Consider the following 72089-nt stretch of genomic DNA (forward strand, 5'->3'; position numbering starts at 1 on the left):
AGACTGTTCAGCCCCACCTCTACATTTGCCCCATTCTTTACTTTCTACTGTTCATTAGGCTACACAGGCTAGAATGATGTCCAGCAAAAACAAATTGGGGGTATTTAAGTTATTAGTTTAGTCCTTTTTTTTTTTATCAAACAAACACATTGTAAAGCATAAAAACATTGAGCATGACATCTAGACATACCCTCCAGGATAACACGCATTCACAATCTAATATTACTTCAGCATCGCATAAGATACAATACAACATGGGTTCACAAGCACAGTATTAACATACAACCTGGGCTATCCCCTCCCAGTCCCAGAAACGACATGACAAAGAAAGTGTGTCCGGATTCTCTTAACGTTTTCATTTCTACCAGTGATTCTAGCAAGCATTTGTTCATAAGATGCCACTTCCAGCATTTATTATATCCACTGTTTCAGAGTAGGAGTGGCCAAAGTAGAAGGATCAATCTAGAAGCTGTAATGATACCAACAGTGAACAGTGAAAGTTCCTCATTTGATACATTAGGTAATTATGTTGTCACCTAAGAGACATATTATTGGTGAAACCGGGATTGTTGATTCTGACCATTCTCCCAAATGTCTCAGAATATCCTTCCAGAAACATAGTTATGCATTCCTATATAGCATGTAAGGATGTCCCTGTGTCAAATGTACATTTCCAGCACAGATTATTGTCGATAAAACCCATTTTATGAAGCCTTGTTGGAGTCCAATATAACCTACTGTATGTAGTATCTTGTATTGAGTGACCTTCCCCCTGGCTTCCCTTATGTTCCTCCCTGAGTTAGACTAACTCTTTAACCAGGTATCATCCTCAATTTCACATGATGTCCAGCTACTTTTGAATTGCAACCAAATGTTTAAGCGATGGTGTTAAGAAAATTACAGCCGATCTATTACAGTTTCGGCCTTAGGTTCTCCTCTCATGACTGAGCATCCATAGCATGCTGTAGGTATTAATTGCGTACATGATGTGCCATCTACATTTATGTTGGGAGTCTATGGTATACAGTTTTTTTATGTAATGTGCTCTTGACATTCAAGTGTTGTCTTTGTCACAGTAAATAACACAGTTTCTCATGCTTCCCGCCTCATCAAAAGGTGCTAATGGCCGTGCTGCCCATAAAGTGCTGGACAGGACAACGATATTTTTAGAAGACAAATAGTCTGTGGTTACAACCGAATAAACCGTGTTACCGTCTGGATGAAATACAGGTAGGTCTAGGCTGGACTACGTTTAAGGTTTTTGCGCAACGGTTTTTTTTTTTTGCTCCCACAGGAGGAATATGCGGAGCCGGCATCTTCAACACAGTCCTTGCAACCTAATGTGCCTGTGCCACCCAGAAGAATAAACCCCATGTCCCTCAGGCTCCAAACATTGCCCTCCCTAGACTACGGAGGCCCCTACCTCCGGGTTGTCAACCTAAATTCGGAAGAGCGCGCAGGGTCAGTTTATCATTCCCCTAGGACAAAGACGTGCCGCACCCTCCGTTGGACTGGTGTTAGTGAACGAGACCGGGCCTACTGAGGAGACACTCCGGTATAAGGGAAGGAGACGGAACAGGGCCAGGGTGTGTCCTTCTCCGCTCTCGTATGTAAGCAAAACTGTTGCATGTATGGTCTCTTTTCTCAGTAGGCTAACATATTTAATTTGGCTACTTCAATATTTGAACTATATGCGCCTAATATTCAGATATCGATACTTTTGTTGAATGTGTCGTGGATTTGTCTAAGCCCTTGCCATCTCTTCCACAGGGTATACCTACAGCACATTCAAGGCAAGGCAAGGACAGAGACAGTCCAGCTCACCTGCCGCTCCACGGTCACAGTCAGTGGACACGAATGGACATCAACCTACTTTGAGTAACGCCCCAGCTCCAGGCTAAAACTAAACTGCAAATAGCCTGGCATATCCAACACCTTATTCTGTCAGTGGACAACAGAACAACACCTTGAGCGAACTCCCAGTAATCAGAACTGAAATAGAGGATTTATCTCAATTTAAAGCAATGTACAGTTGAAGTCAGAAGTTTACATACAGTTTAGCCAAATACATTAAAACTCAGTTTTTCACAATTCCTGACATTTAATCAGAGTAAAAATTCCCTGTTTTAGGTCAGTTAGTATCAACACTTTATTTTAAGAATGTGAAATGTCAGAATAATAGTTGAGATAATTATGTATTTCAGCTTTTATTTCTTTAATCACATTCCCAGTGGGTCAGAAGTTTACATACACTCAATTAGTATTTGGTAGCATTGCCTTTAGATTGTTTAACTTGGGTCAAATGTTTTGGGTAGCCTTCTACAAGCTTCCCACAATAAATTGGGTGAATTTTGGCCCATTCCTCCTGACAGAGCTGGTGTAACTTAGTGCTCACACACGCTTTTTCAGTTCTGCCCACACATTTTCTATAGGATTGAGGTCAGGGCTTTGTGATGGCCACTCCAATACCTAGACTTTGTTGTCCTTAAGCCATTTTGCCACAACTTTGGAAGTATGCTTGGGGTCATTGTCCATTTGGAAGACCCATTTGCGACCATGCTTTAAATTCTTGACTGATGTCTTGAGATGTTGCTTAAATATATCCACATAATTTTCCTACCTCATGATGTCAGCAATTTTGTGAAGTGCACCAGTCCCTCCTGCAGCAAAGCACCCCCACAACATGATGCTGCCACCCCCGTGCTTCACGGTTGGGATGGTGTTCTTTGGCTTGCAAGCCTCCCCCTTTTTCCTCCAAACATAACGATGGTCATTATGGCCAAACAGTTCTATTTTTGTTTCATCAGACCAGAGGACATTTCTCCAAAAAGTACGATCTTTGCCCCTATGTGTAGTTGCAAACTGTAGTCTGGCTTTTTTATGGCAGTTTTGGAGCAGTGGCTTCTTCCTTGCTGAGCGGCCTTTCAGGTTATGTCGATATAGGACTCGGTTTACTGTGGATATAGATACTTTTGTACCAGTTCCCTCCAGCATCTTCACAAGGTCCTTTGCTGTTGTTCTGGGATTGATTTGCACTTTTCACACCAAAGTACGTTAATCTCTAGGAGACAGAACGCATCTCCTTCCTGAGCGGTATGATGGCTGCGTGATCCCATGGTGTTTATACTTGCGTACTATTGTTTGTACAGATGAACGCGGTACCTTCAGGCGTTTGGAAATTGCTCCCAAGGATGAACCAGACTTGTGGAGGACAAAAAATTATTCTTTGGTCTTGGCTCATTTCTTTTGATTTTCCCATGATGTCAAGCAAAGAGGCACTGAGTTTGAAGGTAGGTCTTGAAATACATCCACAGGTACACCTCCAATTGACTCAAATGATGCCAATTAGGCTATCAGAAGCTTCTAAAGCCACATCATTTTATGGAATTTTCCAAGCTGTTTAAAAGCACAGTCAACTTAGTGTATGTAAACTTCTGACCCACTGGAATTGTGATACAGTGAATTATAAGTGAAATAATCTGTCTGTAAACAATTGTTGGAAAAATGACTTGTGTCATGCATAAAGTAGATGTCCGAACCAACTTGCCAAAACTATAGTTTGTTAACAAGAAATTTGTGGAGTGGTTGAAAAACAAGTTTTAATGACTCCAACCTAAGTGTATGTAAACTTCCGACTTCAACCGTAAATGTTTGCTTGTTAGCAATACAGTACTGTATACTACATGATTAATCATATCAAGTATTCCATGAAATCAGATTTTGTGTATTAATGCAGTTTTTTTATTATAAAAAATAAATAAATAATTTCACCTTTATTTAACCAGGCAGGCTAGTTGAGAACAAGTTCTCATTTACAACTGCGACCTGGTCAAGATAAAGCAAAGCCGTGCGACACAAACAACAACACAGAGTTACACATGGAATAAACAAACAATAGAAAAAGTCTATATACAGTGTGTGCAAATGAGGTAGGATAAGGGAGGTAAGGCAATAAATAGGCCATTGTGGCAAAATAATTACAATATAGCAATTAAACACGGGAGTGATAGATGTGCAGAAGATGAGTGTGCAATTAGAGATACTGGGGTGCAAAGGAGCAGAATAAAATAAATAACAGTATGGGGATGAGGTAGTTGGATGGGCTATTTACAGATGGGCTATGTACAGGTGCAGTGATCTGTGAGCTGCTCTGACAGCTGGTGCTTAAAGCTAGTGAGGGAGATATGAGTCTCCAGCTTCAGTGATTTTTGCAGTTCGTTCCAGTCATTGGCAGCAGAGTACTGGAAGGAAAGGCGGCCGAAGGAGGAATTGGCTTTGGGGGTGACCAGTGAAATATACCTGCTGGAGTGCGTGCTACGGGTGGGTGCTGCTATGGCGACCAGTGAGCTGGGATAAGGCGGGGCTTTACCTAGCAAAGACTTATCGATGACCTGGAGCCAGTGGGTTTGGCAATGAATATGAAGCGAGGGCCAGCCAACGAGAGCATACAGGTCACAGTGGTGGGTAGTATATGGGGCTTTGGTGACAAAATGGATGGCACTGTGATAGACTGCATCCAGTTTGTTGAGTAGAGTGTTGGAGGCTATTTTGTAAATGACATCGCCGAAGTCAAGGATCGGCAGGATAGTCAGTTTTACGAGGGTATGTTTGGCAGCATGAGTGAAGGATGCTTTGTTGCGAAATAGGAAGCCGATTCTAGATTTCATTTTGGATTGGAGATGCTAAATGTGAGTCTGGAAGGAGAGTTTACAGTCTAACCAGACACCTAAGTATTTGTAGTCCACATATTCTAAGTCAGAACTGTCCAGAGTAGTGATGCTGGATGGGCGGGCAGGCAGCGATCGGTTGAAGAGCATGCATTTACTTTTACTTGCATTTAAGAGCAGTTGGAGGCCACGGATGAAGAGTTGTATGGCATTGAAGCTCGTCTGGAGGTTGGTTAACACAGAGTCCAAAGAAGGGCCAGAAGTATACAGAATGGTGTCGTCTGCATAGAGGTGGATCAGAGAATCACCAGCAGCAAGAGCGACATCATTGATGTATACAGAGAAAAGAGTTGAATGAATTGTGTGTGTGTGTGTGGGTGGGTGTATGGGATGAAAAACATTTTCTGGGGCCTGTAGTTTTTCCTGATCTGGTAAGCTAACCAGGTAAAACTCCAGACCTAATATCGTATGACATGATTAATCTGTTGTATAAAAGGTGACAGCTTTGCACACTCTTGGCATTCTCTTAACCAGCTTCACCTGGAATGCTTTACCAACTGTCTTGAAGGAGTTCCCACAAATGCTGAGCACTTGTTGGCTGCTTTTCCTTCACTCTGCCGTCCAACTCATGCCAAACCATCTCAATTGTGTTGAGGTCGGGTGATTGTGGAGGCCAGGTCATCTGATGCAGCACTCCATCACTCTCCTTGGTCAAATAGCCCTTACACAGCCTGGATGTGTGTTGGGTCATTGTACTGTTGAGAAAAAAAATGATAGTCCCACTAAGTGCAAAACAGATGGGCCGCAGATTAAAGGGAAAGCAGCCAACAGGTGCACAGCATATGTGGGAACTCCTTCAAGACTGTTGGAAATCTATTCCAGGTGAAGCTGGTTGAGAGAATGCCAAGAGTGCGCAAAGCTGTCATCAAGGCAAAGGGTGGCTACTTTGAAGGATTTTCGAACACTTTTTTGGTTACTACATGATTCCATATGTGTTATTTCATAGTTTCGATGTCTTCACTATTATCCTACAATGTAGAAAATAGTAAAAAATTAAGAAAAACCCTTGAATGAGTAGGTGTGTCCAAACTTTTGACTGGTGCTGTATATCTTAAAGAAGGACTAAACACAGCCACTGGAGTCTGCTGAGGGGAGGACGGCTCATAATAATGTCTGAAACTGAGTGAATGGAATAATCACATGGAAACCATGTGTTTGATAACATTCTGCTCCAGCCATTACCATGAGCCTGTCCTCCCCAATTAAGGTGCCACCAACCTCCTGTGACACACAGAGAAAGCAACATGATTGGACTGTAAAACTCACAGGGCTGAGCTTGCATCATGCAGGTTTGCATCTCGCGTAGTCCTGCCCTATGCAACTGTAGGTCTAATAAAACAATTACTCACAGTCTTGTCAGCTATTGCGTTTATTGATTAATTCCAGTTAATAATTTGGGATTGAAAAAGTCTAGCCTAGTCTGCCCAAACTGGAATATACCCTGAACAAAAATATAAACACGACATGTAAAAGTGTTGGTCCCATGTTTCATGAGCTGCAATAAAAAAAAATCCCTGACATTTTTCATATGCACAAAAAGCTTATTTCTCAAAAATGTGGTGCACAAATTTGTTTACATCCATGTTAGTGAGCATTTCTCCTTTGCCAAGATCCACCACCTGACAGGTGTGGCATATCAAGAAACTGATTAAACAGCATGATCATTACACAGGTGCACCTTGTGCTGGGGACAGTAAAAGGCCACTTTAGTATGTGCACTTTTCTCACGCAACAAAATGCCACAGATGTCTAAAGTTGAAGGGGCGTGCAATTGGCATGCTGACTGCATGAATGTCACCTGAGCTATTGATAGAGAACTGAATGTTCATTTCTCTACTGCAAGCTGCTTCCAACATAATTTTTGAGAATTTGTCAGTGCATCCAACCACTCATTCTGATTGGCTGGGCCTGGTTGCCAAGGGTGGCTGCCCTCCGCCCACCCGGTTGCACCCCTGCCCAGTCATGTGCATTTCTCGAGATTGACTCATTTCCTTGTATGAACTGTAACTCAGTAATATCTTTGAAATGATTGCGTTTATATTTTTTTTCAGTATAAACCAAATTTGATCCCATTCACATTCTCACAAACAAATGGGCTATAAATGCCCAACGTTACCGCTTCGTTTACCTTGGCCAGAGGGACAGCTGCTGTTAGTAGCCTATAGTTGATCAGACTGAAAAATGGTCTCGTTTCCATCCAATAAAGCATGTCAGATCACTAATGCTGCTACATTTATGTATGAGTTTTTGCTCATCGCGCTTTCTAAATAAATACCGGAAGAAAGTGGAGAGATTTGTGCCCGGCCAGCGCGAAACTGCAATTTCCGTGACTGATTGGTCAAGACACGCACAGAGCCTGCAGCAGCACTCGATGTTTAGTACTGAAATTGTGCATGAGTTCTCAAATCGATAAAAAAAAAAAAAAAAAAAAGGTTATTTGCCCCTTTTAAAAAATGTGCGGCAATAGATTTTATTAAACTAAATCAATAGTAGCGCCACACCTGATTGAAAAGTCCTGTGGCAAATTATGCCTTGCCACACGTTTTCCAGCGGCCCTGTGTGTATGTGTATGCATAGCCACACGTTCTCCAGCGGCCCTGTGTGAATGTGTATGTGTGTGAGAGTGTGAGAGAAAGCATTTGAGAGAAAGATGATTCAATGTGCCACCTAGTGGCCATTCTGAATTCTAACAAGCAAAATACACTGAGCATACAAAACATTAACAAATCAAATCAAAGTTTTTTTGTCACGTGCGCCGAATACAACAGGTGTAGAGAAATGCTTACTTACAGGTCCTAACCAACAGTGCAATTTTTAAGTAAAAAACAGGTATTAGGTGAACAATAGATAAGGAAATAAAAAAAACCCAGTAACAACTGAATAGTAACAGTAGCGAGGCTATATATAGGCACCGTTAGTCGGGCTGATTGAGGTAGTATGTACATGTAGGTATGGTTAAAGTGACTATGCATATATGATAAACAGAGTAGCAGTAGCGTAAAAGAGGGGTTGGCGGGTGGTGGGACACAATGCAGATATTCTGGTTAGCCAATGTCCGGGGGCACAGGTTAGTCGGGCTAATTGAGGTAGTATGCACATGAATGTATAGTTAAAGTGACTATGCATATATGATAAACAGAGTAGCAGCAGTCGGGGGGCACACAATGCAAATAGTCCAGGTAACCATTTGATTACCTGTTCTGGAGTCTTATGGCTTGGGGGTAAAAACTGTTGAGAAGCCTTTTTGTCCTAGACTTGGCACTCCGGTACCGCTTGCCATGCGGTAGTAGAGAGAACAGTCTATGACTGGGGTGGCTGGGGTCTTTGACAATGTTTAGGGCCTTCCTCTGACACCACCTGGTGTAGAGATCCTGGATGGCAGGCAGCTTAGCCCCAGTGATGTACTGGGCCGTACGCGATGTTGCAGCTGTAGAACCTTTTGAGGATCTGAGGACCCATGCCAAATCTTTTCAGTCTCCTTAGGAAGAAAAGGTTTTGTCGTGCCCTCTTCACGACTGTCTTGGTGTGTTTGAACCATTCTAGTTTGTTGGTGATGTGGACACCAAGGAACATGAAGCTCTCAACCTGTGGAATGCTTTCGACACCTTGTAGAGTCCATGCCATGACTAATTGAGGCTGTTCTGAGGGCAAAAGGGCTACAACTCAATATTAGGAAGGTGTTCCTAATGTTTTGTATACTCTGTGTACATGACAAGAGAATAAAGCACATCACTTTAAAACTTTCTGGTCGCATGATTTCCTTTAATAAATTGAACCGAGAAAACACATATTACAAAATATCATCTTTTACAGTCACATGGTCACATGAAACCCAAAGTCAGATCTCTTCCCAATTTCTCCCTTCCCAAAACAAAACAAAGGAAACAAAACCATGGACCATCTTTTTAACATCTAACTTTGTCTTTAAAGTAGAAAATAAATCACACAAAAACGTATTTGCTGCACAGAATTAGGCAGGGAGGCAAAAGATAACAAGGCTATCAGAGATCGTCAGGGAAAGCTTTGGAGAGGTGTGTGTGTGTGTAGGTCTATAGGTGTCCAGTTGCTACGGGGTTGGGTGACCGGCTTGCTAGCTGTGACCAGAGGGTCAATGAAAGACTAGTGAGTATAGTAGAGCAGTTAATGAGACAGTGTCTGAGTGTAGCAGAGTGAGTATGAGGGTTAGAGAGACACATGTACCTGTTACTAGAGAGAGAGCGTTCGAGAATGAACATTTTCATTTCTACATGGGAAAGCTAACTGGGGCTGACATACATAGATTGAGCGAGAGAGACAACAAGGGGAGATAGGACTGAGACCCAAATACCTTATTTTACAGTACCTTTGGCCAAGGACACACAAGGTATGCTAATGTATTTTGAGCCATGCCTTCTCTTGTTAATGTGCCTTCCAGAACAGAAGAAACAACCCAACTCTTCCCTGCGGGCAAAGATCATTCAGGGGTTGCTAAGGTCACAAAGGAGGCACAAGGTCGAAAGTCAGGAGCCAGCTAGCATGATGAGACTGACTGAGTAGTTAACTCACTCTCAGTCCCAGTGTTTTACATCTGCACCCCCACTGACCCCCAGTTAACCACCTCTACATTTCAGACTTGTTCTTTGTTCCACCGGTGTCATACGTAGCAGACACCAACCCCCACCCATTCAACTGCAGATGAAGAGGAGTGAGGACACCAGACTCCAAAACCCACTGATAGCCTCATCGTTAGAGGGCACTGCAGTAGACATAACAATCATTTGAGTTGCAAATTAAACCAAAAAAAATCACAGCTGATCACATTCCACGTGTGGAACTCGTTAGGATCCAACTTCTTCAGCAAGTCAGGAGGTCCAGGAGGAGGGGCAGTGTTAGTGATTGAAGGGTGTGGAAGTTTGTCCCACCTCCAGGTCTAGCACCTCACCAAGGCCCAACCCCAGTCTGTCTGTCTAGAGTGGGGCTTAGCTTGTCCTTTAGCCAAACCAACACTGTCCATCTTCACAATAACATCCTAACCCAAAGACGTGCTCTTTCCTTCAGACTAACAATCTCACAGCCATCTACCTCACATCTTCCAATATACACAACCTGCTCAGGTGAGATGCTCTTCTGTGCCCACCTAGAGAGACTGGTCTATAGTATCATCATTATCAGTACAGTAGGTGTCCCTGGCTCCTGTTCGTCGGCCCATTGTACCCCAGGTCTCTAAACAGGCCCACCCAGGATCAGCGAGCGGTCCTGTGGGCAAAGCGGAGGTCCTGGTCCTTGGGGAACTGTGCTGGGATAGCAGAGGCAGCGGGTTCCATGCCAGTAGGAGGCTCTCTGGCAGGAGATGGTTTAGGGGAGTCAGTCGTCCAGGCAGGGGGTGGCTGTCCCCGGACAGGGGTACCCACGGCGGGGGAGTGGTCCCTGCTGCGCTGGGGGGCCCCAGCCTCTGGGTCCTGCTGAGAGATGAGCTGCAGCAGGGCGGCTGCCACCGCTGGGCTGATGTCCTGACCGGGCCCGGGCTCAGAGCTGGGCTGCTGCTGGCCAGGGGGGAGGAGGGCTGAGGGTGGAGTGCCAGGCGGAGAGGGGGGACGTCGCTCGGAGGATGGAGGGACCTGATTTGTTCCGATCGGCTGCTTCCGCTTGGTGACTGCACAGTCTGAGGGGGGGTGGGGTCAGAGAAAACAAGTCAATCAGATATTTACAAGAAACACAAAGCACACAGTTACAGTGAGATTTCACCTGGACATTTGCACCATCTACACTACAGACACATTTTTATTCAATTCCCTTTAGTGAAACGTCCCAGAGAACCAGGTAAGTGTCTGCGAGTGGGGTCTAGACAACGTACAGCTGTATTTCCCACCTTGGCCAGCAGAGGGAGATCATGTACCATTCCTACCGCTGGATCCTCACCATCCACTCAACAAGTCGTTTCAGTTGGATAAATGTTTCCAATAGGCTACTGTTTTAATTGGATGAGTAAAACGTGTAGTTGTCATGGGTTGATATTGCTACTAAATACCACAATTGTGATTATGATAAATGTTCATTCTCTAAATTAGTCTGGAGGTGTGCCACCTACGTTATTTCTCCCCTCTTGGTTCATGGTGACTGGTATGTTATAAAATCCTTAAGTAGGTAACATTTTTGAATGTTGACAGACAAGTTGTAATGTTGAGAGATGATGGAATATCAAAAGACCTCATGGTGGCCTAAATAATCAACATAACATTTATTCACACGTATGTGAACAACACAAGAAAGAAGCAGGACATGGGGGCGTGTTTATAACAATAATAATCGATTGGATTCATATAGCGCTTTTCGAGACACCCAAAGCGCTTTACATAGTAGAGGGGGATTCTCACCTTAGGGTTTGTTCAACCCTGACAGACACTCAGTTATATTTCAACAACAATACGAGCATGGGTTATTATGGATAGGGAGGGGTAAAACCTGAAGTTTGGGGAGGGGGGGGGGTGACACTACAGGGAGAGAGGTGCATAAAGCTCCATGCAGGCCATAAAGCTGAGACAGAGAGATGCCTTCTCAGTCTGCTGTCATGGCTACCGGGCAACACTGCTGCTACAGTTGTTTCCTAGGCAACAGGGTTGTTGCTTTAAGTGCCAACAGTAGGGTGACTACAGATAGACAGACTACAGAGGAGAACGCTTTACTAGCGTCGGATGATTCCGAGGTCTAATGTAAAAGACAACATACAAAAATAAAATTAAAATGTGTGATTTAAATAAAAGTTAATAAGAAAGACATGCAGGTGAAGTCTAAGGTTCAAAACATATATTTTTGCTTGATAATTTATTAGACTTTCTTCATAAAAATGTTGACATTACAGACTGGTTTTAAAGCAATATATTTTTATGGAAGGAAGAACAATCCAAGAAACCTGCTTTAACAAATGGAGAAATGAGAGAGAAAGAGGGAATGGGAAAAGAAAACAGGGTGATAAAGAGGCAGAGTGAAAGGAAGAGTGAACCATTTTCTTTCTAACGCTGTAAAACTACAAACCTTCTCTTAGTTTACATTCACACCAATGAGAAAAGTCCTTGTGCCCAAAGCCCAGTCCATGTGACCTGGGCGTCCGAAGCCACTCTCTGGTCAGACATCTTGAGAACTTGCCAACTTCATGTATGGTATGTTTCCACCTATGTGTGACTGAGTGGGTGAAAGTAGCCTTTTAAGTAGGAGACAGGTGAGACAGACAAAAGATGGGTAGGGGGGTGAAACTGTTGTTGATAGGAGGTGGGTCTAGACAACATAAAACTCATCTTCCTCAAAAAATATTTAAAGTAACCATGGAATCTTTCTTCCGGTTTGCCATTTAGTTAAGATCTTTCATCTCATCAGCTCGTTTATAAAGGAATTTACAACTGCTTTATGGTAAGCAGAAAAATAATCGATGACAAGATCCGCACCATGACAGGGAAGCTATGACGGGGCGTCACCCTCCGCCCAGTCTCCTCCCCCTCGTCCACCAGTCCCCTGTGAGATCCCCCTGACCCAGTGCTCTCTGCCCCTCCCCCTAGAGACTGAACCCAGACTTGCCCTTGCGGTCAGCAGTGGAGGCAGACGAACCGCGAGGCACCGCCTCCTCTGATTGGACGCCATTGCTCTCGTCGCCTTGCTCAGTCCCCTCGGCCTGCGGCTTAATGAGCTGGCCCAATAGGAGGGCCAGGAGGTTGGTCTGGTCGTCCTGGCTGAGGGGCGGCTCGCTGTGGTGCGGGGAGGGCTCCTGAGGCTCTGGGGGAGGTTCGGGGGGCTGGGACCTAGCCGGACCCTGGTCCTCTGAGGCCCCCCGGTGGTGGGAGGCCTCGGTCAGGGCAGACAGGGACTGGCTAAGGGTCTCTAGCTGCTGCTGGCTCTCTGGGTTGGAGGAGACGTTGAGGAGCTGGGCCATCTGAGGCAGGCTGAGGTCTGTCTGTCTCTGCAGCAGGTTCAACAGTACAGCCAGCTCTGTCTGGTTCAGCTGCTCCGCTGCAGCACCCAGGCCTGATGGGAGAGAGACAATGGTCACACATACTGTAGACAGAAGCCTGCTGAGAGTGTATGGAGACAACATGTGTTCACATTATAGACTTACAACCCTCGTCTGCCTGTGCAGCCACTATCTAACCAAGGAGACATTTGGATAAGGGTATGTTCTTCTATAGTAGCGAACTGTGACTACTGTGTCGGCCTGACCTGCTAGCTCATTGGCTGAGATGGCTGAGGAGGGTGGTCTTCCGGGTGGAGGGGGCGGGGCTCCAGCTGGGCTGGCTTGGGGCCGGCTGTTCTCTCCACTGGAAGCCCCCGAGGGGTCCTTACGGGGCACTTTGGGCACAGGCACATCCTCGGGCAGCCCGCTCTGACGCTGGCGCCGCCGTTTCTTACTCCACAGCTCGTGGCAGTCCTGCCAGTGAGGGAGACTGGAGAGAGAGAGCGAGAGAGAGTGATACAGAAGCAAAAACGGGGTGATGAATGCATGAGGGAGAGATACAGAAAGAGAGGCAAAGTTAGGTGTATGGAAAAGAAATCGAGAGGGGTGTTGGTGTGACAAAGAAAGCAATAAGGGTGTTGGGAGTATGGTGGTAGATAGTTTGAGGTTTTTCTCTAGATGTAATGGGCCCAGGAAAAGACAGGGCAAAGACGAGGTCCTCACTTGGGCGGGGACATCTTGCTGGGTTCCACGTTACACAGGAAGTCACTATTGAGGGCCTGTTCGGCCGTGCAGCGCCGCGCAGGGTCAAGGGTCAGCATGCGGTCCAGCAGGTCCAGGGCCTGAGCAGGCAGACTGACAGAGAGTACGAGAGAGAGAGAGCAAAATTAGACAACGCGAGTCAAACAAATAGCCTCAACAACTGATGTACTGCCACAACTATCATACTGATGAAAGGACAAGAATATCCCATGGTGTGTATGTCATGTGGCGTACAAGGCAAACTCCTCGCGTAGCCGTCGGCGGTACTGTTTCTTGGGCTTCATGGTGTTGAAGTAGGGCAGCTTGATGACGTCAGGCCAGGCAGCGGGACAGGGGCTCCCACACAGACGACTGAGACAGGGAGAGAGTTAAAGCTGTGGTAAACATGGGTCCTATCCCAGATGGCACCCTATTCCCTATATAGTGCAATGCTTTTGACCAAGGCTCTTAGAGCTCTGGTCAAAAGTAGTGCAATATATAGCAGGGCTATTCAACTCCTATTTGAGAAGATCCAGTCACACAAATATCCTAGGCGGCAAAGGCCCGGATGGGAAGTCATTTATCACCGTAGTAACAACCTCCAACCTTGCAACCCATACGACCCGAAATGGTTCACACCCCTCTTGTTGGCGGATAGAACATACTTTTAATGAGCTAATTTCCTGCAATTCTACACATTTGGCCATTTCTTGTGTGTTCAAACGATACCCGAGTGACTCAACAAAATCTAAAATGGGGGACCAATGTGGGTCGAGGCCCCTGGGCACATCATTTGGCCATGATAACTACAAGATTTAGGTAGCTGGTCAACTTACCTATCTAGTTAACATCAACTGGACATTTATGACAAGTTAAAAACATCTCTTTAAGATCTGTCAGTGAATGACATGAGGAAGCCTGCCCATGCACTTCCAAATTTTAGAAATTGCACTCAACCGCAGTAGGTTGAAAGCCCGACTGAGTTCCAAAAACAAGAAAGTCAGGACCCGCGGTCCGTATTCACCCCATTCTGGGTCTGGACTGCGTTCTACCTGTTGAGTATGGCTGCTATATAAGATAGGTTGCCATGTCAGACAGGATTGTAATGTGGAGATGCAGTCTTCCAGGCAGCAGGGGGCAATAGCAGCATACCTGATCAACTCTAACTGCAGCAGCTCCTGATTGGCCTGGAAGATGGGCTTCTTGGTGAACAATTCTCCCAGAATGCACCTGTGAACAAACATTCAATGGACAATGTTGGCCACTCACATTAAAAAAAAGCATTCACAAATCTTGAGTTAGGATTTGTTAAGAGTGATAATTATCTGCCAATCATTAGGTTTAGCGCTCCGACTACTTCAGTCAAAATGATATAGCAGTTTTATAGTGACACCATGTGGAACAATAAGGTAAGTACAATCTGTTTCCCTACGTGGCGCTTGCTCGATTGGAGAATATATGTGTGAATGAAATGTTTGTGCACCAATAAACCTGCACAGGGAATGAGTGTTCTTGGGCATGTACAGAATCAGTGTCCAGGTGCATGACGGTGTGTGTGTGCAGCAAGGTGAGTTTGTACTAACCCGCAGCTCCAGACGTCGATGGCTGGAGAGTACCTCTCCTCTCCCAGGAGGAGCTCAGGGGGGCGGTACCATAGCGTGATTACTTTATTAGTGTAGGGTCGACTGGAGGGAGCAGGGAAGGGGACATTCAGATATAACACACAGATAAAGTACATTTACTATGCCCTCCAGTGTCAAAACACCCACAATTCATCTCTCAACAATGGGCTGATGGGAGGCAAAACCTCTTTATACAGGACACAGCTCCACCTATTGGGGAATCACTGGAATAGATAGACGTTTTCATTCTGACCGCAATGGCAACAGAGGCCTTTTCTCAACTGGATTTGCTCAACTCCCACGTCCTCTCTCGCCTTCTTTTGAAAAAGGTAATGGAGGAGAGGCGAAGGAACATGGATGAAAATGTGGCTTGTATGAAATGAGACTCCTCCACTCACGGATAATCAGGCAAATTAGGTTTACAGGGGTGGATCCCAAATGAGTAACGTGATAAAAATAGATACAGATAAAACGATAAGCAGCATATTGTTTGTGTGAATGCTTTTCTCCTCCAACAAAACAAAAGTGGATTCAAAGGGGCTGTGGCAGATATCAAAACTCTTCCGTGAAGGACTCTGGTAGGATACACATGGCTAAAGGTGGCTATCAAGGAGGGAAGGACACTGTTCCGGTCGCCTACTAACGAATTGGCATTTCCTTGACCACTTATCGGTTTCCGGATCACAGAGGAGAGCGGACATAGGAGAGGGTGAAGGACGGGCTTTTTCCCAAATGAGAAAAGGCCCGTGTGAGGGTCACAGTTCAAAAGGGTTGAACCAGGGGCAGGAAGGACCACTGACTTTATGGTGATGTCATCGTTGCTCCAAAGCAACTTGAGAAATCCAAGTCTCACCTTTCCTCTGAGTTGTAGAGGCGGGCCAAACCGAAGTCAGCCAGTTTGATCTGACCACTGCACAAGGAGAGAGATAAAGAAGTTAGAGACAGAGAATCAAACTCAATAACAAGACAACGCATTACATTCTACAGCTGCTACCTTACACAACCCTCACTAAGTGAATAATTCAATCACAACAGCGAGGCAGAGGAAAGGGCATTTGAATTCCCATGGTAGAACGTTGCACATTGACAGAAGCACCAATCAAAAGGAAAAACCCAATCCTACTATAGCTCCAACAATCATTTCAAACAACTCCCTGTGCTTACTACTAAAACCACACAAACTACTACCGTTTCCATTACCATAACATTCTAGGTTAGTGTGTCAATTGTTAATAGCAGGGACCGGCAAAGCTATGTTTTTCCCTCCTTGGGGAACTGCTTACATTAAAGGTAGACTCAGCGAGATGACGTAGATGCACAAAGTATTCAGCAGTAGTGGGTCAATTTCCACGACAACTAAGAGCGTTGAAGCGCGAGGCTGAACTCGGCCGCTGTTTTTGTCCCGTACATACTATGTTGTAGCAGCGTGAATCGCAGATACTCTGTGTGACAGGAAAGTCTTGCGTCACGCTCATCTCATTATCTGCGGTGCTGCTCGTCATCTCGTTGAGTCTACCATTAAAACTAGCACTGCGGAACTGTATCGTTTAAAATGGACAGTGAAGCATCTCAGCGACCAGCCAGATACATCTCACGGACCGGCCCAAGGACCAGGGATGGGGAAACACTGTTCCTTCCTCCTTGTGAACCTATTAGTCACGATACCAACATTTTACTAATGATACGATACCAGGCCAAGTATCACGATACCAAGAAGTATCGCGATACCATGGTGGGGGGGGGTCTGTGGCTTAGCATCCTGTTCACCCCGTCTCCCGGACGCTTGTTCCCGTTTTTTCTAAACGTTCAGTGCATGTGCTACGCAAAAATCTGTCACTGAAATTCACACTTCTACTCAATACAACACATTGCATTTAACTGCATAAAATGGCTGATTTGCTCATATTTGTAAAGGCCTACGTGTGATTTGGCTGGAGGAAAAGACATGCATAATGATCGGCAGGTAGCCTAGTGGTTAGAGCGTTGGACTAGTAACCAAAAGGTTGCAAGATCAAATCCCTGAGCTGACATGGATAAAATCTGTTGTTCTGTCCCTGAACAAGGCAGTTAAACCCACTGTTCCCAGGCCATCATTGAAAATAACAATTTGTTCTTAACTGACTTGCCTAGTTAAATAAAGGTAAAATCATTTTTTTTTATTAAATTGTAGCAGTAAGGGGAAAACGCTGCACGACACCTTTCTCTTCAGTTAACACAGACACACTCCCTCACGCGCTCTCTGTCTCCCTCTCTCATAAACACACACGCCTCTCTCTCTCCCACAAACACACACACTGCTCCACAACTTTTAAAACGTTAGGAACCAAACAGAATTTAAGGAGCCCCAGAAAGAAAGATTTTTTTGATACAGTTTAGGCTTACATTAGGCCTATATGAATCTGGCTTTGAAGGACATCTCATGAGTAGCAGACCCTTTTCCTTTCCTCCTGTGCCAATCAAATTAGTCTAAACCTACTGTCAAGTTACCAGGTTGTTAGCTAGCTAGGTAACATGACTGAAAAACGTCAGAGACTGGGGATTAGTTTAAAACTGCCCGCAACATGGTTTGTGAAATTATATAAAATGCGCACGAATCCTGCTAGAAAGACAGAAAGGTATCTCTGGTAATATTGTGCACGAATCCTGCTAGAAAGACAGAAAGGTATCTCTGGTAATATTGTGCACGAATCCTGCTAGAAAGACAGAAAGGTATCTCTGGTAATATTGTGCACGAATCCTGCTAGAAAGACAGAAAGGTATCTCTGGTAATATTGTGCACGAATCCTGCTAGAAAGACAGAAAGGTATCTCTGGTAATATTGTGCACGAATCCTGCTAGAAAGACAGAAAGGTATCTCTGGTAATATTGCTCAGATGTTTTGCTGTTGTTGCAGTTTAGGCTAGAGACGAGCTCTTTTCTTTTCTGTAAAGCTGCAAGCACGCCTGTCGTGAAGCTGTGCTCCATTTCCCCTCTCTGACACTCAGGGGCTGTATGACAGTGAACTTGCAAAGTCTACTCAGACTGACCTGTGTTCTTGGTTATAACAGGCTATGAAATTATACAATGTAACAACACTGCTCGAACTGCTCGCATGTAACATAATGTACAAATCTAACAGAAGACTTATCAGGGTCTCTCCCCACTCGCCATCACGGATAAATTATATTTAAAAAACTAATGGAGGAATAGATGTACATGTAGAGGGCACGGAGAGAGAAGCAGGTGAGTGAGGGCTGGGAGGGGATGCTGAGAGAAGCAGGTGAGTGAGGGCTGGGAGGGGATGCTGAGAGAAGCAGGTGAGTGCTGGGAGGGGATGCTGAGAGAAGCAGGTGAGGACTGGGAGGGGATGCTGAGAGAAGCAGGTGAGTGAGGGCTGGGAGGGGATGCTGAGAGAAGCAGGTGAGTGAGGGCTGGGAGGGGATGCTGAGAGAAGCAGGTGAGAGTGAGTGCTGGGAGGGGATGCTGAGAGAAGCAGGTGAGTGAGGGCTGGGAGGGGATGCTGAGAGAAGCAGGTGAGGACTGGGAGGGGATGCTGAGAGAAGCAGGTGAGTGAGGGCTGGGAGGGGATGCTGAGAGAAGCAGGTGAGGACTGGGAGGGGATGCTGAGAGAAGCAGGTGAGTGAGGGCTGAGAGGGGATGCTGAGAGAAGCAGGTGAGTGAGGGCTGGGAGGGGATGCTGAGAGAAGCAGGTGAGTGAGGGCTGGGAGGGGATGCTGAGAGAAGCAGGTGAGTGAGGGCTGGGAGGGGATGCTGAGAGAAGCAGGTGAGTGAGGGCTGGGAGGGGATGCTGAGAGAAGCAGGTGAGTGAGGGCTGGGAGGGGATGCTGAGAGAAGCAGGTTAATGAGGGCTGGGAGGGGATGCTGAGAGAAGCAGGTGAGTGAGGGCTGGGAGGGGATGCTGAGAGAAGCAGGTGAGTGAGGGCTGGGAGGGGATGCTGAGAGAAGCAGGTGAGTGAGGGCTGGGAGGGGATGCTGAGAGAAGCAGGTTAATGAGGGCTGGGAGGGGATGAGGCTGGCTGATTATAGCTGCCATACGTGATATGAGCATGAAAGTGAAGTGGCATTGGACCTGTGCATATAAGAGACTAGTGGCTGACGCTTCAATTCAACTGACTTTATAAACCCAAATGACTTTATAAAGATTTTATAACAGGCGGCAGCAGGTTCTTTAGATCGGTAGGGCTGAAAGATTCAGTGGTATCATACGAAACAGTACTAAGGTATGTTAAAATGTTGGTATCATAACGTTTTGGTACCGTGATATTACCATGCTACACCAGTACCTGTTGTTGAGCAGTATGTTGGAGCACTTGATGTCTCTATGCAGGAAGTTCTTCTTGTGGCAGTAGTCCAGTCCCTCCATCAGCTGTCTCATGAAGCTCCTCACGTGTTCCTGGGAGAACTGACACAGCCCTGACTCCAGTAGACCCATCAGGTCATGATCCATGTACTCAAACACCAGGTAGAAGGCACCTGACGGAACAGGCAGGGATAAGGGGGATGCGCATACACACGCATACAGGCACAGACATACACCAAGCACAAACCCTACACACACACAGTCCCCCTTTCCACACACCTTTGTCCTTCTTGAAGTCCAGTGCGTCCTGTTTGTCTGTGACGATCTCCTTCATGTTGACCACGCTGCGGTGGTTGAGCTGGCGGAGGATCTTGATCTCTCGGATGGCCGTGATGGGGAAGCCCTCCTTCTCATTGTCCAGACGCACCTTCTTCAGAGCCACCAGCTCACCTGGAGGACAGGAGAAAATTAACATTACAGATTACGTCACTGTCCAATGTAGGAGGTGGATGAAAACGTCCGTTTTACTGTACCAACTCTGTCGATTGTCCCGATCAAAAGTTTAATAAATGTGCTAAATAAAAACACATTTGTCCAATGTACACGGACGCCCAACGGAAATGTGTCTTCTGCTTAATTTCAAATTCCTCTGAAAGACACATACAGAGAGGCTAGAGCAAAGGGGACATGGGGAGGCGAGATCAGTCACAACACCCCATAGCATACACACATACCGCAGGCATGGTGATCATTTGTGCCGCTCTCAAGAACAACAAAACACAGGTATGCCAGTGAAAGGGCAGCACACGGGGCTCTCACCGGTGTCTTTGTCCTTGGCCTTGTACACCTGGCCGTAGGTGCCCTCCCCGATAATGCCGATGATGTCAAACTTGTCCACGCAGCGTTTGCCCCAGTCGCTCTGTGTCTGTTTGCGTTCGCCATAGCGAGGACAGCAAAACCTAGACAGGAGAGCCGAGGAGACTTGGTATTAGGAAACGCTTTACCTCACGGAATAAGCCCTTGATGATAACTTTGTACCATCTTGTGCTTATTTTTTATTGAAAGGAAATAGGCTGCGATGGGAGAGGAGGGCTGTGGAAAAGAGGAGTGTAGATAGGTGGTTTGGGGGAATTGATAAGGAGAAGGGTAGGTTAGGTTGAGCAGGTAGGAACTCACTTTGGTCTCTTCTTGAGAGCGGACAGGGGTGGAGGTGGAGCTCGGTAGACGGGGGACTGAGGGGGCGAGGGGTCTCCTCCGGCCAGCGTGGGGGGCAGCGGGAGGTCGATCAGAGACGGCCGATTCCGCACCTCTTTCTCCTTCCTGGAAGACCTCTGAGGAGGAGTGGACTTCTTCGGACTGATGGCGGGAGAGAGAGAAAAAGGGAGAGCGAGAGATCGAAGGTAAAGAAGGAAGGAGAGAAAAAGAGCATTTCATTACTCCACCGCATCATCGTTTCTCTAGTGAGTATGGATTTTCTTTTCCTTATGTGTCTGTAGCACAAATGTATCCCCAATTACCATGACAAAGGGATGTGGGGCCCATGAACTACAGTTTCACTTTGGCAGCCATTTTGGCCAGTGCAGTCCACTGTAGAGGAAGCACTGAATTTGACAAGGCTGCAAGGAGTTAGTGATCATTTTTAAGTCCCATGTAGGCCTATTTTTACTACTTGACATACTCGTGGTCTAATGGCAGCTAAGACATCGCCTACAGAGCATTCAGGTAATCTGTTCAGAATTCCAGTACTGTACTGCAGGCAGGTGTGTGTTTCAGAGAGACTGACTGTTGGGTGAAACCTGAGCCTACTGTATTGGCCTAATGGCTGTTCTGTTGATGACTACAGGTTTGCCAAGCAACAGGACTGGGGAGAGGAGAGTTGTGTATGTGTGTGCGTTTCATGGCTTACCTGTCCTGGCAGTCTCCCACTAGCATGGGTGGTAAAGGCAGGGGGGGCAGAGTGGAGGTCTTGTGGATGGGTGTCAGGCGGGCAGGGCTGCGTGTGGGCATGGGGGCAGGAGATTTGGACTGGGGAGACGACAATGAGGAGGAGAGGGCTGTGGAGGGTGCGAGGCTGGTCTCAGTCTGGCCCTGGGGTGTAGGTGGCTGAAGTTGGGTGACAGGGGTGGAGGGCAGAGGAGGTGGAGGTAGTGGGGTCGTCTGACCGGGGGGCAAAGGGGGAGCAGGAGATGAGAAGGTGGAGGGTGGAGATGCAGAGCCGTGTTCTTCGCCAACAAGAGTGTCCTGGGGCGCAATGGGTGGAGGCTGGAGGTCCGTGACTTGGACAAAGTCTCTCTCAGGTACTCTCTCGGGCTCAGCTTTAGGGGGGCGTGAGGTGGACCCCTTGGACTTGCGTGAGGAAGGTGGAGGGGAGGGGGGGCGAGCTGCAGCCACCGCAGCCTGGCGCTCCTTCTTCCTCCGGCTAAGCTCCGCCCCCAGGCTGGAGTTGAGTGGCAGGCGGGAGGAGGGTGGGGAGCGGCTGGTGGGCCGGCTGCTGTGAGACCCGCCCCCCCCGGCAGAGGACGAATGCTTCTTGTTGCGAGAGCGAGAGGAGGAGCGACGGGAAGAGGAGAAAGGCGGCGAACGACTCCGGGAGCGAACTGAGCGCCTGGAGAGAGAAGAGGCAAGATGTCAGGAAAACAATCATTCCTTGTTGGCTGCAAGTTCTCTCTCTCTCTCTCTCTCTCTCTAAGTTGGGAGTGAGCAACAAGAAAGAGGAACTAGAAGGGAGGACATTTGACATTACTGGGGCATTGTGCACTTGTGTATTAATAAAAACAACAAATGGCACACCACTGCAAATGATAAGTACGGAACGTGTGTTATGTTTATATAATGAGGTAAGACCATGCGGCAAGCTCACTCCACAGCTAGCTTGACATTTCACCAACTGTGCTACCAAATTGGATCCTTTTCTGTAACTCAACTGGTTCGTAAGTGGTCAACTGGCGCTCACGTGTGTTGGAGAGGCAGGACCCTGGTCCAAGCTACGTTAGAGACGAGTTCAGAGAGGTAGCGCCATTTGCTGAGATAGCACACTGACTGCGTTTACACATAAAAGGAGTTGTGTCTCCTTCCATATAAGCTACACTTCCCATTCCCTTAGTCAGCATACAGACATACAATTAGGTCAGCCAGGGGGACAACCTTTGGCTACTTTAAGTTCAGACTAAAGCAATGTGTGTACAAACGTACTCCAGAAGTCTACTGTCTTGTGGGTTAACCTCAACATTCCAAATAGCTTAGGGACATAAATTCAAACACCTCATCACCATACATACTTTTGATAACCATCAAAGTAACCCTTATTCAAATGTGGGAGATGTAAGATGAAAAGTATAAAGATTCTGAACATACTTAAAGGGATACTTCGGGATTTTGGCAGAGTGAGATAAACTCATCTATACCATTTTTATCTGTGTCCAGTATGAAGGAAGTTAGAGGTAGTTTTGCGAGACAATGCTAACTAGTAAGCAATTCTGCTGGCGCTAGTTGGCAACTTCCTTCAAAATGCATGCAGACAGAAAAATGGTATCCACAAGTTGATCTGACTCTATTTCACTAGGCAAATCAGTTAAGAACAAATTCTTATTTACAATGACGGCCTCATAAAGGTCGCTTGGAAGAAGATGGCACTGACGAAAATCATTAAGTATCCCTTTAATTGCGGAGACAACATTCAGATTCCATCATTTGTTTGAAGGTTAGGAAAACAAATGAACTAGTAGCAAGTGAATATGTCCCTGAGCATGAAAACTTATACAAGTCTACAAACTAAATCTAAAATGTGATTCTTATAAGTTAATAACTGGGACATTGAAGTTAATTAGCTAGACTAAACAAATAGCCTACAGTTAGCTACATGCTCGACTGGCACCCGAGTGGCGCAGTGGTCTAAGGCACTGCATCTCAGTGTTAGAGGCGTCACTACAGACCCTGGTTCGATTCCAGGCTGTATCACAAGCGGCAATGATTGGGAGTCCCATAGGGCGGCGCACAATTGGCCCAGCGTCGTCCGGGTTAGGGTTTGGCTGGGGTAGGCCGTCATTGTAAATAACAATTTGTTCTTCACTGACTTACCTAGTTAAATAAAAAGGTTAAATAAAAGAAAATGAAATAAAAAGACTACACCAACATGATTCACCAGCAGCATCTTTCAATAGGGTCTACTGACAGCAGAGAACCTTTTAACAATCACTACGGAGGGCCTAGTTTTATCGTACAGCTATGCCACCTCTCACCAACAGAAGCTCAAGGTCCACTCACTGATGCAACACAAAATCAAAATGGCTGAATGTCAACAGCCTAGCCCAAGGCTGTCCAACCCCGTTCCTGGAGAGCTAACATCAGCCCGCTGCCTGGCTAGTGTAGCCTATCCCCCAACCCATGCCCTCTCCTGCTCCAAAGACCACAGCTCCTCATACGGTTTCCCTAGACTGGAGCACACAGGACTTGCCTGTCTGTCTGAGCCCAATGTGATGCCTCTCCCGACGTCCATAGGTTTCCCTTCCCCCTCTACACCACATGGCAAGAGGCAACAACTCCCTGGCAGAAACAGCCCTGCGTGTCACAAAGACACATCTGAACATAGAATCAATGTCTCTTCCCTGACCATAGTTTAAAGTAGCCAGTGCAGGTCATTGCAACCTGGCCTAGCCATTCCCTTTCCAACACCCTGAGGCTAGGAGCACAGGAGAGGAAGCTACAGGTACCCTCTGTTACCCATGGCTCAATCCTCAGCTGTCTAAAGTGCTGTCTCAACCACTTACGATTTAAAAAGGTACAATATGCTGAAATCTCTCCGCCATTTCCTGTTTGCAAAATTTCTATTAGTTGTCCTAATTTCAGTTTGTTACAAAACAAGCAATGCATCATTGTACCAACTAAACTCACTGTGAAATATTGTCTATAACCCAAAATATTGTATTTTCAGCTGTTTGAAGCTGGTGTACAAAACCGAAAGTTAAAGAGGCAAAAACGAAACTTAACAGGAAGCATAGAAATAGCGCATATAAAACAGATCTACTGCTTCTTAAACTTACTTTCAATGAGAATGACAGATCTATAACTCACATTTCTATGTGAATTTGGTCAGGTCGCCCAAAAAGTTACATATTGCAGCTTTATCAAACACATAGTACACGCACTTCCTTAGCACAAACAAAAGGGGGTAGAAAACAAACAGTAGAAACAGTCAGAGTGGACCTGGCGTCTCCTCCAGTGGCCTGGCCATGTTCCAGTGTGACCAATAAGATCATCAACAGTAACAACACCAGTTCATTATCACGTTCGCGTCCTTACTGGGCCTCTGTAAAAAGGCACTTTGGGCACTTGTGAGAATCAATGTGTGTTAGACAGCACTGGTGAATATGCCTCTGTGTGTGGAGGTGCATGCCATACAGTGAGTGAATAACCAACAGATTGGGTGGCTAGTAGTAGTCCATAGCTACAGGTTAGTATTAGGCTGTGTCTCAAATGACACCATATTCCCTTTGTAGTCCACTACTTTTGACCAGTCTCATGGGACCTGGTCAAAAGTAGTGCTGAATAAAGGGAATAGAGTGTGATTTGGTACGTATTACACTACTAGCATAAATGTGAATATGAGGCAGGCTGAATGGAAGGTGCCTGGGCCAGGCTAGAATACTCACCGGGACACAGGGCTAGCGCTGGAGGACCTGCGGTTACCATAGGGACTGATGGAGCGTCTCCTGGAGTAGGGGCTGTCGTCTCGCTCATAGCTGGAAGACCTCTGCCTGCTGGCGTAGGGGCTGTCCGACCTCTGCCTGCTCCGCCTTGACATCTCCCTGTAGGGGCTGGGGCTCTGTGGGGCCGGCCTGCGTCTCTGGTGGTGGTAGCTGTCCACCTCCTGGCTGTAACCACTGACCATGGGGCTTCCATTACCCCCTCTCCTTGGGGGGCTGGGGGACTGTGTAGGGGCTGTTACCTTCCGGCGAGGGCTCCCCCTGCTCGAGGAAGGCTGCCCCTTGCCCTTAGGGCTGGACTTGTGGCTCTTTGAGGACTTGCGTTGGCTCCTCTCCGTCCGGACCTTCTGAGAGGCAGAGGTGCTCTGGCTGGCGGTTGCATCCCCCCGCCCCTCACGTCCCTCTGTCTTCTGTGGCTTATCCTTGCGAGACTTCCCGGAGCGGCCACCCTCCTTGCTGCGAGATGACGAGGAGGAGGATGTGGTGCTTCCCACACTGGCTGCAGTTTGGGCCTGGGAGGAAGGGGGCAACTCTCCACGCTTTGGCCCCAAGTCAGCCTCCAGCTGACCCTGACGTCGTGATCCGGAGGACAGGGATGCTACAGAGGACAGGGAGGCCACCTTCTCCTTGACTTTCCCAGAGCTCCCTCTCTCACGGTCTTTGCTGCTTTTTTTCTTGGTACTCTGACCCCCTTCCCCAGAGTCTCTAACTTTGTTGGGATCCTTCGACTTTTTGCGAGAGTGTCGGTGCTTGTGTTCCCGACCATCTCTACCAACAGCCCCGCCCCCATCCCCTTTACTATAATCTGGGACGGGTTCTAACCGATCCCCAGACCCTCTTTCAGCAGGCGGGTCCGAAAAAGTATCCGAATCGGAACTTATGTCGTCATATTCTACCAGCGGCTTCACGGCGCTAACGGAAGGAGGCGCTGTGGAGGTGAGGGCAGAAAAACCAGGGCCCTGAGCCACCTCGGACTCACGTCCATGTTTGGCTGATTTATGCCGTTTGCGCTTGGAAGAAGATGGCACTGACGACTTTGACTGGAGGTTACCGTCCTTGCTCGTCATGTTGCCCGCAGAGGTATGAGGCAGGACCAGGGGCTGGTGTTGCCCGCTGTTACCACTCGTTGTTTGGGGCGGCAGGGCAATGCTACTGTTGGATTCCGGCTTCCTCTTGGTCCCATGGTGTCTATCCGACCCAGGCATTCCTCACGTCAGCGGCGGAACCTCTCCCGAGCGTCGGCCTCTGTAGCCGAGATAATACATTAACGGGAGAGTAGTACTCCGAAATCCGGTAAAATGAGATCCAGTGTTCTAAGCAGGCCGACAAATAGAAAATAGTCTGCCCAGGTTTAGTCCTCACGCATTATCCAAGTCGTTCGGCAGCATGGTTTGTCAAAGCAGAAAAATCAAGGTTGCTAGTGCCAAAAAACGTCACTAAAACGAAGGCCTGTGCATTTAACTAGTTAGAGAAACTGGCTGAAAAGGCCCAAACAATAAATCGGAGCATTGTGCGCTCTTCTCCGTTTCTATTTGGCTAGCTAGCTCTGTGTAGCTAGCATGCTGCGTGGTAAAAAACGAAAGAAAAAAAATAAGTCCCTTTTCTTTTAGCTTCCCTTGTCCGGTGCCAAGCTTAGTTTAGGTGTTATTGTTCCTTAGATTTACGGTTTTGGAGTTCAATAAACAAACAGTTAGCCGTCATTAACGGCCGATGTTGTTTCTCGAACAAAATGAAAACTTGACCCGGTTGGTACAGTTTACATGGTCCCTTTTAATATAATTTTATCTCTTGTTAATTTGATATTGATCAGAAATTATAGTATTTTCATGTGCAGTAGATGTTCCAGTTTATTTTTAATGGCTCTGGGAATCTACCAGGCCTATCTTTAGGGCGATGATAGTGGATTTAATAACATCCACAGCCCTGTCAAGAGACGACAACCGCCATTGTGGCTCCTGTTATAAATTCTGCAACTGCGCTCTTATCGTTATCGCCCTATGACTAGAACCGGAAGTCTCGAAGGCTGTCATTCTTCACGGTAGCTCAGCAACAGCCTATCCCAAAGCGCTATCCAAGGAGCTGCACCGCCTTCCACCCTTGGCGAGACGCAACGTTTCACCTGTAGAGGGCCAATTAAATATAACTTTCTTTCCATGAAAGTCAACGTTATTGTATTCCAACTACATTAACTATCTTGTAAATAATTTAAACAACTTCTGAAGTTGACAACAAAATACGGAACACAAAAACGATACGGGTAGAGTAATGTGTCTTAATTTTATTGAGAAATTAAACAGAAAGTGGCCATAGCCCTGTGCAGCCGACCAAAGAGAAACAGCTAGCTATGTATGATGTGTAAGCACAGATATTGAGACCTCTCTGTCGTAAAACATAGCAAACTGACACTAACCGACTTAAAAACAAATGTATTTTTTATCACTCAGTGGTGTCACCTCAAAAACCACATCACTCAGTGGTGTCACACCAACAACCACACAAATGGTAACTAGAGACCAACTATTGCTTCCATGAGGTATCCGCACATTCAATAATAATTGAATTTAGCTTCATAATAAATCAGCGCAGTGCTCAACATTAGACAGTTTATAGTATTTTTTTTTTTTTTCAACACTAATGTTATCGTAGACCGGTCTCCACCATCAGAGACTTGTGTTATAAAAAGTGTCCATAATTGTATGTTGAACCAAATAGTAATTTATCTAACAGATACCTCAATTTCCAAACTGGACTCAAGGGTAGACGTAACATAGTAAACAAAGTCCGGGACACAAATTAGTATGATACGTTACATTTAGTATGGTATTTATTAATTTGTGGATGTCCATCATCCATTTCTATGATATGTTACGAATTACAATTTGTTGTGGCTAATGCTAATGTTAGCTAGGCTAGGGGTTAAGATTAAGGTTAAAGGTTTAGTTAAGTAGTTTCAGAGTAGTTAAAACATGTTATTTTATATTTAACTAGGCACGTCAGTTAAGAACAAATTCTTATTGACAATGACGGCCTAGGAACATTGGGTTAACTGCCTTGTTCAGGCAGAATGACAGATTTTTACCTTGTCAGCTCGGGGATTCAATCTAGCAACCTTTCGGTTACTGGCCCAACGTTCTAACCACTGGGCTACCTGCCGCCCCAAATGTAGTAAGTAGTTGCTAAAATGCTAAAGTTGTCCGTTTTGAGATTCAAACACGCAACCTTTGGGTTTTAGACCTTTGCGTTAGCTAACATGCTAAAAAGTAGTAAGTAGTTAAAGTTTCTAAAGTTGTCCGTGATAAGATTTGAACATGCAACCTTTGGGTTGCTAGATGTTCTTGTCATATCCACCCCGACCGACCAACCAACCACCCTCATTTCGTTTTTACTTTCTGTAACCATATCAAACGGCTTTTAGTTTACTATGTTACGCCTAGTCTATGAGACCAGCCTGCCATTTCTCGACCAACTACGCTTGTCCATTGCTGTGTTCACAACCACTTGGAACTCTGAAAAATATGAAGGCAAATCATGACGTTTGTTTTCTTCAGGTTGGAAAGTCAGAGCTCTAGAAAGATGCCCGAGTTGGATGATTGTTAAAATCGATGTTTTTCCCAGTCGGAGCTAGTTTTCTTCCGAGTTCCCAGTTGTTTTGAACGCACTAGTCGGAAGTCAGAGATTTCCGAGTTCCCAGTTGTTTGGAACGCGGCACATGTCCCGGATATATGACGTCTTAGCAGCTGGACGTATGTACATGCGACGTTGGAAATTATAGCCAAAGTACATTTCCTCCGTTATAAAGATATTATGTGTAATCATTTTCTTTATACTGTGTGAGTCGACAATAGGAATCCAGAAATAACTACAACTTGATTTAAAATGCAATGGTTCAGTGTGGATTTCTACTCTGTGTTTACGTGCACATTTTCCCGCTGTAATGACATCGGATGACAAGTCACGTATATGTGTCTTCATTGGTTTCTTGCGAGCTGGAAGCAGTCCAAAGCGGAAGTGCTCTTTCCCCAAACAGCAACAACAAAGTTACAATGTATCCATTCGATCATCAGATTGGCAGTTTCAGAATGTTGTCCATTGTTTTGTCAATGGCTAAGGGCTATTATATATATATATATATATATATATATATATATATATATATATATATATATATATATATATATATATATGCATGTTTTATAATGGGAAATAATGGACACCACAGTGCATTATTTTTTAATAAAGATATGCCTACATTATTATGACCATTTATGTGTATACACACAAAGTAGGTATATGCACAAGGCGATGTTATTATGTATGTAATCTTTATTTATGCAAACTAATTATGCCCTTTATCCTGCATGAAAGACAACACAAAAAACTGTACAAAACAAATCGCAGGTAGGTTATGCTCCTGTCCAAAACTAGGCCTCACATGGCTCCAATGACAACTGGACAGCACAATAGCATATACAGTAGGACTACCAATAAAGTGCTCTTGCGTAGTGTCCTCCTTTATATCACACTATTTAAGGTTAATGTTTTGATATCCCATAGCCCAATGATGTAGGCAGGGCCTAGGCTAAAGGGAGAAATAGGCTTGGCCTAATTCTATAGAATTCTAAATAATGGCAGAATATTGCCCTGATGAAAAATGCATGTAGGCTATACTTCGTCCAGGGTTATTACTAAATGTAATTATTTGTGTCCATAATAAAGAAGGCTAATGCTAAAAGCAGTGTTCACATATAAAGGGGGGACGGTGGAGGGGAGGGCGAACTAGTGTGGAGATATAAGAGTTCGGGCTGTTGGCTGGGGCAGTTGTCGAGAGGTAGGCTATTGTAATTGTGTTACAAACCGAAAAAAACTATGAAATCCGCCGTCGCAGCTGCCGAAACAACGGTAGCATGGTAGCTTTGGACTGGGGTTTGCAAGACGAGCGCCGATATCTACACGTTACTGCAATTTTAACACCGAATTACTTATCCCCCTGATCGAGTCGGGTAAACCACCGTCCGAGATGGGGAAGGAGGTTAATGGTGTTTCGCGGAGCCGGTTTGAGGTGAGTTTATAATATAGGAGATTGATAGATGACAATTATTTTTGATTGGTGTTATGGTGTTTGTTAAACTGCGTCCATGGTTGCGCACCGATGCAGCTTCCGCAGTCAGTGTTTGGATTAGGGCAAACATGTTGTTTTCAAGTATCGACAATATTTCTTCAATAGCCTACCAGAATGTACAATTATTAAATGGGGTTATAGTTTCACATTTTGTGTTTATAAAGCATTCATAGGTTTCCGGGCTGATTAAAAAAAATTGTGGAGCCTATCCGAGCTTTCTCTTTGTGCCGTCAAAACAAAGACAATGGCACAAATACAGACTTTTAGGCTTCACACTGATACGAAGCCCTATATTTCCCATCGTTTTATAAACATAAAATGTGCTAATATTCGGGCCTACTTCATCCTACTGTGTGACTGAGTTATTTCACAGAGTTGGAGAATTGGAATGTTGTCTTTGATCAGCTAGGGTTCTGTTGTGTAGACTCATGGCCGCTGCGGGTTGATTCTGCTACAGATGGGCCATTCGCTCGGCCACGACTCGGCTTGTCCACCACCACACCGAATATCAACAGCAAATGCAACAATATATAACTGTTTTTCAAATCATACAGGCTATGATTTCCCTATAGATGTTTACGTTGACAGAAGCCCGATGTTTTTTTTATGCAAGCGATCGTTATTCAACGTTGTGGCAAAGTTTTCGTCGCTTTATACGCAGCGATAAAGAATGCACCAAATGTGAAATATGGCTTTGGATAAATACAGTCTCATGAACAAATGCCGTCCGTGTGTGTTCACGCCGTGACATTGGCCTGACTACCCTGAGCACTCTGTTGTTTAATCCTCATCTAGGCGGCGTGGGATTTGTGTGGTTTTATTTATTTTTAACAGTGCAACAGCTGACGACTCAGAAGATTCAGGCCGTACCTTCTGGCCTGACAAGCTGACATCTGCGGCAGATACGTGAGCTGTAGTTTACTAGCCAATAACAATGGACTTAAACGGTTTGGACAGTAGAATTGAAATTGTGTTGCATTTATAGGCAGGCCTATTCTTAGTCACGCCCCTGTTTTTTAATGCATCAACATATTGCCTATTGTCAAGTGGCCTAGTGTTGTTGATTGAAACGCTACAGTTAGAGAGATAAACTATCTTGCCTTGTGCGTATTTCGTTTCCAAAGGGATAAGGTGTGTTTTCTTCAGCAATTCTTAGAGTGAATCAGTCAGTGAGCTCAGCTCATGTACTTTAACCAAGGCAAGGCAACACATATATTCCATTAGTCTTGAGCATTTCAAACAGTTTTTCATAGACCAGAGACAAAAATATTATAAGAGAATTCTAGAAAGTCATTCATATCTAGAGATATTCTTGATATGATTTCATATTCAAATAGTAGAGGAAAGTGAACAATTTGTACATTTAACTTTTAATCTATCATGCTGGGAAAGGATCCAAGTTATTTAAAAACGTCCTAAATAGTATGAGTATGATTGGAGATTCAAACATGATTTAGCCTTATTTCAAACCATTCGATATACAGTGCATTCCGAAAGTGTTCAGACCCATTGACTTTTTCCACATTTTGTTACGTTACAGCCTTATTCTAAAATGGATTTTATATATATATCTCCTCACCAACCTACACACAATACCCCATAATGACAAAGTGAAAACCGGATTTTAGAATTTTTTGCAAATGTATAAAAAAGCAAAAACAGAAACCTTATTTACACAAGTATTCAGACCCTTTGCTATGAGACTCGAAATTGCGCTCAGGTGCATCTTGTTTCCATTGATCATCCTTGAGATGTTTCTATAACTTGATTGGAGTCCACCTGTACTAAATTCAATTGATTGGACATGATTTGGAAAGTCAACACACCTGTCTATATAAGGTCCCATAGTTGACAGTGCATGTCAGAGCATAAACCAAGCCAAGAGTTAGAAGGAATTGTTCGTAGAGCTCTGAGACAGGATTGTGTCAAGGCACAGATCTGGGGAAGGGTACCAAAGCATTTCTGCAGCGTTGAAGGTCCCCAAGAACACAGTGGTCTCCATCATTCTTAAATGAAAGAAGTTTGGAACCACCAAGACTCTTCCTAGGGCTGGCTGCCCGGCCAAACTGAGCAATCCGGGGAGAAGGGCATTGGTCAGGGAGTTGACCAAGAACCCAATGGTCACTCTGACAGAGCTCCGGAATTGTTTGTCTGTGGAGATGGGAGAACCTTCCAGAAGGACAACCATCTCTGCAGCACTCCACCAATCAGGCCTTTATGGTAGAGTGGCCAGACATAAGCCACTCCTCAGTAAAAGGCACATGACAGCCCGCTTGGAGTTTGCCAAAAGGGACCTAAATGACTCTGACCATGAGGAACAAGATTATCTGGTCTGATGAAACCAAGATTGAACTCTTTGGCCTGAATGCCAAGTGTCATGTCTGGAGGAAACCTGGCACCATCCCTATGGTGAAGCAAGGTGGGGGCAGCATCATACTTTGGGGATGTTTTTCAGAGGCAGGGACTGTGAGACTAGTCAGGATTGAGGGAAAGATGAGTGATGTGAAGTACAGAGAGATCCTTGATGAAAACCTGCTCCAGAGCCCTCAGGACCTCAGACTGGGGCAAAGGTTCACCTTCCAACAGGACAACTACCATAAGTTCACAGCCAACACAACGCAGGAGTGACTTCGAGACAAGTCTCTGAATGTTCTTGAGTGGCCCAGTCAGAGCCCGCACTTTAACCCAATCGAACATCTCTGGAGAGATCTAAAAATAGCTGTGCAGCGACGCTCCCCATCGAACCTGACGTAGCTTGAGAGGATATGCAGAGAAGGATGGGAGAAACTCCCCAAATACAGGTGTGCCAAGTTTGTAGCGTCATACCCAAGAAGACTCAAGACTGTAATCGCTGCCAAAGATGCTTCAACAAAGTAATGAGTAAAGTATCTGAAAACGTTTTGCTTTGTCATGGGGTATTGTATGGAGATTGAGGGGGGTGGGGGGGGCAGTTTAATCAATTTTAGAATAAGGCTGTAACATAACAAAATGTGGAGGAAGTCAAGGGGTCTAAATACTTTCTGAATACACAGTACAATAGGATATATCACATGGAACAGTATTTCTCACCATTCAAGAAAAGGTACTTTGTAATAATATGTGACAACATGCTCAAACCATAAGGGCAGTTCCACGGAAACGGAATTGCGTTGACTCAGGTTTTTCACTTAATTGGTAAGCCCAACAAAAACCATTGATTTCAAAGTTTAACAAACCATACAAGTCTATGCACAATGAATGAATACTTTTGAAAACAATTTACACTGAACAATTTACAATAACACATTTACAGGAAGAAATGTGCAGATGCAAAGTTTGGTGACAGAATTTTGGTTGATTTGATTGATTGATTGATTGTAGGACAGGCTTAATGTACTATTGACCCAGTGCGTCCACTGAATTTGTATTGTAAGTTAACAGAAAAAAAATCATAGATTCACCTTCAAAATATACATATATTGGAGGTCAGACTAACAGCAGACTCATGTTGACTTTGTCACAAAGTTGCTCAAGTCTCTACAAAGTATATTCCTGTTTATGCTTGATATCTTTGTCATTACATGGACCACCAACATGGTTCAGCATTACTGCATTTGACAGGTCCTATTCTGACTACAATACTCCTCCATAAAAAAATAAATAATAATATATGCCATTTAGCTGACCAAAGTTATCCAATGCGACTTAGGCTGCACTTACACAGACAGGCCAACTAAGATATTTGTTCCACTAATTGGTGTTTTGACCAATCACATCAGATCTTTTCACATATCTTTTTCAGAGCTGATCTGATTGGTCGAAAGACAAATGAGTGAGAGAAAAAAAATATCAGAATTGGGCTGCCTGTGTAAATGCAGCCTTAGTCATACAACATTTTGTTGTATGAGTGGCCCCAGGAATCAAAGATGAATGCAATTGACTTACCCATTAAGTGCTTCATACTTGGACAAATGTAGGTTTGCTCCTAAATATGGGAACTCTGCAAACTAGAGTAGGATACACTGAAAGATGATGTCATGGAAAACAGTATCAAGGGACTGAATATCTCATGGATCATAATTCTGTTTGTGGGTGTGTTAAAACACCTCTTTTGTAGTCACTGTTTGATTAGGAGACAGAAAATGTCTCCCTTCCTCTCAATCTCTCTTCATCGCACTCGCTGTACCACCCCCTTTCTCCCGTCAAGCTTTGACATTGAACCTATCTCTACTGATGACGGTGATTGTTTATCATTGGTTATATGCTGGAGCTTTCCTTGGGGTGGGGCAGAGAGAATAGAGGAAGTCTAGGCCAGTCCTGCTGTGAGCGATGGAGCCAGAGGAAGTTAACACGCTCTTCTTCATCTCTTCCTCACAGATGTTCTCAAACAGCGATGAGGCCGTCATCAATAAGAAGCTGCCCAAGGAGCTGTTGCTACGGTGAGCGAGGGCTTTCCAATGACTGGGCTGTATGCACACACAGAATATGGCATGCCACATGCTCAACACCATCAAACATCTTAACCTGCCCAAAACACAGCCGTTTACACTCTGGTCCACCTGCTCCACACAACACAGCCACTGACAATTAGCGAGGTTACATCGTGACACTTGAGCCATGAGCCACCTTAGAAACGAAGGGTCACTATACCGGGGATTCTAGTGGTTTGGTCAACATCACCGGCCATCTGCCACACTCCCTCATGCGCCCCATCCCACTTGCCCCAATTTCCCCTCCCCCCCCCAATGCTAAAACTAATTAAACACAGATGGTCTGGGCTATAAAACATTCTAATCGATTAAGCAAAAAAAAGTAAAGCCCCAGAGCAAACAGAAAATGGAGGCCATAACTCAAGCCTGGGTCTCACCAGCAGAACGGTCTGGGATAGAGGTGCTGACGGTTGGGGGTGTGCTGAAGGTGCAGGGGCCACAGACTGAGCTCTGATTTACTAGGGCTTTTGGGTTACGGGCAGGCTTGCCGAGGCCAATTGCAACATACTCACCCTACATCACACTGGGCTGCAGAGTGTAATGTGTTACATATGAATCCATCACACATGCATACCTATTCTCGAAGGGCATAGGCAGTATTCACACTCCTTGACTTCTTCCACATTTTGTGTTACAACCTGAATTTAAAAATGGGTAACATTTAGATGTTTTTTGTCACTGGCCTACACACAATACCCAATAATAAGTTCAGTAGTAAAAATGTCTTAACGAGTGACACGTTGCATGGACTCTGTGTGCAATAATAGTTTTTAACATGATTTTTGAATGACTACCTCATCTCTGTACCCCACACATACAATTATCTGTAAGGTCCCTCAGTCGAGCAGTGAATTTCAAACACAAATTCAACCACAAATACCAGAGAGGTTTTCCAATGCCTTGCAAAGAAGGCTACCTATTGGTAGATGGGTAAAGAATTTTAAAAAGCAGGCATTGAATATCCCTTTGAGAATGGTGAAGTTATTAATTACACTTTGGATGTTGTATCAATTCACCCAGTCACTACAAAGATACAGGTGACCTTCCTAACTCAGTTGCAAGAGAGGAAGGAAACTGCTCAGGAATTTCACCATGAGGCCGGTGGTGACTTTAAAACAGTTACAGGGTTTAATGGCTGTGATAGGGGAACTGCGGATGGATCAACAGCATTGTAGTTACTAACCTATTTTATAGTGAAAAGAAAGCCTCTACAGAATACAAATATTTGAAAACATGCATCATGTTTGCAACAAGGCACTAAAGTAATAATGCAAAAAATGTGGCAAATCAATTCACTTTTTGTCCAGAATACAAAGTGCTATTTTTGGGGTCAATATGTTACTGAGTACCACTTTACATATTTTCAAGCATAGTGGTGACTGCATCATGTTATGGGTATGCTTGTAATCGTTAAGGTCTGGGGAGTTTCTCAGAATAAAAAATTAACGGAATGGAGTTACGCACAGGCAAAATCCTAGATGAACTCACCTTTCTGCAGGACAATAACCTAAAACACAAGGCCAAATCTACACTAGAGTTGCTTACCAAAAAGACAGTTTGACTTAAATCTACTTGAAAATCTATGGCAAGACCTGAAGATTCACAGCTGCAATTGCTGTAAAAGGTGCTTCTACAAAGTATTGACTTAAGGGTGTGAATACTTATGTAAATGAGATAATTTAATAAATGTTGAATTCTCTCTGAAACACAACAATGTGGAAAAAGTCAAGGGGTATGAATACTTTCTGAAGGTACTGGTACACTACATACATACATACAGTACCAGTCAAAAGTTTGGACACACCTACTCATTCCAGGGTTTTTCTTTATTTTTACTATTTTCTACATTGTAGAATAATTGTGAAGACATCAAAACGTTGAAATAACACATATGGAATCATGTAGTATCCAAACATGTGTTAAAACAAATCTAAATATATTTTATATTTGAGATTCTTCAAAGTAACCACTCCTTCAAGACCGTTGGAAAAGCATTCCAGGTGAAGCTGATTGAGAGAATGCCAAGAGTGTGCAAAGTTGTCAAGGCAAAGGGTGGCTATTGGCTATGGAATACAAATGTGTTGGTTATTACATGATTCCATGTGTTATTTCATAGTTTTGATGTCTTCACTATTCTACAATGTAGAAAATAGTAAAATTAGTCAACTTTGAATGAGTAGGTGTGTCCAAACTTTTGGTGTGTGTAACCAATACAAATACCTTCAGTTAATTTGTAAAATTCTGAATATCTTTTCATCTACACAATTTATCAATACTTTCTGAATACTGTGTGTGTATGTATGTACGTGTGTATGCACTTAAACAATTGCTGGGAGGAACCAGAAAGATCAGTTAGGCTATTGGAATTATTGCATACATACATACATACATACATACATAGGTACATAGGTACATACACAGTGCTTCCCACTGTTGTCAAGTTGGTTGGATGTCCTTTGGGTGGTGGACCATTGTTGATACACACAAACTGTTGACTGTGAAAAACCCAGCAGCGTTGCAGATCTCGACACAAACCGGTGCTCCTGGCACCTACTGCCATACTCCGTTCAAAGGCACCTTTTTTGTCTTGCCCATACACCCTCTGAATGGCACACATTCTATTCTCAATTGTCTCAAGGATTAAAAATCATTCTTTAACCTGTCTCCTCCACTTCATCTACACTGATTTGAAGTGGATTTAACGAGTGACAAATGAGGGATCATATCTTTCACCTGGATTCACATGGTCAGTCTGTCATGGAAAGAGGTGTTTTTAACGTTGTGTGTGTGTGTGTGTGTGTGTGTAATGCCCCACCACACAATCTCTCTCTGCAAAAGTAAACATTTATATAGCCTTCAAACACAATAACCATACTAGAGTTAACATAAATTCACCCACACAAGAACACAATCAAGTGTCATATGCTCATCAAACATAAAGTGGCATACGTAGCAGAGTTCTATGTAATTAAAGGGTAGAACCGGGATTCTTGGTAGAGCCTTGTATACATAGAGGGCTCTGGTTCTGATTCTGGGTACCAGGGGTTCTGAACCATCCCTGTCTGTGTTCCAGAATCTTCTCCTTTCTGGATGTGGTGACACTCTGTCGCTGTGCCCAGGTCTCACGGGTGAGTTTGTGTTTCTGAAGTGTGTGTTTGGTTCAGTGTGAGAGTGTATGTAATTGTGTGTTGGACAGAATAGTGAAACCAGTGAAGTTGACCTTGTGCCCCTCTCTCCCTCAGTCGTGGAATGTGCTCGCCCTGGACGGCAGTAATTGGCAGAGGATTGACCTTTTCGACTTTCAGAGAGATATTGAGGTCAGGAAGTCTCGCATAAACCTTCTTTTTCCTCACCTCTTCTCTCTCCTATCCTCTCCATCTCCTCCTCACCTGCCATTGATTTATCAATTGTCTTTGTCTGTCTTGCTGTCTTTTATGGAAACAAAGTGGACATTCATGGCTTTGACCTTATAAACACAAACAACATTGACTTTAAACCCACATACCGTGATTATCGAAGATTGAATTCAGGACCTTAGCAGTTGGTTGTCTACCAAAGGAAAGTTTGAATTGACTACTATTGATGTTGTGCGTTCACCACAATCAATGCCATGTACTGTATGTCACTCTATTGACCTTGTCACTGTATGGATGACCCCAGATGACCATGTTAAAGGCATTTGAAGGGTATGACTGATGTATTCACACGTGACCAGTTTAGTACATTGCCATAATCAACGATGAATGAATGACCTGAACGCCAGGTCAAGTATGATCATGTCTGCCAGACTTGAGTGCAATATTAAGACAGACACTCAACAGGCTCTGTGAAATTGGTTCAAGTTAAGCAGTCAGTGTTTACAAAGATGGTTGAGTTTTGCCTGAACAGGCAGACTCCTGCCCTATGCTCCTGCTACATGTATTCTTGCATGTATGTGAAAGTGAAGATGATCTGGGGATGAATCTATGTTTTATGAGAGGTTTGTGTCCGTGTGTTGCAGGGGCGAGTGGTGGAGAACATCTCGAAACGATGTGGGGGATTCCTGAGGAAGTTGAGTCTGAGGGGCTGTCTGGGGGTGGGGGACAGCGCTCTGAGGTGAGGACTGACTGGGAATCTGGCCTAGACTGGGCACTCTTGGCACTGAGGAGGGTGAGGGGAGGAGATTTATGTGGGAGCTGGAGGGCAAGTACACACACTCCAGTGCAAATATGTCTGTTCCTGTTTGTTTTTCAACAGAACCTTCTCCCAGAACTGCAGGAATATTGAGCTGCTTAGTTTGAATGGCTGCACCAAGATTACTGATAGGTATTTACAGACATTTATGCCTTATTTTGTTTTGTCTAGTATAATTATGTTTTGCTAATGTACTAAAGTGTTATATTATTATACATGTAAGCCTCTTGTCTCTTTCTCTCCCATGCAGCACATGTAATAGCCTCAGTAAGTTCTGTCCCAAGCTCAAACACTTGGACCTCGCCTCCTGTACCTCAATCACCAACCTGTCACTCAAAGCACTCAGGTGAGGGGTCTCTCTTTCTCCCACTCATACTGTCAGCATTCCTGGAAAAACCTTGTCACTCACCTTTTGGTGATTTGATCGTAGTCATCCCTCTTCATGCTCCGTGACAGTTTGCTGACTCTAGGACTAATATAAGCCATTCAAAATATCCTGGGACTTTTTTGAGATGCAAGGTTTTTCCGGGACTCTGACAATACTCACACACACACCGGGGAGTCTCCTCAGCAGGAGCAGATGGTTGCATTTGTTGTACAAGTGTAGGGTGAACAGGTAATTCAGGGGATGTGCATAAATATAGGACACGTTGTTGTTTTGCCTGCTTTTTATCTAATATCTGTCTCGTGGTCTGACCCATTTCTTCCCCTGCAGTGAGGGCTGTCCTCTGTTAGAGCAGCTTAACATCTCGTGGTGTGACCAGGTGACTAAGGATGGCATCCAGGCCTTGGTACGATGCTGTCCCGGACTCAAAGGCCTTTTCCTCAAGGGCTGCACACAGGTAGGGCCAGGGCAAGGCAACAAAAGGGTCAGCTAGAGATGGGACCATTTTTAAAAAGCATAAGGTCGCTATCTCAGTCTAAGCAAGGTGCATGAACGGAAGAACAGACTGGATATGTGAGAGGTAGTCAGACACCCTTGGAGGTGAAATGAACAAACGGATCGCGTATGATTAGTATTGTAGCCAGGAGGATGAGGCGTTAAGATATAGGTAGACTGAAGGGCTGACTGAGGGGAGAGGGGCTTAGCTAGTCTAGATATGAGACCAGGGCTAAGGTTTCTATTGCAAACAGTGTGATGGGGATGTTAGATCCAAACAGCAGGTAGGATATTTAGTTGCAGAAGGGGGTTAGCTAGCTAGCTCATTGGTGGGGTTACCTTGGGGCACTGCTAATGGGATTTCAAATGACACCTCTCTCGCTCTCTCTCTCTCGCTTCTTTCCATCTCCACCAATTAACTAGTTGGAGGATGAAGCACTGAAGCACATTGGTGCACACTGTCCAGAGCTGGTCACTCTCAACTTACAGACGTGTTCGGTAAGCAAGCACCTCTTTCAGTGTTTAGGTCACATAACGGCAAAACCTGCTGGTCTCACAGATCCAAAATAAAGTGTCTCGCTTGATATTTCAGCACCCATCATGTTTGGGGCTGAATGCTTTGTTGTGATGGGTTGGGAGATTGTAACTCCTGATTAGGTTTGTCATTGAGAAATGATGAATCTCTAATAGCTGTTGTGGCCATCCATATGGAAGGTAAATGAGTCATGTCCTGCCTCTCCTCTGCTGTTTTTATTTTTTTGGTGGACTGAGGGGAGTTTCTTGTGTACAAGGCTGCTCAGTCAGTCTGCATCCTGCCCTGCAGTAGAGGGACTGGTGTGGACTGAGGCCTGCCCTGCCATGTAACCTACATAACCAATAGCGTGTGAAATCCACCCAGACAACACATTTGTTTCTCTGGCATCCTCTTTATCTGTGTCTCCAAATTGCCTTCCTGTTATGTCTACACCCCAAATGCCTCTTTCTCCCTCCCTCCCTCCCTCTTTCCTTCCTTGTCTCCTTCTCAATGTCTCCCATCTTTCAGCAGCTTCCTCATCTTTTGCCAGAATCGCCTCTTTTTCATCCTCTGACCTCTCTCTCTTTTTACACCTGTGCTTTCTTTGTGTGGCTCCCCCTCGCAACTTTCTGCAATCTTGCAAGATCAGAACTATAGAGGGAAAAGAGATGAAAATATATCACAAAAAACAAGATATGATTCTCATTCCCCGTTCCGAGGTGGATATTCATAGCCTACGGCATTAGTTATGGTAATATTATGTTCATTTTGTTAATGGCGTTATAGCTGTTTGATGCCGTGGAAGTTCTGCTAGTGACCCCCGTGCCTGCTTCCTTCTGAGCAGCAGATCACAGATGAAGGTCTCATTACTATATGCCGGGGCTGTCACCATCTGCAGTCGCTGTGTGTCTCAGGTTGTGCCAACATCACAGACGCCATCCTCCACGCCTTGGGACTGAACTGCCCGCGCCTCAGGTTGGTACTCCCTCTGCTCCTAGTCCACCTCCTCACCTCCGACCCCTGCTCCAACCCCTCCACACTGGTCTCAGGTGTCCCCCACCAAGCCCGCCTCATCCAACCCACATCCACGCTACCCCCCCACCCATCCCTGCTTCTAACCCCTGTTCACTCCAAATACCACAAGAAACTCCATACAACCCTTCATACATTAAGACTCAAATACACCCCGCTCTCCTTTCTGGTTAGTGCCCAAGTTAACCCACCTTGTATTTCCTCAGACACGTCAATACATAGCAGTTCCCCCGACCATAACAACAGTATGTCCTGTCTCCTTTCAGAATATTAGAGGTGGCTCGCTGCTCTCAGCTCACAGATGTGGGCTTCACTACACTAGCAAGGGTGAGTGTGGAAACTGACACAGGTCACACACACACACCTCTGACATACAATACCATTCAAAAGTTTGAGGTTACTTAGAAATGTCCTTGTTTTTGATAAAAGCAAAACATTTTTTGTCCATTAAAATAACATCAAATTGATCAGAAATACAGTGTAGACATAGTTAATGTTGTAAATGACTATTGTAGCTGGAAACGGCTGGTTTTTAATGGAATATCTACATAGGCGTACAGAGGCCCATTATCAGCAAACATCACTCCTGTGTTCCAATGGCACGTTGTGTTAGCTAATCCAAGTTTATCATTTTAAAAGGCTAATTGATCATTAGAGAACCCTTTTGCAGTTATGTTAGCACAGCAGAAAACTGTTGTACTGATTAAAGAAGCAATAAAACTGGCCTTTAGACTAGTTGAGTATCTGGAGCGTCAGAATTTCTCGCATGGAATAGCCTTCATTTCTCAGAACAAGAATAGACTGACGAGTTTCAGAAGTTCTTTGTTTCTGGCCATTTTGAGCTTGTAATCGAAACCACAAATGCTGACACTGCAGATACTCAACTAGTCTAAAGAAGGCCAGTTGTATTGCTTTTTTAATCAGAACAACAGTTTTCAGCTGTGCTAACATAATTGCAAAAGGGTTTTCTAATGATCAATTAGCCTTTTAAAATTATAAACTTGGATTAGCTAACACAACGTGCCATTGGAACACAGGAGTGATGGTTGCTGATAATGGGCCTATGTAGATATTCCATTAAAAATCAGCCATTTCCAGCTACAATAGTCGTTTACAACATTAACAATGTCTACACTGTATTTCTGATCAATTTGATGTTATTTTAATGGACACTTTTTTTTGCTTTTCTTTCAAAAAACAAGGACATTTCTAAGTGACCCCAAACTTTTGAACGGTAGTGTACATGTGTTGTCTTACTGTTTTTTTTTTGTTGTTTTTTTTCTGGCAGAATTGTCATGAGCTGGAAAAGATGGACCTGGAAGAGTGTGTGCAGGTGAGCTAGACTGCGCAACACGCACGTTTCCACACACACTAACATACACTGTAGCACCATCAACCATAAGGATACGTTTGTTTATGTCTCTCCCCAGATCACGGACGGCACACTTATTCAGTTGTCCATCCACTGCCCTCGTCTGCAAGTTCTGGTGAGCACTAGCGTGTGGCTTCTATCCTAGGAGCTTGTCTCATTCATGCTTTGTTCAATCTAAGCAATGTCTTTAAATTCTATGAAATACATGTCGGAAGGACTTGTTTCTTAGATAATCCACAGTCTCGTGGTGTTAATAACAAAAGAAACCCAGTGTGTTCCGTGACCGTAGTATTGCTGTTCTTAACTGTTCCTTTGTTGTTGTTGTGGTCTCTCTCTCTCAGAGCCTGTCTCACTGTGAGCTGATTACTGACGATGGCATCAGACATCTGGGCAGCGGACCCTGTGCCCACGACCGGCTGGAGGTGATCGAGCTGGACAACTGCCCCCTGATCACGGACGCCTCGCTGGAGCACCTGAAGACCTGCCACAGCCTGGACCGCATTGAGCTCTACGACTGCCAGCAGATCACCCGCGCAGGCATCAAGAGACTAAGGGTAGGCACTGGTGCTACAGCGTACATTGCTGCTTATGCGTTGTGCACAGACACCCGGACACAAAGATTACAGTAGGTGAATGAATGTTTCTTAGATGCGTTTGTATAGACTCTTACACCAACACTTGTCTTTATCTCTTTCTCTTCTCTCCAGACCCATCTACCTAACATCAAAGTGCACGCGTATTTCGCTCCCGTCACCCCACCCCCCTCAGTCGGGGGGAGTCGCCAGAGATTCTGTCGCTGCTGTATCCTGCTATGATGTGAAGACTGCGCCCCCACCCCCCTCAGCCCAACATCTGCCCCTCCACCCAACCTGGCTCGGCCTGGTCCGATCCGGCCTCAAGGTATACATGCTGGTGTGTCCCCCCCGATTGGCGTTGCAGAGAGAGGGAGAGAGCCCAACCACCACAGGGTCTGGGAAGAACCTTCCCAACGACATTACCAAACCCACTCACAACAGCCTTTGTCAAACACACAAATAAACACACACACACATCACCACAGATGAGCGTCAGTACATTCCCTGCTGTCCCCAGGCCCATGTTCTAAAGACCACCCAGCATTACAGGGAGGATTACATAATAGAACCACTGCTGTTTACAGATTAGGCTCCTAATACACTGTATGGACTACATGAAGCTAGGGCTCACTTAATAAAAGGTTCCCTATGAACTACAATGACCTTTTACTGAAGGATCAGGAAGATGGGTTTGGATAAGAAACTCACATCCAATGTGTGTTTGTGGGTGTTGGGAGGATAACCAGAAACATGGCTAGAGCTACTATGAGGATATTGGTTTGGTAGAAATGCCCTCAGAATCTTTCAACGACTGTCAAGCTACCTCTAGACATAACTGCACTTCAATGTGAGTAGCTCTTTGTTAGCCTCTGGTTCCAGACTGCCCACTCCAAACCAAACTTTTTATTTTTACTAAAGATCCGTTTCCATTGGCACTTTGAAGTCAACCCAGGTTGGGCTGGCCTTGGTGGCTAGCTGAAATTGTTTCCACTGCCTCCAAATAGAATAAATTATGTCATGTTGCTAGGTAGCCAATATGTGACTGCAGCTGGCTTCGCTAATGTTGCTAACTGGCAAGATGTTGAAGAATTTCAATTCACCCTCACAATGCTGTAACTAACTTTAACCCACACTCCTGTCAGTGCTAGCCATACTCAGAACCATGTATTTAGCTTGCTAACTAGCTAAACGGTTAGCGTCGCCATTAGCTAGCTAGCTAATCAAGCAAACCAGACGGCAGGTTTGAGTTTTTTAAATGTATTTAATTATATTTTTTTATACGACAGGTTTGATATGATGTAGCTAGCTAGCTTTCAATACGAACTGGCCAGCTAAAAGTCCTGCTAGCTACAGTAGCTTGTTTTAACTCTGATATGCTAGCTAACAATGGTAGCTAGCATTTTAGGGCTGACTGTTGTCATAGAAGTTTATTGTGTAATGCAAAAATGAATGGATCCAGCTGTGGTGGTAATTCGTGTCATGTCTGACTACTGCAGTACTGCTTGTCCATGTGCTAGCTAGCAGCGCACACACCCAGATGAGCTGCTAAACGTTGTCACCATCCAGCGGTTATTTTTATTATTATTATTTTATTTTATTTACTGCGTCACCAGCCTGAATTCTAAACGCGCTGGCACCAGTTGTGAAACTGGGCTGTGCTGGTTCGAATTTGAGCATTCCATTCGAACAATCTCAATTTTGGCCCTAATTTTAAGTGCCAGTGGAAAAGGGGTTTAATTTAAGAGTCCTGGCGTCTTCTACAGCCATTAAACAGCCCCCGCACACACACACAAACATATTGTAAATACAGTGGGTAGTAGTTCTTCTCTAGACTCAAAGTAGCTACAGCTTAGTGCAGGCCTGCTAGGGGGTATGCTGAGTTTATCCAGCAAAATGATGACACTTTTTAAAGAGTCTCTATGACTCACCTAATAGTTTACTGCCAAATGACTACACACACTTGCACATACACATGCGCACACACACACAGCTCAATACCTTCCCCCTTCCCCTCTCTCTGTTACAGTCAGAAGCTTCATTGTACAAAAATAAAAAAGAGAAAAGCAAATATTTTTCTAAAAAGGACACCAATTGAGACTTACACGTGGGGACTTGAGAAGATGCCAAATGTTGCATGTAACAATTCTAGTTTTTTTAATCTAAATGTAATATATGTAAGTACTGTGGAAATCCAGCGTTGCAGCCAGCTAAACCACACCACAGACCATGGTGTGAAGGAGAGATTTATGTCAATGGGTCTCGCACTATGAACTATGTTAAGCCAAACGCATACTGTACACACACAGGTGTGTTTTTGTGAATGTGTGTGAGAGAATGTTCCGGGGCTATGGAGAGTAGTTTGGACAGTGAACCATCACTGGTTCTGGAGTTTGGAGACATAATAAACCAGGCCCCTGCAAGCTAGTCTTAACAACAACAAAAATATTGAATAGAGACCCAAACACATAAAATAAAAAAGATTGACGTCACTGTGAGTTTGATGCCAGACAGACCAGAAGGACGGAAAGAAAAAGCCAACCGAAAACAAAGTATCTGTATTTTCATTTTGTTGCTTTTAGTCTTTTTTTCCCCTCTTGGTGATGAACATTCTTGATGAATGCGAGCTGGCAAACCACACATGTGTAGGAGGAGATGCCCAGTGTTGCTAGCGGGCACCAGGATCTGGTCAGTGACAGTAATGCCCCTTCAACTCCCATGAGGCCATGCAGGGGAGAGGGTGACAGTGGAGTTGACCCTGCCACCAGCGCAACACCCTCCTGTTGCTGCTTGGGACCAGTGACGTGGGAAGAGAAGGGGCCGCTGGAATTGGATAGGTGCGATCACTAAACAAGGAAGTCGTTTAGAATCTTGACCTGGAGTGAGCTGAGTGCACAACACTGGCCTGCTGACAAATGTGTCCCAAAACGCCACGACTACCACCTTACCAAAAGACTTTGACCCCTGTTCATGAGTATCAAAGCCTTTCATCTGGATCCTTCCTCCTCTCCCACACTTTAGCCTTCTCTGTTTTCTGTCTCTCCTCTTCTATTCTCTGTTCTGTTTTTCTTTTTATAGTTTAGTCTTTTTTTAGCCTTTTTCTGTTCAAGTTGGTGACTTCTACATCTCGTTCTCACCCCTCCCCTCTCTTTTCTGTTTGGTGTGTTTTGGGGTGGGGCTGTTTTTTTGTTTTGCATTCAGTCATGAGTTCAGTGTTTTCCCCAGTGAAGTTTGAGCCCTCTTGCAGTCCCTGGTTTTTGGTCTTATGCAGTTTGTGTTCTATGACGAGTTCTTGTTACCTAATGTCCAGAGTGTAGTTACCTAATGTCCAGAGTGTAGTTACCTAATGTCCAGAGTGTAGTTACCTAATGTCCAGAGTGTAGTTACCTAATGTCCAGAGTGTAGTTACCTAATGTCCAGAGTGTAGTTACCTAATGTCCAGAGTGTAGTTACCTAATGTCCAGAGTGTAGTTACCTAATGTCCAGAGTGTAGCCTTTGGGGTTGGAGACAGTGCAATTTGTAAAATAAGTTGATGAGTCGGTGAGGATGAACCGGTGTTGCTTGTATGTATAATGGATGTTATACAACATATTGAATGTGTTGCCATGAAGGCGTTGTCTGGGAACGTGGGGGGTGGGTGGGTTTGGGGGTTAGGGCCTAGGTTGTGTGCTGATGTAGCAGAAACAGATTCCTCTCCTGATGTGCTTTCCCTTTTACTTGTTATGCCTTGATTTGGGGATCCCCTAACACCATGATGCAGCCCAGCCCACTGTAGAAACAAACAGATTTGGTACGCCCAGTAGGAATGTTATAATGTTCTCTAAAAATACATATTTCCTTCTAAGATTCAAACCAACTAACAGGCAAAACATTAAATGATGATTATTTTCTGTTTTGTGATTTCTCAGTTGGGGGTGGGAGGAGGATAATGCAAACGGCGATTAATCCAGTCTGATCTGTTTTGTTTGAATGCGGGTTTATGGGGGATTAGAGAACATCCAGGAGCCCGGATATGCAGAGATGCATAATGTACTCTGATACTACTCACCCTCTGGCTGGATGCAACTGTGCTCCCACTGCTCCGTACGGTCTGGAGTTACTGGAGGGGAAGTCAGGGTGAGGCCAGGATCCATAACACCTGTTTGCCCTCTTCACACATAGTTGCTGAGTCACCGGCACCACTTGTACTCACTTAGTCATACACAGACGCACTGAGACACACACACACACACGCGGTACGCACTGACCATTTGCACTGCCATGGTCCCCTCTGAATCAGAACTCAGTTGAGAGCGAAGGTATGCAGAGTAGACATGCGTGCCTTCACATACACACTATTGACAGCACAGACAACAGGCAAATTCAGCCTCAAGCGGTTCCGTTAGAATTTATTCAATATACAAACACACGAGAACATGTCCATACCGGGTTATCTCATAAACTACCCTGTAGAATGTCAAGGCTAAACACATGCAAAGCAATTATACCACTTCATTCCTCTGATTTTTTTTTCTCCAGCAGTTAACATGGAAGATGACAGATTACTGAATTCTGGATCAGTCCATTTTCATGTCCACTCATTCCCTACGACTAGACTGTGTGTTGGAGGGGGTGGGGGAGGGGGTTGGGAAGGACGGCTGACTGGCTGCGTGAACAAGATGGTGGATCTAAAGTGTGTTCTTGGTAGTTTGACACCTGGGGATTACTTTACTTTTTTTTTTACTTTACACAATGACTGTAGTTCATATAAATTAATGTAAATCTTTTTCTTTTTTTTCTTTTTTTACAATTAACTGATTATAAATGAATATGTATGAATAAATATATAACTATATTATTAAGATTTGCCTGTTATTTCTGTAATTGCAGTATGTTGAAGTGTTAATTTGTTTTGCTCTGAAATTTTTCCTGACCTGACTAGGAAAAACTCTTGGCCCCAGTTATAGGCTATAAATAGGGAGCAGAGGTTTTTCCTGGCCAGGTCAGGTAGTCTCCACTATATTGTAGTAGTCCTACATGTTTTCCTATTACTGTATGTAATGCATGTTGTCCCAACCTTAGCGTAACACTAGAGGGCAGCAATAAGCTACTTTCCAAAAAAAGGCTGTGGAGAAACCCAACCCTGAGTACCCTGCGGGGTTGTAAGAAGCAGGCTGGAACTATGTTACGAGTAGTTAAATGCTATTTTACTTAATTTATCCACTTTGTAGCAAAACTTCATTCAAACATGTTTGTAACCCAAGTCTTCATACTAATGGTGTGTGGGTATCTGATGTCTGTGATGAAATCCTAGATGAATGAACAGGATCATTCTGTCTGCCCCATTGGGAGTAACCACACTGCTACCCGTCCTACAGTGCCACGACGACCAGCGACTTAGCTTGTGATGTTGTTAGGCTCATAGTGCCACACGGGGGCCATTTTGGCTCCAGTTGTCCCCCTGCTGCTGGAGATATTGTGTTCCTCCTCCTCCTTCCCTCTGGCATGGAGTGGCTTGTTTTCGCCTTCTATCTTGTCATTGGAGGGACCTTTATTTTTAGCTGGCTTACAGACACCTGGGGTATTAGTCTGCGAATGCACAGCAGAGCAGGCAGCTTGAAAATCTTATGAATGTCCAATGAGGGTGTATTGTTTTCTCCACACAAAGCAATTGACTAATAAGAATGCTGTGTCCTATGGCTAAGTTTGTAGTCAAGATTCACACTCTGGGAAATTGGTCACGCTTACACTCGTGCCATTCAGCATAATGCCATTATATATACACACACACACACTTCTGAGACTAATGTGGCATATGCTTAAATATGATGCATGTTGCAGTAGACAAACAATGCACACACATGCAGGAGATCAAACTGCAGCCCCAGTGTTATGTTAGGTAGCATGTTCCATTGCTCTCTGCGTCTGCACAATCCGCCATGCAGCTGGCACTTGCTGCTGACGCGCTGGAGAAAACTAGGAATAATTCATTTGAAAATGATTACTGAGGCTGGAGTAAAACAACAATAATGTCACTCTCCTTGGCTTCCTTTCCTCCTCTCACTCTTCTTCTCTCTCTCCTCCATTAAATGGCTTATGACAGCTTAGCCCAAACTTTGATGAAGGGCTTAGGTGGAATAATGGAATGCATACATTCTTAGAAATACTGTAATCATATGCAGAAGTGTAGCTCTCTCTGTTGTTGTGGCAGACTGCTACCAGCTCAGTGTTTACACACACACACACACACACACACACACACACACACACAGGCTCTCCATCACTCTTCCCCTTTCACCTATGTGAAAGTAGAAGAGTTTGTCCCTGATTGTCCCTGTCAGTGAGTCCACAGTTGAACAAATGACCAATCAATGGAAAACAACAGATGAATGTGATGGGTTGAAAGACTAAGGAAATTGTTTGTAACCACAGCCGCCACCCGTAGCCCCCCTTATAACCATCACCCTGTCAGTATCACATGACCCATGATGAATGGCTACTGCCTGCTTGTTTGGCATCAGAGGCACATCTGTATAGGAGATTAGGAGCTCACCTTCATAAAGCAGCCTTACAGATAGGGCCTGTGACTGTGCCCGCTGTGTTTTTATAGGACAGGGAGAAAATGAAGGGGAGATGGGCTGTGCAACATTTGCTGTATCTGCTAAATGGAAGATGCTGTAACAAAGATAGTACGTAGAGGTTCATTTTATAAGCACAGGTAACCTTGGAGCGGAGCATAGTCGTTAAAGAAAGGAGAGGACAGAAACCAGGAAGAGAACAGAGAAGATCATTACTAGAAGATGCTCTGGTGTCTCTCTTTATCTCACTCGTTCCCTCGCTCTTTCTCTATTTATTTCCTTTCACTAACATTATCCGACTTCCTACCTCTCTTTTAGATATGCTCATGTAGATACTTACACATAGACAGTGGAAAATGGGCCAACCCGTCCCACAAGGGTCGTCTTTCTGGGGAAAATAACTTGAAAACTATTAATAAAAATGGAATCTCTTCTCGGATTAGATTCCTAAGTGTCCTGTTAAAACATTACACTGACTGCTCAGGATTTTTTCCCCCTCCTCTGGGTCATTCAGATCAGTGTTTTTCATATTTAGCCTAAGTATAAACAGACCGTATTATCAGTAGGATACCCGGTGAGACGGCTTCATTCTCTGTGTTCATTCCAAGACAAGTGCACTAGTCAACGTGCAATGATTGAAACTGTTTTTGAATCATCTATTACACTTCAGGCAAGATATCATCACATCAGTGTGGAAAACCTGGCCCCCTAACCAATCATTTCATAATAGACAGGTATGACATCTACATGTACCCTGTGGTGAGTGCTCTAAGGTGTAATAAGGTACAGTATATTATTTGGAAGTGATCCATCATGCTGATTCATGAGCTGTCCAGTGGAGAGAGAGAGAGAAAGAGAGAGAGTCTGATCTTGTTTGACTTGTGCTGGATGACACATACAGAAGGGCACGTATAGGCTGGCTACCTATATTGATGACAAACACAGAGAAACAAAACATGGTGGTGACGGTGGAAACAAAACTAGTCGAGATTATTTTCAGAAGTTTTTATTGATTTATTTTTTTACCTCTACACTGACCATTTATTCTAAAATAACAATCTCTAATGTAATCATTATGCAAAAGATACTTTCTTTTAACCATATCGTCTTAGGCATGTGAGAAAACACTTTATGATAGCCCATCAATGGAAATGTTGGCAATACAAGTGTTCTATGACCATGGCATTCATTTACACAGATTTTCCATTTTCCCAATACGGTTATGGGAGCTTTATTTGAAGCCCAGTATTTTCTATCCTAACCTACTGTTACACCAAGATACCGCCCCTTTATGAAATTCGGACAACCACCAATCCTTAAATTTGAGTAAATTCATATTTACATAGTTGTAAAGAGTGCGCCAATCATGCGCCACGGACGCAGATGGAGGCGGGACTGGGTTTGAGGTTTAGTCGAATTTATGTTGGCAGCACACGTCCAATAAAAGGTTCGACGAAAGGAAAATGCTATTACCATACTACTACAGGAGTTCTGGCTTGTGCGAGAAACCTTCCTGGAACGTCTCAACTACTTGTTTTTTGGAAATGTAATGGACTATAAGCCCTCAGATTCGAAAACATCAATATTTGTTCTTCTTCAGGAGAGTCGCACCTGCTTGATCCAACATGAGGTATTTGGATCAGAGTTTAGTTGACTACTATAGTACTATCAGGGAGAATAGCAGTTCGTAGTTTACTTGCCTCGCATGACAGGATAGGACCGTTATTTGCTGATGCGTAACTATGGTCCAATCTTTCGAATACCGCCACAGACTGCACCCTTTCTGCAGCCCTGAACTGAAATGCCTTTAGACCTGTGATGTATATTAATTGGATGTAACCCTGTGCATCTCGTGTCGCATGATCCTCAACAGCCTGCCTATTCCCCGCGCGCGTGAATCGTTAAAACGTGGTGAGGTGGTACGCTTTATTTAGCCAATCTCAACGTCTACACTGGGCAGTACTTTTGACAAACTCACATTTGAATGAATTCAGCAGTAACAGTCCAGTTATTCTGGAACCCGGACCACATACAGCCGACTGTCTCATTGCATCCCGTGAAGAGACTGATGATGACGGAGAACAGCGAGATGGAGACCGAGACGCAGCTCCAACGCTCGCCAAGCAACATGTCCATCACACCGGTGTCCAAGGCAAGTGGTATACTACACTCACATGTCTCACTGGCTGACAACTGTTTCGGACCTCCGTGAAACAACTATCCTTGCAAGATAACCAGCGGGAGAAATGTTATCCTCAGTCTACAGTGGTTTACGGTTTTACGCAGTCTGTTCTTTTGACTAGATAGTGGAGATTTTGAAATACGTTTGAATGGTTGTTCAAGGTGTTTTCACATGGTGAATATGTTTGATTTGTGTTAACACGTATAATATTTGGCCAGAAAGCCATGACACAACCACATACCAGTAGCCTGTATGACTTGGTTTAAGAAAGTTAAAAGTGCTTGTTGCTTTCACTATCACATTGATATCTTTCTTTTGTTTTATGATGCTGAGATGGAGTTACTGTTGACTTAATATCAGAAGAAAATCATAGTTAATTACTTCTTTATTACAGTATTGGAGTTAAAACATTTTTTTTATAACATATAGAGTTTTTTTCATAATTTGAATCGTAATAAACCCAACTGTCTTGAACACAGTAGATTGCAGCCAGGTTCAATCAATCAATCAATCAATCAATCAATCAATCAATCAAATGTATTTATAAAGCCCTTTTTACATCAGCCGATGTCACAAAGTGCTATACAGAAACCCAGCCTAAAACAACAAACAGTAAGCAATGCAGATGTAGAAGCATGTTGGCTAGGAAAAACTCCCTAGAAAGGTGGGAACCTAGGAAGAAACTTAGAGAGGAACCAGGCTCTGAGGGGTGGCCAGTCCTCTTCTGGCTGTGCCAGGTGGAGATTTTTAACAGAACATGGCCAAGATGTTCAAATGTTCATAGATGGCCAGCCGTGTCAAATAATAATAATCACAGTGGTTGTAGAGGGTGCAACAGGTCAGCACCTCAGGAGTAAATGTCAGTTGGCTTTTCATAGCCGATCATTCAAAGTTAGAGACAGCAGGTGCAGTAGAGAGAGATTCGAAAACCGCAGGTCCGGCACAAGGTAGAACGTCCGGTGAACAGGTCAAGGTTCCATAGCCGCAGGCAGAACAGTTGAAACTGGAGCAGCAGCACGATGAGGTGGACTGGGGACAAGGAGTCATCAGGCCAGGTAGTCCAGAGGCATGGTCCTAGGGCTCAGGTCCTCCGAATGAAGAGAAAGAGAGAGAGAAAGAGAGAGAGAGAGAATTAGTGGGAGCATACTTAAATTCACACAGGACACCGGATAAGACTTGAGAAATACTCCAGATATAACAGACTGACCCTAGCCCACCGACGCATAAACTTTTGCAGCATAATTCCTGGAGGCTGGACAGGAGGGGTGCATTTCAAACCACATCATCAGTAAGTTGCGTCACTATGGAGAACTAAAATAACTCACGTCAGGTGACGTAAGGGGGACAAGATGATTGGAACGTTCTCTTACTCTTACTGTGTGTGTGCGTGTGCATGTGTCTGCGCTTACGCGCACATGCTCAAAATGAAGAAGACTTTACAAAGGGACACGCCAGTTCCAGAATGTTTTAGAATAAATGTCCTGTCCAGGTTATCTTGCCATCAGGCCCATTAGGAAAGTTTGTTTAGTTTTGAATGTAAATTATTTGAACACTGCAGACACTCACAGCATTACTCCACTCACAACATTTGTTTTAATGGAAGAGATTACAGAGTGCCAAGCAATTTCTCAATTGATGCAAACTAATTTACTGTCCAGAATTCAAGGCCCCTGGGGTAAAAAATGATAGAAACAAGTTATTACATGTTCTGGTCATTTAACTGCCTTGCTGTGCATGTTTCTATCGTTGTCTATCATGTGTCATTGAATGTGTTGGCAGCACTTTTGTACATATTTGCTGAGATTGAGGCTAATGCTGGGTTTAGATGGCACGAGGTAGACGGCAAACTGGATGTCATTGTTTTCAATGAGAGAACGACGGTAAATGCCTTGAGGCAAGCGGTGAATGCAGTCAGCCGCCACTGTAAACGGGTCTTGCGGCCAGAGTTAAACTATTTCAACTTTTGCCTTCTGCCATAGCGTTGTTTTCTACAGGATGTTGATTTGCACTGTTTGTTTACTGAAGTCACCATAGCAATGCATACACCCGTGATGGCTTGCTTTTGCCATCACTCTCTTTCTTGCTTCTCTTTCTTGCTTTCTTGTCCTGCTATGCCGACTGGTATGAAGGTTTTTGCATGCACCATTAGATAAGCGCACACAACATCCACTGATGTAGCCTACCTACGCTTGAGGTTTGTGATTAGATAGAATGCTACCTGACTGTGAGACATCATTTTGAAAGGTACTTAAAAAAGTGTCCTTGAAGTAGTAGATTATAGAATACACTGTAAAGAGTGTCAGGGTTTAAAGTGTTTTTTCTTGAAGCACCTTTTTAAACAGACAGACAGACAGACAGACAGACAGACAGACAGACAGACAGACAGACAGACAGACAGACAGACAGACAGACAGACAGACAGACAGACAGACAGACAGACATCAATCACTTGCCACAACCATTTGCTTATGGTAGTTCATCGTATTCGATGATGACTTCCCCTTCTGAGTTAACAGTGAATTCTTTGGGGACTGTAGAGTCCAATCCGAGATCCACACACTTTATTGCAGGTGGGGCATATGCAGTCTGTGTTGGCGGGGACAGGCATGGTTGTATGTCTCCTGAGCTGTTTTTGCTGTCTCTTTGTGCTCCTCTCCTCTTCTCACCTCTGTACACCGCTCTGGCAGAGCTGCCACCAGGTGGAACGGTTGGCAGCAGCGTCCTCCAGGTCTGTGGGTTTGATGTTGCACTTCTTCATCTACGTTTTCAGCTGGTCCTTGTAGCGTTTCATCTGCCCCCTGCAGACCGCCGGCCAAGATGTAGCTGGCCATACAGGATCTTCCGTGGCAAGCGCTCCTGAGACATTCTAATGACATGCCCAAGCCAGCACAGTTGGTGTTGGGTGACCATGGCCTCCATACTCTTGCAGTTGGTCTTAGCAAGTATTTGTATGGGGCACACAGTCACACCAGATGATTCCCAGGATGCGCTGCAGGCATCTTATGTGGAATCGCTCGAGCTGCTTGTTGTGGCGACTGTAAGTGACCCAGGCTTCACAGCTGTAAAGAAGTGTGGTGATGCAAACGGCTTGATAGATGCGACTTTGGTGTGGAGGTGGAGATCCCTGTTTTAGAAGATCCTGCGTCTAAGTTTCCCGAAGGCAGCTTATGCTTGCTTAATCGTATTTAGAATTTCAAGGCCGATGCTGCAGTCCTCCGAGAGAATGCTGCTCAGTTGAAGGACGGAACTATTGCCAGTGATTTGTGTTCAATGGTGAAGACAGGCATGGTGGGTGGAGGACTAGATCTCCATTGGCTGACCACCTCTGTCTTGGTGGTGTTGATAGACAGTCCTATCCTGCTATAGACCCTCAGAGCCGCTACAAGGGCGGAGTGTGGGCCACAAGAGCACAGTCATCAGCATACTGCAGCTCAAAAACTCGCTCCGTATAGACCTTGGTGGTTGCTTGGAGCCTCCTGATGTTGAATAGGTTTCCTTCCAGCCTGAAATCCACCGCAGCACTGCTGCTGTCCTCAAGCTCCTTGTGGAGAAGTTGGGTGCCACATAGGAGAACATGTTAAAGAGTATCGGTGACAGCACACACCCCTGCCTCACACCGATACTTACTACAAAAGGCACTGACTCCTGCCCCCCTATGGCCACCCGAGCCATCATCCATCATGGAACTGGCAAAGGATGTTGCCAATATTTTGTAGAATGCCCATAGTAGTTCCCTGCTCACAGTGTTGAAGGCCTTGGAGAGGTCGTCAAAGGCCATGAAAAGGTCCTGATGTTGTTCATGGTACTTCTCCTGGAGTTGCCGTGCCGTGAATATTATGTCGACTGTCTCCTGTTCTTTCTGAAGCCGCATTACGACTCTGGCAGCAGTTCCTCTGTGATGTTGTTCACCAGCCTGTGTAGCATCACTTTGGCCAGGACCTTGCCGGCAACAGCCAGAAGGGATATCCCCCGGCTGTTGCAGCAGATGGACTTGTCATCCTTGTTCTTATAGATGGTGACAATGTTTGCATCCCGCCACTGTTGGGGGACAATCTCCCTGTTCCAAACCTCAGGGATGTACTGTTGGAACGTTCTGGTGCAGAAGTAACCTCCCTTCTTAAGTAGCTCTGCCGGGATGCTGTCAGCGCCAGGAGTCTTGTTGTTCTTGAGGGAGTGGATAGCTGATAACACCACTTGGAAGGTTAGCGAATGGTTGCGGTCTTGAATGGGTGGACGGACAGGCAGTTCTTCCAGGATGGATTGGTCTGTAGGAGAATGCTGATTGAGTAGTGCTTCAAAGTGGTCAGCCCACCTCATAGGATCTGGTTTTGGTCCTTCAAGAGAGTCAGACCATCAGCTGTTTTCATGGGGGTGATGGAGCGACTTCTTGGGCCATAGATAGCTTTTGTTGAGTTGTAGAAATTGTGCATGCCGTTTTTGTCAGCATAAATTTGGATTTTCTATGCCTTATTCGTCCACCATTCGTTCTGCAGAGCACGCAAGGTTGTTTGCACTTCCTTGCGCAATGCACGCCAATCCTTGTGAGGGGTAGCAGATGTGGGGCTGTTGAGAGTAGCCCTGTGCACTTTGTGCATATTGTTCAGTAAGGCTGTGATGGAGGCAGAGTTCTCATCGAACCAGTCCTAATGTTTCCTACCTCTGTAGCCAATGGAGTGGGCCACTGCCTGATAGAGCACTGAGATAATAGATGCCCACTTCTGGTCCATGGGGTCCTCTGCACTCAGAAGAGGCTCAGTCTCCCTCAGCCTTTCAGCGAGAGAGCGACAGAACTCGTCCCTTACCGCAGGTTTCTCAAGCCGGATACAGTGCAGACGCCTCTTACTGGACTTCTGCAGGCGTTGGGGGGGACGTATTCTCACCTGGAGTTTAGTCAGTATCATACAGTGTTCTGTCCAGCATTCTGCACCCCTCATGGTACGTGTCAGCAGGACGTCATTAGTGTCAGAATGTCTCACTATGACGTAGTCAATCAGGTGCCAGTGTTTGAAGCGTGGGTGCATCCATGATGTTTTATATTTGTTCTTCTGCTGGAACAAGGTGTTCGTGACAATGAGATCGTGCTCGGCACATAGAGTTAGCAGCATCATGCCGTTCTCATTGACCTGGCCAACACCATGCATAGCCAGCACCCCACTCCATATCCTGCTTTTCTGTTCCACCCTAGCGTTGAAGTCACCCAGCATAAACATCTTGTCATTCCTGGTGATGCGGTGAAGGGCTTCATCTAGTGACTGGTAGATGCAGTCCTTTGCCTCATTTTCAGATGGTAATGTCGGTGCGTATGCACTGAGAAGAGTAGCATAACGCATCTTGGCTAGGGGGATACAGAGAGACATGAGTCTTTCACTTATGCCAACAGGTGTTTCGGTGAGGCTGGGTAGAAGGCTGTTCTTAATTGCCAGTCCCACACCGTGCTGATGTTGTCCACTCAGAGGGTAACCTTTCCAGAAGAAGGTGTAACCTTCTCCCTCCTCTTTCAGGGAACCTTCATCCAGGAACCTGGTCTCACTCAGGGCAGCAATGTCAATGTTGTAGCGCATTAGTTCTACAGCAATTAAAGCTGTTCTCTGATGGGGTCTTTCGTTATTATCGTCAGTGTCAAAGAGTTCTGATGTTCCATGTCGCCAGTTTCAGGGGAATTATTTTCTTCAGCATTTTTCGACCGCTGAGTGGATCTCCCAATAGGTGCGGTAGCCTATCCAGGATGGAGTGATTTTTAGGCAATTTTTAGGCCACCTTTTCTAGGCCTCTCCCCAGCTGGGGTGAGCAGTATGGCTCCTAAATAGGGCTGCTCAGTCACACATGGGTCTGCCGAGAGCAGCTGCCACTCAAGTCTCAGCTGCTGGCGACCATAATAGCCCTGTGCCACAGGCGTGCAGGGGTCTGATTAAGCGCTCACGGTGCATTCACTCCTGCCCCCGTCACCAGACACCCCAGCGACGCCAGACTTTAGTCCGGTTTCCGGTTGATGGCTTCACCGAGGTCAGAAGTGGATACCTGGGCAAAGGAAGTTATTTAAAGTGCCGCTGAGGATGCGCAATCCCCAACAGCACTACTTCACTGTAGGAAGGTGAAATTCCAGTGGCAAGGGGGTAAACCCAGGACGACCAGTATCTTCCACAGCTGCAGGAGGCTGTCTGAACCCCAGTCTGTCAGTGCCTACCGCGCGCCGCCAGCACGCTGCTTTTCTCTCAGGGTCTGCTCCCCTAGCCTTTGTCATACCAGACTAACCCATAAGGCAGGATCAGTGGTTGGGGCCCACTGCTGCTCTGAGATCCCTTGCCGGTTAGCCTGGAGTTTCAAGACAACCAGTTAACGTGTGCCGCCCTCGAGGCAGCCAGACAGGAGTCTTCGTCATGGAGAGGCTTTGTACCGGCAAGGGGAGACTTGTGCATGAAGCTGCTCCCCAATTCACCAGAAGGGCTAGCCGGCGGCAGCAAGGTATAAGCGAGAGTATGCAAGCACGTGGTAAGCACTAGATGCTTCACATGCACCCTGCGGTTGACCACACACACACACACACACACACACACACACACACACACACACACACACACACACACACACACACACACACACACAGACACACACACACTCACTCACTCACTCTCCCTCTCTCTCTCTCTCTCTCTCTCTCTCTCTCTCTCTCTCTCTCTCTCACTCACTCACACACACACGCACACACTCACTCACTCACTCACTCACTCACTCACTCACTCACTCACTCACTCACTCACTCACTCACTCACTCACTCTCCCTTTCTCTCTCTCTCTCTCTCTCCTCTCTCCTCTCTCTCTCTCTCTCTCTCTCTCTCACACACACACACGCACACATGCACACCACACACTGTCTCACACAGACACTGAATCAGCTCACACATGCTTCACATTTCTATTGTATTCCAGATTACTATGGTTTACTACATCACCCTGAAGAAGGCACAGTGATGCCGTAACGCTGGTGGTTTATGTACAGTCTGCGACTCTATCTATTTTTATAGCATACAACTTACTACATCACTCTGACATTGCAATCGAAACATGTTCCTATCATGAGTGTGAAAACACATTTACTCACGTAGCATGATTGCTCTCCTGTCTTTGTTTTGAGCTCAGTGAGCATTTTCCTCATCAGACATGCAGAGAGGGACCTCTGTCTGTCTGTCTGTCTGTCTGTCTGTCTGTCTGTCTGTCTGTCTGTCTGTCTGTCTGTCTGTCTGTCTGTCTGTCTGTCTGTCTGTCTGTCTGTCTGTCTGTCTGTCTGTCTGTCTGTCTGTCTGTCTGTCTGTCTGTCTGTCTGTCTGTCCGTTCAAAAACCACCCGACTCATCAGGGATTTGAACATCCCGCTTCATTCCTCAATGTTAGCTACTACTATAATCTCTCCCTTCGTTATTGGGAGCTTAGGTTGTAGTATAAAGGCATCAAGGGTCAGTGCCACAATTATTTATCTTGTTCACCTTAAACCCCATGGTTCTGATTGAGGTTGACTCGTGCAGTGTTAAAATAGTAGGTTAATTGCCTATGGAGCTCCCATGAAATGCTTGAACTTCAATAGCTTTGTGCCCAAAGACACTTTGTCAGTTGTAGTCTATTAAGAATCCATTAGTTGAGCACTGTGGTACATGTCAAAACCATTCTCTGCAAATAATCGGATCAGGGGGAGGTGTATGGACTCTATAGACAGGGTCTGATGGTCTCAGGATGTGGGGTCCTTGCTGTCAATCTTTTGTCCATGCACGCACACAGCACACGCTGCACACATCCCATCTCCCCGTCATTCCTTCTATCTTATCTTTCTATCCTTCTGTTTCTCTTTCACACACACAATCAGAGCCACTCCAAAAAATAAGGCCTCCTGAGTTATTTGACATGACCAGATATCACACAAGCACAAGGCCATTCTGATGAGAGGGAGATAGAGAAGAATGACTCCCATCAGATAACAGATGCTCCCTGAAGCTGCCTGCAGCGTGTTCCCACTAGTCCCAACTTAGATGAAGGATGTCAGAAATTTAGAGAAAGGCAGAGAGCCAAAGAGGGAGAAGGAGAGGAGAACTCTAGAGTGTCCCCGCTGGGCTGGCTCACAGTGGCGTGCCTTGTCCAGACGGGCTGAGGTGTGTGTGTTTGTGTGTGTGTGTGCGTCTGTCTGTGTGTGTCGAGGAGCAGATGAGATTCTGGGGGAGTGGACAGCAGCCAGGAAAATAGCACCCTTCTAGTAACTGCAGACTGTCAACCGTATCAACATCTTGAAGAACAATCTGGCCTTAATGGACATGCACTCTTCTAGTCTTCACCTAGCACAGCCATTAGAGGACTGGCCACCCCTCAGAGCCTGGTTCCTCTCTACCTTGCACAGCCATTAGAGGACTGGCCACCCCTCAGAGCCTGGTTCCTCTCTAGGTTTCTTCCTAGGTTCCTGCCTTTCTTGGGAGTTTTTCCTAGCCACTGTGCTTCTACATCTGCATTGCTGGCTGTTTGTGGTTTTTAGGCGGGGGTTTCTGTATAGCACTTTGTGACATCTGCTGATGTTAAAAGGGCTTTATAAATACATTTGATTGATTGATTGATTGATTGATTGATTGATTGATTGATTGATTGATTGATTGATTGATTGATTGATTGATTGATTGATTGATTGACTTACCACCATTCTCTCTCCTCAGACAACCACTGCGGTGGTTGGTGTAACACCTTCACTGCTTGGTTTATTAATGCAATGCCTTGCCTGTCACTGACAGGGATGCACTGATTAGGACTGTGGCGCACTGCAGGGAGGGAGCAGTGCAAAGATAAGGAAACATCCATATTTCATGTGATTATGTGTTTACTGGAAAAACTCCAGATATGCTGCAGGTAGCATGTGCATTGGCAATTGGGTCTCTCTGTCTCTCCCCCTTCTCTCTCTCTCTGTCTCTCCCCCTTCTCTCTTTCTCTCTTTCTCCCCCTTCTCTCTTTCTCTGTCTCCCTCCCACTCTGTGATTGACAGGCTGTGTCACGGGGTCTAGCTTGTGGACGGTGACTGGGAGAGTATAACAGGCGGGTGATGAGCTGTCAGGGTGAAGGTGATGGTGGGTGCCTGGGTGAGGAGGGGAGAAGCGGGTACTGCTGATGTGAGGGGGTGAAGAGAGGAGGGGGACGGGGGTGGAGGTGCCAGCCAGGTAGAGCAGATATCCTTTTATATGGAGCTTGGTTTCACACAGCCTAGCACAGTACGTCTGGAATAAATACACAGAGAGAGAGAGAGAGAGAGAGAGAGAGAGAGAGAGAGAGAGGGAGAAAACGTGTTTGTGAGTGTGCTCTGTGTGTGCCCATTGTTTGATCATTTGGGTTCATGTGTGTGTGTGTGTGTGTGTGTGTGCATGCAGAGAGAGCTAGAGATAGACTGCTCGTGCATCTCTCAGACAGACGTGTGTACTTGTGTGTGTGTGTGTGCGTGCGTGCAGAGAGAGCTAGAGAGAGACTGCTCGTGCATCTCTCCTTCAAAGTGGGACTCTGCCGTTTCCATGCATAATGAGCAGCTTTAGTCTAGCAGTGAAATCTTCAGACATTCAAGAGTTTCGTATCTCTTCTGTTTTTCTTGCATATATGATAAAGAACAAAAGTATTTATATGACCCTTAATACCTGATTGGCTACTTGAATCCTCTCACAATAGGATTCCCTTGCATTTAATTGGACCTTAGAAACACTGTTGCATAGCGTGATCATTTGTGTCTTTCCTCACTATTCCTCTCTTCCTCTCTTCCTCTCTGGACACCTGTTTATGCTCTTGTTTCTATCAACATCATCAGGAGCACCATCACAGCATCTGCATCCCCAGCACTTCTTACATCCACACAGACTCTGCAGATATTTGTATCTTCATTAGAATAATGTTAGGTCTCTTGTCAGCATTTTAAATGAGTCCTCTGTTTACATTTTCTCTCCAATTCCCTCTGGCAGGATAGAGAAGAGTACGCAATATAACACCGACTGAACCTATCAGTAAATAATACTCCTATCTATCTATCTATCTATCATCTATCTATCTATCTATCTATCTATCTATCTATCTATCTATCTATCTATCTATCTATCTATCTATCTATCTATCTATCTATCTATCTATCTATCTATCTATCTATCTATCTATCTATCTATCTATCTATCTATCTATCTATCTATCTATATTATCTTATCTATCTTATCTATATTATCTTATCTATCTTGTCTATCTTGTCTATATTATCTATCTAATCATCTACAGGTAACTGCCAAAATAATGGAAACACTTCAGTAAATAGAGGATACAAGGTGTATTAAAAGTAGGTGATTCCACATTGGTGTGGTTCCTGAGTTAATAAAGCATTTAACATCCCATCATGCTTAGCGTCACTGAATGGTTTATTGTGGTCACTGAATGGCATCGTTTTCCACCACCATCAACAAAATACCAAATTATGTAATTTCTCTATCTATCTATCTATCTATCTATCTATCTATCTATCTATCTATCTATCTATCTATCTATCTATCTATCTATCTATCTATCTATCTATCTATCTATCTATCTATATTATCTATCTATCTTATCTATATTATCTTATCTATCTATCTATCTATCTATCTATCTATCTATCTATCTATCTATCTATCTATCTATCTATCTATCTATCTATCTATCTATCTATCTATCTATCTATTGACCAACCTACCTACCTACCTACCTACAGTACATACCTTACTGTTCCTACCTACCGACCTACAGTACATACCTTACTGTTCCTACCTACCTATCTACAGTACATACCTTACTGTTCCTACCTACCTATCTATAGTACATACCTTACTGTTCCTACCTACCTATTACCTACCTACCTACCTACCTACCTACCTACCTACCTACCTACCTACCTACCTACCTACCTACAGTACATACCTTACTGTTCCTACCTACCTACCTATCTATCTATCTTATCATCTACAGGTAACTGCCAAAATAATGGAAACACTTCAGTAAATAGAGGATACAAGGTGTATTAAAAGTAGGTGATTCCACATTGGTGTGGTTCCTGAGTTAATTAAGCATTTAACATCCCATCATGCTTAGCGTCACTGAATGGTTTATTGTGGTCACTGAATGGTTTAATGAGCATGAAAACGATGTAAACCATATGCCATGGCCATCTCAGTCACCAGATCTCAACCCAATTGAACACTTATGGGAGATTCTGGAGCGGTGCCTGAGACATCGTTTTCCACCACCATCAACAAAACACCAAATGATGGAATTTCTCTTTGAAGAATGGTGTCGCATTCCTCCAGTAGAGTTCCAGACATTTGTAGAATCTATGTCAAGGTGCATTGAAGCTGTTCTGGCTCGTGGTGGACCAACACCCTATTAACACACTTTATGTTGGTGTTTCCTTTATTTTGGCAGTTACTCTACTATCTATCTATCTATCTATCTATCTATCTATCTATCTATCTATCTATCTATCTATCTATCTATCTATCTATCTATCTATCTATCTATCTATCTATCTATCTATCTATCTATCTATCTATCTATCTATCTATCTATTGACCAACCTACCTACCTACCTACCTACAGTACATACCTTACTGTTCCTACCTACCGACCTACAGTACATACCTTACTGTTCCTACCTACCTATCTACAGTACATACCTTACTGTTCCTACCTACCTATCTATAGTACATACCTTACTGTTCCTACCTACCTATACCTACCTACCTACCTACCTACCTACCTACCTACCTACCTACCTACCTACCTACCTACAGTACATACCTTACTGTTCCTACCTACCTACCTACCTACCTACCTACAGTACATACCTTACTGTTCCTACCTACCTACCTACCTACCTACCTACCTACGTACATACCTACCTACCTACCTACCTACCTACCTACCTACCTACCTACCTACCTACCTACCTACCTACCTACCTACCTACCTACCTACCTACCTATCTACAGTACATACCTTACTGTTCCTACCTACCTACCTACCTACAGTACACACCTTACTGTTCCTACCTACCTACAGAACATACCTTACTGTTCCTACCTACCTACCTACCTACCTACCTACAGTACATACCTTACTGTTCCTACCTACCTATCTACAGTACATACCTTACTGTTCCTACCTACCGACCTACAGTACATACCTTACTGTTCCTACCTACCGACCTACAGTACATACCTTGCTGTTCCTACCTACCGACCTACAGTACATACCTTGCTGTTCCTACCTACCGACCTACAGTACATACCTTACTGTTCCTACCTACCTATCTACAGTACATACCTTACTGTTCCTACCTACCTACCTACCTACCTACCTACAGTACATACCTTACTGTTCCTACCTACCTATCTACAGTACATACCTTACTGTTCCTACCTACCTACCTACCTACCTACCTACCTACAGTACATACCTTACTGTTCCTACCTACCTACCTACCTACCTACAGTACATACCTTACTGTTCCTACCTACCTATCTACAGTACATACCTTACTGTTCCTACCTACCGACCTACAGTACATACCTTACTGTTCCTACCTACCGACCTACAGTATATACCTTACTGTTCCTACCTAACTATCTACAGTACATACCTTACTGTTCCTACCTACCTATCTACAGTACATACCTTACTGTTCCTACCTACCTATCTATAGTACATACCTTACTGTTCCTACCTACCTACCTATCTACCTACCTACCTACCTACCTACCTACCTACCTACCTACCTACCTACCTACCTACCTACCTACCTACCTACAGTACATACCTTACTGTTCCTACCTACATACCTACTACCTACCTACCTACAGTACATACCTTACTGTTCCTACCTACCTACCTATCTACAGTACATACCTTACTGTTCCTACCTACCTATCTACAGTACATACCTTACTGTTCCTACCTACCTATCTATAGTACATACCTTACTGTTCCTACCTACCTACCTACCTACCTACCTACCTACCTACCTACCTACCTACCTACCTACCTACCTACCTACCTACCTACCTACCTACCTACAGTACATACCTTACTGTTCCTACCTACCTACCTACCTACCTACCTACCTACCTACCTACCTACCTACCTACAGTACATACCTTACTGTTCCTACCTACCTATCTACAGTACATACCTTACTGTTCCTACCTACCGACCTACAGTACATACCTTACTGTTCCTACCTACCTACCTACAGTATATACCTTACTGTTCCTACCTAACTATCTACAGTACATACCTTACTGTTCCTACCTACCTACCTACCTACCTACCTACCTACCTACCTACCTACCTACCTACCTACCTACCTACCTACCTACCTACCTACCTACGTACATACCTTACTGTTCCTACCTACCTACAGTACATACCTTACTGTTCCTACCTACCTACAGTACATACCTTACTGTTCCTACCTACCTACCGTACCTACCTACCGTACCTACCTACCTACCTACCTACCTACCTACCTACCTACCTACCTACCTACCTACCTACCTACCTACAGTACATACCTTACTGTTCCTACCTACCTAAAATCAAATGCCATGGCCGTCTCAGTCACCAGATCTCAACCCAATTGAACACTTATGGGAGATTCTGGAGCGGTGCCTGAGACATCGTTTTCCACCACCATCAACAAAATACCAAATGATGTAATTTCTCTATCTATCTATTGACCAACCTACCTACCTACCTACAGTACATACCTTACTGTTCCTACCTCCTGACCTACAGTACATACCTTGCTGTTCCTACCTACCGACCTACAGTACATACCTTACTGTTCCTACCTACCTATCTACAGTACATACCTTACTGTTCCTACCTACCTACCTACCTACTACCTACCTACCTACCTACCTACCTACCTACCTACCTACCTACCTACCTACCTACCTACCTACCTACAGTACATACCTTACTGTTCCTACCTACCTATCTACAGTACATACCTTACTGTTCCTACCTACCTATCTATAGTACATACCTTACTGTTCCTACCTACCTACCTACCTACCTACCTACCTACCTACCTACCTACCTACCTACCTACCTACCTACCTACCTACCTACCTACCTACCTACCTACCTACCTACAGTACATACCTTACTGTTCCTACCTACCTACCTACCTACAGTACATACCTTACTGTTCCTACCTACATACCTACTACCTACCTACCTACAGTACATACCTTACTGTTCCTACCTACCTACCTATCTACAGTACATACCTTACTGTTCCTACCTACCTATCTACAGTACATACCTTACTGTTCCTACCTACCTATCTATAGTACATACCTTACTGTTCCTACCTACCTACCTACCTACCTACCTACCTACCTACCTACCTACCTACCTACCTACCTACCTACCTACCTACCTACCTACCTACAGTACATACCTTACTGTTCCTACCTACCTACCTACCTACCTACCTACCTACCCTACCTACCTACCTACCTACCTACCTACCTACCTACCTACCTACCTACCTACCTACAGTACATACCTTACTGTTCCTACCTACCTACAGTACATACCTTACTGTTCCTACCTACCTACAGTACATACCTTACTGTTTCTACCTACCTACCTACCTACCTACCTACCTACCTACCTACCTACCTACCTACCTACCTACCTACCTACCTACCTACCTACCTACAGTACATACCTTACTGTTCCTACCTACCTAAAATCAAATGCCATGGCCGTCTCAGTCACCAGATCTCAACCCAATTGAACACTTATGGGAGATTCTGGAGCGGTGCCTGAGACATCGTTTTCCACCACCATCAACAAAATACCAAATGATGTAATTTCTCTATCTATCTATTGACCAACCTACCTACCTACCTACAGTACATACCTTACTGTTCCTACCTCCCGACCTACAGTACATACCTTGCTGTTCCTACCTACCGACCTACAGTACATACCTTACTGTTCCTACCTACCTATCTACAGTACATACCTTACTGTTCCTACCTACCTACCTACCTACCTACCTACCTACCTACCTACCTACCTACCTACCTACCTACCTACCTACCTACCTACCTACCTACCTACCTACCTACCTACAGTACATACCTTACTGTTCCTACCTACCTATCTACAGTACATACCTTACTGTTCCTACCTACCTATCTATAGTACATACCTTACTGTTCCTACCTACCTACCTACCTACCTACCTACCTACCTACCTACCTACCTACCTACCTACCTACAGTACATACCTTACTGTTCCTACCTACCTACCTACCTACAGTACATACCTTACTGTTCCTACCTACCTACCTACCTACCTACCTATCTACAGTACATACCTTACTGTTCCTACCTACCTACCTACCTACAGTACATACCTTACTGTTCCTACCTACCTACCTACCTACCTATCTACAGTACATACCTTACTGTTCCTACCTACCTACCTACCTACAGTACATACCTTACTGTTCCTACCTACCTACCTACCTACCTACCTACCTACCTACCTACCTACCTACCTACCTACCTACCTACCTACCTACCTACCTACCTACCTACAGTACACACCTTACTGTTCCTACCTACCTACAGAACATACCTTACTGTTCCTACCTACCTACCTACCTACCTACCTACCTACCTACCTACCTACCTACCTACCTACCTACCTACCTACCTACCTACCTACCTACCTACAGAACATACCTTACTGTTCCTACCTACCTACCTACCTACCTACCTACCTACCTACAGTACATACCTTACTGTTCCTACCTACCTATCTACAGTACATACCTTACTGTTCCTACCTACCTATCTATAGTACATACCTTACTGTTCCTACCTACCTACCTACCTACCTACCTACCTACCTACCTACAGTACATACCTTACTGTTCCTACCTACCTACCTACCTACAGTACATACCTTACTGTTCCTACCTACCTACCTACCTACCTATCTACAGTACATACCTTACTGTTCCTACCTACCTACCTACCTACCTACAGTACATACCTTACTGTTCCTACCTACCTACCTACCTACCTACCTACCTACCTACCTACCTACCTACCTACCTACCTACCTACCTACCTACCTACCTACAGTACACACCTTACTGTTCCTACCTACCTACAGAACATACCTTACTGTTCCTACCTACCTACCTACCTACCTACCTACCTACCTACCTACCTACCTACCTACCTACCTACCTACCTACCTACCTACCTACCTACCTACAGAACATACCTTACTGTTCCTACCTACCTACCTACCTACCTACCTACAGTACATACCTTACTGTTCCTACCTACCGACCTACAGTATATACATTACTGTTCCGACCTACAGTACATACCTTACTGTTCCTACCTATCCTGACCTACAGTACACACCTTACTGTTCCTACCTACCTATCTACAGTACATACCTTACTGTTCCTACCTAACTATCTACAGTACATACCTTACTGTTCCTACCTTCCTACCTACCTACCTACCTACCTACCTACCTACCTACCTACCTACCTACCTATCTACCTACCTACCTACCTACCTACCTACCTACAGTACATACCTTACTGTTCCTACCTACCTACCTACCTACCTACCTACCTACCTACCTACCTACCTACCTACCTACCTACCTACCTACCTACCTACCTACCTACCTACCTACCTACCTACCTACCTACAGTACATACCTTACTGTTTCTACCTACCTACCTACCTACCTACCTACCTACCTACCTACCTACCTACCTACCTACCTACCTACCTACCTACCTACCTACCTACCTACCTACCTACCTACCTACCTACAGTACATACCTTACTGTTCCTACCTACCTAAAATCAAATCAAATGTATTTATATAGCCCTTCTTACATCAGCTGATATCTCAAAGTGCTGTACAGAAACCCAGCCTAAAACCCCAAACAGCAAGCAATGCAGGTGTAGAAGCATGGTGGCTAGGAAAAACTCCCTAGAAAGGCCAAAACCTAGGAAGAAACCTAGAGAGGAACCAGGCTATGAGGGGTGGCCAGTCCTCTTCTGGCTGTGCCGGGTGGAGATTATAACAGCACATGGCCTAGATGTTCAAATGTTCATAAATGACCAGCATTGTCAAATAATAATAATCATAGTAGTTGTCGAGGGTACAACAAGTCAGTAACACAAGAGTAAGTGTCAGTTGGCTTTTTCATAGCCGATCTTTGAGAGTATCTCTACCGCTCCTGCTGTCTCTAGAGAGTTGAAAACAGCAGGTCTGGGACAGGTAGCACGTCCGGTGAACAGGTCAGGGTTCCATAGCTGCAGGCAGAACAGTTGGAACTGGAGCAGCAGCACGGCCAGGTGAACTGGGAACAGCAAGGAGTCATCAAGCCAGGTAGTCCTGAGCCATGGTCCTAGGGCTCAGGTCCTCCGAGAGAGAGAAAGAAAGAAAGAAAGAAAGAAAGAAAGAAAGAAAGAAAGAAAGAAAGAAAGAAAGAAAGAAAGAAAGAAAGAGAAAGAGAGAATTAAAGAGAGCATATTTAAATTCACACAGGACACCGGAAAAGACAAGAGAAATACTCCAGATGTGACAGACTGATATTAGCCCCCCGACACATAAACTACTGCAGCATAAATACTGGAGGCTGAGACAGGAGGGGTCAGGAGACACTGTGGCCCCATCCGATGAAACCCCCGGACAGGGCCAAACAGGTAGGATATAACCCCACCCACTTTGCCAAAGCACAGCCTCCACACCACTGGAGGGATATCTCCAACCACCAACATACCATCCCGGGACAAGGCCGGGATGGTATGTTGTATATACCTTACTGTTCCTACCTACCTATCTACAGTACATACCTTACAGTTCCTACCTACCTATCTACAGCACATACCTTACTGTTCCTATCTACAGTACATACCTTACTGTTCCTACCTACCTACAGTATATACCTTACTGTTCCTACCTACCTACCTACAGCACATACCTTACTGTTCCTACCTACCTACCTACCTACCTACCTACCTACCTACCTACCTACCTACAGTACATACCTTACTGTTCCTACCTACCTACAGTACATACCGTACTGTTCCTACCTACCTACCTACCTACAGTACATACCTTACTGTTCCTACCTACCTACCTACCTACAGTACATACCTTACTGTTCCTACCCTCGTATCTACCCTTCTACCTACCTACAGTACATACCTTACTGTTTTTACCTACCTATCTACCTACAGTACATACCTTACTGTTCGTACCTACCTACCTACCTACCTACCTACCTACCTACAGTACATACCTTACTGTTCCTACCCTCCTACCTACCCACCTACCTACCTACAGTACATACCTTACTGTTCCTACCTACAGTACATACCTTACTGTTCCTACCTACCTACCTACCTACCTACCTACCTACCTACCTACCTACCTACCTACCTACCTACCTACCTACCTACCTACCTACCTACAGTACATACCTTACTGTTTCTACCTACCTACCTACCTACCTACCTACCTACCTACCTACCTACCTACCTACCTACCTACCTACCTACCTACCTACCTACCTACCTACCTAACTAAGTCACTGCAGCTTTGGATCAAACTTCTCTCAGAGACCTTTGCTTCACTGGAATAATGTTCTAACAGACAGACAGCACAACATTCCCCAATGCCCCCTCCCCCTGAAAATGTGTGTGTGTGTGTGTGTGTGTGTGTGTGTGTGTGTGTGTGTGTGTGTGTGTGTGTGTGTGTGTGTGTGTGTGTGTGTGTGTGTGTGTGTGTGTGTGTGTGTGTGTGTGTGTGTGTGTGTGTGTGTGTGTGTGTGTGTGTGTGTGTGTGTGCAGTGTGCATGCGTGTCTCTTCCGACATTATTCATTTAGTCTTAGGGAAGTTTCCCAGCAGGTTATTTATACTGTATCATCTGCCAATCGTTTCTCTTGCATCTCCAGACAGAGCAAAACCCAAGGGATGTTGCTGTGTGTGTGTGTGTGTGAGAGAGAGAGAGAGAGAGAGAGAGAGAGAGAGAGAGAGAGAGAGAGAGAGAGAGAGAGAGAGAGAGAGAGAGAGAGAGAGAGAGAGAGAGAGAGAGAGAGAGAGAGAGAGAGAGAGAGAGAGAGAGAGAGAGGAGAGAGAGAGAGAGAGAGAGAGAGAGAGAGAGATCTGTTTGTTCCCTTGTTTTTCATTTTGAGAGCTGTCCATAAACAACCCTTTGTTTCTCCCAGGGCTGCAACAGTGTTTGGTGCTCAGCACAGCTTTGACCTGGGAGTTGAACAGTTAGACAAACAGACATTGGAGAGGGATTCTTCTTGAGGTGGTGGGTTGGATGCCCATGATATATGGCAGAGAGAGAGGGGGGAAACAGTTACAAAAAGGGAGAGGGAGGGATGGGAGAGAGAGAGAAAGAGAGAGAAATGAAAAGACAGCGAGATAGAGAAAGCTTTTCCTCTGAGGCAGTCCTCTTAGCCTGGTTGACGCACGACCCACGTGACTGCACAGGACGTGGAGAGGCTGGTGCAAAACGATCCCTCGACTTTCTGGGATTATTGTCATGAAATTGCAAAGGAAAGGCATTGAATAAAGCAGTTCAGGGACTAGTTCACACATATGTATGCCATGGTTGGATTTGTACAGTAGCTAGGTCACAAGGTATTGTATGCAAAGGACTTAATACACATGTAAATGACAACAAACAGTCATTATGAACTGGAGCCTTGTAGATTACTATGCATGAAGCGAACTGGCAGTACTGTATGTTAATGTTGGCGTTACTTCAGATAATAAGCTGCGTCTGTCTCAACTAAAATAGAGTTTAACGAGGGTTTCTCTCTGGCTGAGTCTCAAATGGCACTCTATTCTATCTATAGTGAACCGCTTTTGACCACGGCCCATATGGCTAGAAAGGGAATAGAGTGCTATTCGGGAAGAACAGCACAGAGGCTTGATTAGATACGCTCTAATTAAGACGTGTGTTCTAGCACGGCGCGGGCAGCAGGCTACGACCGACCATAGAAATAGAATCTAGATTCTGTTACTATGACGCCAACGCTTCATTCCTCTGACTAAACATGCTCTGGACAAACGCATGACGCACTGCACCGCACCTTATGGTAGCTA

At 44.8% G+C, this 72089-nt stretch overlaps 2 protein-coding genes and 1 non-coding gene across 5 annotated transcripts; 1 reads left to right on the forward strand and 2 right to left on the reverse strand.

The window, feature by feature from the left end:
* Positions 1–8468: 8468 nt before the first annotated feature.
* Positions 8469–26999, reverse strand: LOC106601005 (uncharacterized). 2 transcript variants are annotated; one of them, XM_014192844.3, is made up of 14 exons: positions 24957–26999; positions 21215–21913; positions 20485–20664; positions 20128–20267; positions 19588–19758; positions 19292–19481; positions 15862–15918; positions 14970–15071; positions 14539–14616; positions 13642–13758; positions 13369–13500; positions 12912–13135; positions 12276–12719; positions 8469–10368 (listed from the first exon to the last, which is right to left on the reverse strand). In XM_014192844.3, the coding sequence occupies exons 1-14, from the start codon at positions 26213–26215 to the stop codon at positions 9950–9952; spliced, it is 4212 nt and encodes a 1403-aa protein (XP_014048319.1). In that variant the 5' UTR covers positions 26216–26999; the 3' UTR covers positions 8469–9949. The 2 variants fall into 2 exon arrangements, 1 of the variants encoding a protein (XP_014048319.1); XR_006769178.2 differs by having other exon boundaries at positions 10159–10368; positions 11739–12719; positions 24957–26997.
* Positions 20793–20929, reverse strand: LOC123741957 (small nucleolar RNA SNORA5). Its single transcript, XR_006769480.1, has one exon. It is a non-coding gene; the product is annotated as a small nucleolar RNA SNORA5 (small nucleolar RNA).
* Positions 27000–29616: 2617 nt separating the features above from the next.
* Positions 29617–47983, forward strand: LOC106601006 (F-box/LRR-repeat protein 20). 2 transcript variants are annotated; one of them, XR_014391931.1, is made up of 16 exons: positions 29617–30069; positions 34486–34547; positions 37672–37726; positions 37841–37915; positions 38599–38693; positions 38835–38903; positions 39022–39117; positions 39487–39613; positions 40075–40149; positions 41010–41140; positions 41464–41524; positions 42486–42530; positions 42628–42684; positions 42911–43123; positions 43277–47258; positions 47661–47983. XR_014391931.1 is itself a non-coding variant. In XM_014192845.3 (15 exons), the coding sequence occupies exons 1-15, from the start codon at positions 30028–30030 to the stop codon at positions 43382–43384; spliced, it is 1311 nt and encodes a 436-aa protein (XP_014048320.1). In that variant the 5' UTR covers positions 29617–30027; the 3' UTR covers positions 43385–47983. The 2 variants fall into 2 exon arrangements, 1 of the variants encoding a protein (XP_014048320.1); XM_014192845.3 differs by having other exon boundaries at positions 43277–47983.
* The last annotated feature ends 24106 nt before the right edge of the window (positions 47984–72089 follow it).

Source organism: Salmo salar, chromosome 03, assembly GCF_965601325.2.
Source record: "Salmo salar chromosome 03, fSalSal1, whole genome shotgun sequence".
Taxonomy (NCBI): Eukaryota; Metazoa; Chordata; class Actinopteri; order Salmoniformes; family Salmonidae; genus Salmo; species Salmo salar.

Excerpts from the sequence above, each read along its gene's own strand:
- LOC106601005 (XM_014192844.3), bottom strand. The coding sequence starts at position 26,215 with ATGCCTGGGTCGGATAGACACCATGGGACCAAGAGGAAGCCGGAATCC. Across the intron at positions 20,665-21,214 it reads GTGGGAGACTGCCAGGACAG|TCCGAAGAAGTCCACTCCTC; the intron begins GTAAGCCATGAA and ends TCCCGCCATCAG. Across the intron at positions 13,501-13,641 it reads CTACGCGAGGAGTTTGCCTT|TCTGCCTGCTCAGGCCCTGG; the intron begins GTACGCCACATG and ends ACTCTCTGTCAG.
- LOC106601006 (XM_014192845.3), top strand. The coding sequence starts at position 30,028 with ATGGGGAAGGAGGTTAATGGTGTTTCGCGGAGCCGGTTTGAG. Across the intron at positions 37,727-37,840 it reads GCTGTGCCCAGGTCTCACGG|TCGTGGAATGTGCTCGCCCT; the intron begins GTGAGTTTGTGT and ends TCTCTCCCTCAG. Across the intron at positions 43,124-43,276 it reads CAGGCATCAAGAGACTAAGG|ACCCATCTACCTAACATCAA; the intron begins GTAGGCACTGGT and ends TCTTCTCTCCAG.